This window comes from Eublepharis macularius, chromosome 6 (assembly GCF_028583425.1).
Source record: "Eublepharis macularius isolate TG4126 chromosome 6, MPM_Emac_v1.0, whole genome shotgun sequence".
Taxonomy (NCBI): Eukaryota; Metazoa; Chordata; class Lepidosauria; order Squamata; family Eublepharidae; genus Eublepharis; species Eublepharis macularius.
Window position 1 is genome coordinate 11,776,951 of NC_072795.1, and position 70,808 is coordinate 11,847,758.

Genomic DNA, 70,808 nt, shown 5'->3' on the forward strand with positions numbered 1-70,808 from the left:
GTTATATATGCTATCGAGTGTCAGCAATGCCCTTCTACCCTTTACCTCAGACAGAGAGGTCAGTCCCTACGGAAAAGGATAAATGGATCAGGGGGCTGGAGACCAAGACCTGCGAGGAAAGACTGAGGGACTTGGGAATATTCAGTTTGGAGAAGAGGAGGTTGAGGGGAGACAGGATTGCTCTCTTTCAGTATTTGAAAGGCTGTCACTCCTTCTGGCAACAGAGGATAGGACTTGAAACTGTGGGTTTAAACTACAGGAGGGAAGTTATCAGCTGGACATTAGGAAACACGTCTTCTTGTTAAGAATAACTCAGCAATGGAATCGGCTGCTGAGGGACGTGGTGGGCTCCCCCTCATAGGCAGTCTTCAAGGAGCGGCTGGACAAATACTTGTCAGGGATGCTTCAGGCTCTTCCCGCATTGGGTAGGGGGTTGGACTAGATGGTCTGCAAGGGCCCTTCCAACTCTAGGATTCTATGATTCTAAGAAACCTCATTGGTCTGAGACCGAGCAGGTAAAGGCAGCTAACTGTGCAGAAACCCGGCATGAGAGCCTTCCCACCCTCCCCTGGGAGAAAGGGGGGCAGGAGAGAGGGGGAAAGAGGGGAGAGAGCATGTCCACCAGCAGTCCAAAAACTTGTAATAGGAAGGCATTAGAAAGAAATTAATAAGGAAGGCACTTTTCATTCTGAAGCACAAATGTTTTCAGCTGCAAAAAGTGAGAACTACTCATTTTATAGTGACTCCCCGATCTGGGGATGCCTCCTGGCACATCTAGAGGAACGATGTGCAAACTTATTACAGGAAACCTCTTTTGAAGGCTGGAAAATCTGCTGCATCTCTTTGTTGGTTGGGTTTGGGTCCCTTGACAATTCCCAATGCAAAAACACAGCAGAATTTCTCCTCCCCCCGACACCGAATGGCATCTGGCCAGCGCAGAGACTCGGACAGAATCATAACAGGACACCTCTGCAGGCTAGTCATTCTTTTGCATCTTTCATGGGTTGAGTTGAGTTCACTGGACAACTCCCAATGCAAAATTATCCCTGCTCCGACACCAATTGGAGAGAGTTGTCCAGAGCAGTAACTCACTCAGAGAGGCAACAGCAGCCTCCGCTTTCCTTGGGTTCTTTGGGATTCACTTGGACTTATAATTATCTTATTTCCCATGGCCTGCTGGCAAGTAGCTCTCTTTGGAGATGTTCTTGGGGTTCCGGTACACAGTTCAGGAAGAATGGAAATGCATGCACACTTACAATATTGCACCCATTTGTAAGTACCCTTTAGACTAGTGATCATGTCCTCCCAAAAAAGAGGTCCTGACAGGCTCCAGTCTGCCTGGGAAGCCACCCCTTCAGACTCAGAAGCCCAGTTCCCTCATCCCCTGTGGCTTGAGCTGGGATGTATTCCAAGTTCGTATTTCTTTAGAATTTACTGCCCTCTTCGTGTAGGACCAAGGCAGACATCAGTATAGAAATCACTCTAAACTTGGTGGCCCCTATGTGGACGACAAAAACCACACAATGGGACTATATACAGACAAGGCAGGGGCCTCTACTGTCTAAGGGTACTCCCTGGGTATGCAAACAAATATGAGTTTGTAGATTAACCAAAATAAAAAGCAACCCCTCCCCAGAAAACCCTGGACTTAAAAATGTTCCAGAAATGACGAAATGGCCATTTCCACACGTCCTTAAAGGGACAGGCCACTCACGAAACACTGCCAGCTTTTCCTCTTGACTTCAGAAGTCTCTGGTTTCAAAACAGTAGCAGGCTGTTTGGCTCCTGTTTTGTCAGTGCCTTTTTGGGGAAAGTGCGTTCTCAGAAAAGGTGCCGAAAAAATGGAAGCCAAACAGCCTGCTACTATTTTGAAACTGTAGATGTGTGGAGTGAAGGAGAAAAGCCGTCAGTGGGCCGTCCCTTTAAGGACATGTGAAAATGGCCAATGTTGAAAGCAGCTAGAAGTCAGTGAAAGTAAAAATGGAGGGAAGAAGGAGAAACCCATCCACTCACATTCCTGTGACCTTAGAGAATCTAGAGAGAGGAAATGTTCCTCTAATCGTGGTTCCTTAAAGGTTGCAAGGAATATAGCTAGCAGGAAACATCTAAGAGAGAGGTCAATATCCCCACTTTGGGAATCAACGAGTAAGAAAGGCTTGAGGTCTTGGAATGTTTATCTCCAAGTGCAGCAAGGTTCCGCCTTCTTCTCCAACAGGCACCGCCCTTAAATTTGTAGGCTCCGCCCCTGAGCTTCAGGGTCTGAGATTCCAAGCATCTGGCAACCCTAGGCCAGACCTGATCGATAAAGGCGGCCAGGCAATCATCGAATTGTACTTCCATCACTCACAGACATTTTGCTGCGTCATATGGACTGAGCTTTCAAAAGACAAAATGAATGTATAACAGCAACGCACAGGAGACGACACTTAGATGATCCATTTGCCGCTCCTTCCCCTCCCGGAGATTAGTACGAATGCCAAGCTTGGCTGGGAACCCTGCGCTACGGACAGCATCGCATTCCAGACTCCTGGGAGTTCATCAGGGGCTCCTCAAGGATCAGTTGCGGCAAACCAGAGATCTTTTATGGGTGTGGGTGTGTGTAAAGTGCCGTCAAGTCGCAGCCAATTTATGGTGACCCCTGTAGGGTTTTCAAGGCAAGAGATGTTAAGAGGTGGGTTTGCCATTGCTTGCCTCCGCATAGCGACCCCACTTCATTGGAGGTCTCCCATCCAAGTACCACCCAATGCCGACCCTGCTTAGCTTCTAAGAAGTGACAAGATCAGGCTAGCCTGGGCAATCCAGATCAGGTCTTGAGTGTAAGGGTGGGCAAATTTTCTGGCCTGAGGGCCACCTGTGGATCTTCCCCTGCTTTTGAGAGCTTTGTGGTGGGAGGCTGGCTCTTCCTGTTTCCAGTACCAGCGACCCACACAGACCCCTTAAAAAGATCAGAGATCTAGATGCGGTTCCCTCTCCCCCGGGCTGCTCCCCGTAACTCTTAATAGGCCTCAGCCCCAAGCTGTTCCAGGAACAATGGCCCCCAAGTAGGGTTGACGACAGGCCTGGAGAAAAACATCTTGTCCTTTTAATAGACGCTTCACGTGTTGAAATCAGAAGCAGAAACTTTTTATGGCATGGAAGGAAATAACTGCACCTGGTAAACAGATCAAGATGGGTAGCCGTGTTTGTCTGTAGCAGCAGAAAAGAGCAAGGGTCCAGTAGCATCTGTAAGACTGACAAAATGTGTGGTAGGGTACAGGCTTTTGTGAGTCACAGCTCACTTCTTCAGGTATTGAAGAAATGAGCTGTGACTCATGAATACACTACCACAAATTTTGTTAGTCTTATAGATGCTATAGGAGCCTCGTGGCGCAGAGTGGTAAGCTGCAGTACTGCAGCCCAAGCTCTGCTCACGACCTGAGTTCGATCCTGGCGGAAGCCGGATTCAAGTAGCCGGCTCAAGGTCGACTCAGCCTTCCATCCTTCCGAGGTCAGTAAAATGAGTACCCAGTTTCCTGGGGGTAAAGTGTAGATGAGTGGGGAAGGCAATGGCAAACCACCCTGTAACAAACGTCGGGATGCGACGTCCCCCCATGGGTCAGTAATGACTCGGTGCTTGCACAGGGGACTACCTTTACCTTTTTATAGACTGTGCTGGACTCTTGCTCTTTTCACCTGATAAATGACATCCCCATAAGCCTCTATTAGAGGTACAGGACAATTTTTTTCCAGGCAGTGGGTAACCCTACCTGCCAGCTAATACTGTAGCCTAATAGGCTGATGCTCTCAAGTAGCTTGAAGATCGGATGCAGTACCCAGACCATAATTTACCAGTCTCTGCTATTGCAGCTGAAATGCCGCTTCGGGAGTGTTTTAGGGCAAGGGTCCCAAGGGTCTCACTGATTTGGAATTCATGTGCCGATTTGATACCACCAGACTAGGACTCAGTAGGGACGTGGGGTGGTTCTCTCACACAAAAAAAACTCATTGTTCCACCTTACAGAGAGTTTCAGGTGAGTAGCCATGCCGGTCAGCAGTAGAACAGCAAGATTCGAGTCCAGAGGCATCTGATAATGATAATGATAATGATAATGATAATGATAATGATAATGATAATGATAATGATAATGATAATGATAACAGCAACAACAACATTCGATTTATATGCCGCCCTTCAGGATGACTTAACACCCACTCAGAGCAGTTTACAAAGTATGTCATTATTATCCCCATAATAAAACACCCTGTGAGGTGGGTGGGGCTGAGAGAGCTCTGAGAGAGCTGTGACTGATCCACAGTCACCCAGCTGGCTTCAAGTGGAGGAATGGGGAATCAAACCTGGCTCTCTAATCTGGAGAGTCCTGCTGCTCTTAATTACTACATCAAACTGACCAACACAATTTTCAGGGCGTAAGTTTTTGAGAGTCAAGCTCCCTTCATCAGGTGTCTTGGGTCTGACCGAGAGAGCTTGACTCTTGAAAACTCATACCTTGGAAATCTTGTTGACCTTTAAGGGGCTACTGGACGTGAATGTTGCTGTACCTCTTTGCAGGTTTATGTACACTATTCCCAGGGCTTTTTGGTGGGGGGGAAAGAGGTGGTGGAATTCAAGACTGCACAATGACGTCACTTTGGGTCAGCTGGAACAAGAGGAGGGGGGTTAAAAGTTTAAATTGCCCTTGGCGAAAATGGCCACTTGGCACGGAGGGCAATCTCAACTCCCCTCTGTCTGGAGATCAGGGGGCGGGGCCACTGGCCATGTGACCATTTTTAAGAGGTGTTGGAACTCCGTTCCACCACCTTCCAGCTGAAAAAAAGCCCTGACTATTCCGATTCCTCTTACTTGGTTAATTCATCAGTATTTCGGAGAGATCCACTCCTGCTACGAGTGGATCTTTTACTCTTTCGTCAGGATCTTGCTTAGCTACAGTGACCTGTCACATACCTTATTTTGGGAAAGGGGGCCTCCCGGGCTCTCTTTGCAATAATTCCCCCACCCCCGCTGCTGCCTGTGACTTTGGCCTAACCCTTTCTGCCAACTGAATAGAACTGCTTCCTGCTTTTGAAGAAAGCTCCTGTTTGTCTTTAAACAAACCACAAAAATGTTTTGTTATTTTGGCCCTAGCAAACAAGAATAGCTGCTCCTCCCAGAAATAGGGTTTCAGTATTTGGATAGCCCAGGCAAGCTTGATCTCATCAGATCTCAGAAGCTAAGCAGGGTTGGCCTCGGGTTGGTCATTGGATGCGAGAGCGCTAACAAAGGGCAGGCAATGGCAAACCACCTCTGTTAGTCTTTTGCCATGAAAACCCCACCGGGGGTTGCCATAAGTCAGCTATGACTTGATGGCAGTCTCTACCACCATTTGTTTTTATTTAAGGCCTCCGCTTTGCATGCAAAAGGCTTCCGGTCCAATCTCCAGCATCTCCAATTAAAAGGATTAAGGAACAGGTGATGTGAAAAGTCTTTGCTTGACACCCGGGAGAGCCATTGCCAGTCAGAGTAGACAAGATCAAACTTGTTTAAGTGGGTAGCCATGTTGGTCTGTAGTAGCACAGTGGGATTTGAGTCCAATGGCACCTTCGAGACCCCCCACAAGGATTTCAGGGCGTAAGCTTTCGAGACTCAGAGCTCCAGACATGAGTAGGAATGGCGATTCAGAGGAGATTTCTACAAGTGTCTGAAAAAGGGAGCTGTGAGTCTCGAAAGCTTATACTTGTGGGTCTCAAAGGTGCCACTGGACTCAAATTCTGCTAGATGAAACGGACTGGGGCTGTGTCAACGTCTTGTGTTCATGCTGGAATGAGAACATCAGTTGTTGCACTCGGTGGTTATGCAAAGCTGAACTGAATGTAGTCAGTGTCAGCAGGCCTTGAATTCAAATTCAAGGTCAGAATTTAGAAAAACAGTTCACCCTCTTGCTTTAAAAATTGGTCTCGTGTGAGTCACCTTCATTAGTGGAAGATGAGCCAAAGGAAGGCTGCTGGGCTGAGTGCTCTCTGTGCAGCTGTGGGGAGAGAGAGAGATGAAGCCAGTTTCCGAAGTCTGCTTGCACGAATTTTGAAAAGGCAGAAGGGAGCCCCATATGCACTTGCTCACGCTCACTCGCTCGTTTCTTGTCCTCCGAGTTTGATGTCGCTCTCTGCCTTCCCCCCCACAGTGGCTGTGGACACTACTTTGCACGTGGAGTGGAACGAGGTGAAGCCCCTGCCAGCCCTCTCCCCCCTGGGCCACACCCGGACCTCCGTGGTGCGCAGGCTGGTTCGCCAAAGCTCTGTGGACAGCCAGGACTCTCTCGAGGTGCCTGTTTTACTCACTCTGCTTCGGGGCCTGCGGGCGCTTGTGTGGCAAACGCCGCTGCACTTTTCGGTGCATGGTGGGATTGGAAACTGTGTGGCGCAGGGGGCTGGGTAGGGTTGCCAACCTCTAAGTGAGGCCTGGAGATCTCCCAGGATTACAGCCCATCTATAGACTACAGAAATCAGTTCCCCTGGAGAAAATGGCTGCTTTGGAGGGTGGGATCGATGGCATAAACCCCACTGAGCCCCTCCTCCCCCAAACCCCACCCTCCCCAGGCGGCACCCCCAAATTTTCAGTAATTTCCCAACCTAGAGTTGGCAACCCTGGGGATGGGAGGCCACCTGCCAAGGGGATGCTCAGACGGATTCCTGCTGAGTTTGAACCCAAACCTCGTTGGGCAAGAGGGTCGGATTGACTTTGCCCTCTGAAGTGAGCGCAATTAATGTGGAGAGCTGCTTTTTTAAAAAGCGGGATTTCTTTCACGGTCAGGGTACAGTTGGAGCCTTTAATGCAGGGTTTCCTTTGGGGGCCCCGAAGTTTAGGAAACTACAGCTGTGCTTTGAATTCCAGACAGGAAAAGGAAGCCCTTGAGCATTGGCCGAGCGCATTTCCGTGCCTGCTACTTCTCGGTGGCCCTGTCTCCCTCCCCAGTTTGGGATTAAAGGCCAGGGGTTCAGACAGACAGGGCAGCACTGGGCGATCTTGAGTTTAAATGCGTCTCTGGTTAGAAATGCATGGCTGTTTCTATGCTGCAGATCTGGGTGGGAGATGCAAATGATCTAACTAAGTCTTGTCTATACATTTTTATTCTGTCTGTCTTCCAAGGGGGCGTAGGGCGTGGTTCTGCCCCTCTTTTATCCTCACAGCAACCAGGGTCGGCCCTGGCCAGTACTTGGATGGGAGACCACCACGGAAGTCTGGGGTCGCTGTGCAGAGGCAGGCGATGGCAAACCACCTCTGAACATCTCTCGCCTTGGCAACCCTATGGGGCTGACTTGAGGGCACTTTTTGCCACCAAATAAAACTGAAATAATCACATTCGATGTATATACTACTCTTCAGGACATCTTAATGTCCACTCAGAGCAGATTACAAAGTGTGTTATTATTATCCTCACGACGATCACCCTGTGAGGTGGCTGGGGCTGAGAGAGCTCTGAGAGAGCTGTGACTGACCCAAGGTCACCCTGCTGGTTTCAAGCAGAGGAGTGAGCTATCAAACCTGGCTCTCCAGATTAGAGTCCTGCTGCTCTTAACCACTACACCACCCTGCCCTCAAGTCATAACTGACTTATGGCAACCCCTGGTGGGTTTCTTGTGACAAGAGACTAACAGAGGTGGTTTGCCATTGCCTGCCTCTTCGCTGCAGGTCTCCCGTCCAAGTTCTAACCAAGGTCGACCCTGCTTAGCTTCCGAGATCTAACGAGGGACGGGCCATTTTTTGCTCCAGGCCTGTTGGCACCCCAGACAGTGAGATCAGCTAGCAGGCAGGCATGATCCCGGGAGGGGAGAGGCAGCCGAGGGGGAGCCTCCCACTTGGTTGCCAAAAGCGCCGCTTTTGCACAAGATCCTGTTGCCACGGCAACCGCCCGGGGATGGACGCGCCGACAGACCCAGGGCTGGGCTGGGGCTGCTGACGTCGGAACCGCGGCCGTGTTGGCGAAGCGCACGAGTCCCTGCCCGGAGCGCAGCGCGGGCGCAATTCCGCCTTTCGCCTGCCCTTAAAGTAGACGTTGGAAGGGGGAGGCGGCGATGCTGCTCAGCCTCAGTCCCCTCCCGGGACTCTCTTGCTCCCGCCCTCCGTCCCTCCCTCCCTGCAGCTCCCGGGAGCCCTCCTTGCAGACGCGGGATGAAGTCCACTCCCGAGCCCCGGGTGGTCGCTCGCTGCGCCTGGCACGCTTGGTGGCGAAGGAGATCGACGCGGGAGGTGGCCTGGCGCCGCCGGACTCTCTCCGCAAGGGGGCCGGGAAGCCGAGTTGAAAGGCTTGCCAACCTCCCGGGGGAGGCTGGAGATCCCCCGCAATTAGAACTCATCTCCGGGCCCTGGGGGAAATGGCAGCTCTGGACGGCGGCCTGTATGGCGGTGATAATCCTGTGACTCGGTATGAATGTATGCAGGTGGGGAGAGGGTGGGCAGGAAGGGATGAGCCTGCGGGAGGCTCTCCTGGCCCCTTCTTACATGCCCAGGATAATGCCAATCGCCGCTTTGGGGTCAGGAAGGAATTTGCCTCCAGGCTGGAGTGGCCAGAGGTGCTGGAGGGGGTTTGGCTTCCTCTGGGCATTGAGCAGGCGCCACTGGGGAAGGCGAGGGGGGATAGCTGTGAATTTTCTGCATTGTGCAGGGGGTCAGACCACATGATCCTTGGAGGATCCCTTTCCAGCTCTATAGATCCAGAGGAGTTAGCCGTGTTATTCTGTAGTTGCAAGATGGTAGAGCCCAGTAGCACCTTTAAGACTAACCAACTTTATTGTAGCATAATCTTTTGAGAACCACAGCCCTCTTCGTCAGATGCATCTTGCATCTGATGAAGAGAGCTGTGCTTCTCGAAAGCTTATGCTACAATAAAGTTCATCTGACGAAGAGAGCTGTGGTTCTCGAAAGCTTATGCTACAATACAGTTGGTTAGTCTCAAAGGTGCTCCTGGACTCTTTACTGTCTTCCAGCTCTATGTTTCTTTGCATTATACCCCACTGAGGTCCCTCCCCTCCCCAGACATAAATAACAAATAATAAATAAACCTTCCCCTCTCCAGTCTCCATCCCCCAAATCTCCAGGAATTTCCCAACCTGGAGCTGGCAACCCTACTGAGTCTGGCCTATTCCTGTGCCTTGAGCAGCTGTGTGTGTGTGTGTTATCACTTGCTAATGTTTGCAGAGCTAGCTGCTGTTAAAGATGCAGGAGCAGGGACAGGTTGGAAAGGTGGCAACCATATAATGGAGGACAGGTTAGCAGGTTTGGAAGAAGGCACCCTGGAGCCCCTAGTAGAGCCCTGGGGAATTAGTCCAAAGGCCCCTGTTTCCAAAGACTTCCAGAAAGTCCACCCACACAGTGCGAAGGGATTATTTGCTCCCCAGGAATTTATATTCTCAGGTACACTGCTTCTGGACGTGGAGGTTCCATGTAGCTAGGAGTAATTGATAAATCTTGTTTCTGTGAATGCATCCAAACCTTTAAAAAGCTATCTAAGATAGCCATGGCCACCTCATCTTGAGTCAGTGAGTTCCATAGGTCACTCAGATCGCTGGGGATCTGGACACCACCTTGGAAGCAACAGTTGAGGTCAATGGGCGTGCGCAGGGCATTTGTGAAGGTCAAGTCTGTCTTTCTGCTGCTTCAAAGGACAGGTCTAAATCAAATGGGTTTAAATTACTGGCAAGGTGTTTGTCGCTAAATATGAGAATAAGGGTGGAACAGTTCAACAATGAACCAAAGTGTGTGTTTGTGAGGGGTGGGGAGGCAGAGTGTTCTCCCTTCAGGCAGAGGCTGGCCCGCCAAGCCATCAGCCAGGAAGACTCTAGTTTAGAATATCCTGCATTGGACAGGGGGTTCGGCTAGATGATCTCTGAAGTGCCTTCTGTGAGAAGTACTTTGTTTCGCCAGACTTTACTCTGCTGCCAAAGCAAATTCAGTGGATGACATTGAGCTCTAGTAATGAGAGAAAGGGAGAAAATGTTTCTCTGTATCCATTTTCTTCACGCCGTTCATTATTTTCTAAACCTCGACCATGCCTCCCCAAAGTTGTCTTAATTCAAATGAGACTCCTCTCGGGCAAGTTCTTGTTGCAGATACTGTGGTGCCTTCTGAGTGGAATAGATGGCAGAATTTTCCTAGATGCAGCTTTTCTAGCTATGAGAGAAATGGTGGCTGGTTCATTTCTCATTTTCCCTGCCACTTTTAATGGCTTGGGAGTTCTCTCCAAGAGCAAGAAATCTTAAGATGAACTGCCAGCAGGGGCGAATTCCAGACTGGTTTGCATGTGATTGGAACCTGGCAGGATTGCTAAGCGCCAGGGCTTAGGTGGTTATGTGTTTAATTCTGGGCTCCATTCAAAATGTTGCTTCTTACCCTTCAAGGCCTCAATGGATTCTCTGCTTGAAGTCCATTGGTTTCAGAGGGTTTACACTAGAGCAATGCTGCACTGAAATTATACTGTGGATAGGTGTCAAGAACGCCCTGATCTCACCTGGATAATCCAGGTGAGCCTGATCTCATCAGATCTTAGAAGCTAAGCAGGACCAGCCTTGGTTAGTAATTGGACGGGAGACCTCCAACAAAGACAGGAGTTGCAAAGGCAGGCAATGTCAAACCACCTCTGTTAATCTCTTGCCATGAAAATCCCACCAGGGGTCGCCCTCAATCAGCTATGACTTGAGGGCACTCACCACCACAGATGTCCAGAATAACATGCTTCCATATGGCTATGAAGCAAAACCACCATCTTGACTCCTAATCTGTGTGCCCGTGCCTTTGGAAGTGAGGTTAATCCAAAGGACGGGGCCTTTTCTACCGTGGCACCTTCTCATGGGAATGCCTTCTTCTACCTTCCCGCCTGGCCAGAACTGTTTGGGCATTTCTAAATTGTTGACGAGAGGTTTTTGCATCACTGAGTTGTATTTCTGTGCTCTGCTTTATTCTGTTGTTTGGTGCATACTTCTGTTGTTTCTTTTTATTGTGGCTGATCATTGTTTCGGAACTATTTTCATGGCGGCTGTTTTTAGACTGATTTGAATGCTGCCTTTGGCTGGATTGGTCTTTTCGCTGTAGTCTGTTGATTGAATTTATTTTGTCGCTTGGAAACCACCTGGAGAACTCTGTTGGGAGTGTGGTATAGAAATATATTAATCAATGGCTTAATTAACTGCTGCCTGAGCTGGCCAGCGCTCAGTCCCTGCCATCCTTTATGGTATCAATGCTTGACCTTGATACGAAGCATAAGCAGAGTGTGTTTTTCTTTCATTGCTGATTTCCTACAGTCAGACACCATGCAGCTGAGATTAAAAGGGACATTTGCCAAGAGAAGGGTGTGGTTTATTTTAGGAAATAAAAGGGTGTGGTTTATTTTAGGAAATTCAGCTGGTTGGAAAGAAGAAAATGCAGAGTGAGAGATTGCCCAGTTCCGGCCAACAGAAGTATTAGAATATTCCTCAGTCTTTAGGATTTTGGAGTAACGGTTTAGGTATCGTGCCTGGCAGATTAAGGTCAGAAGATAGGGTTGCCAGCTCCAGGTTGGGAAATTCCTGGAGATTTGGGGTGTAGTTTGGGGAGGGGGCTCAGTAGGGCATTGTGCAATAGAGTCCACCCTCCAACACTGCCGTTTTCTCCAGAGGAACTGATCTCTCATAGCCTGGAGAGCAGTTGTAATTCTGGGAGATCTCCACCCACAGCCTGGAGGTTGGTAACCCTACCAGAGGATCATAGGGTGCCTTGTGGGTCAGGGGAAAGACCTTAGCCAGAGTCTGATTTGGGAAGGGGGGCAAAGCAAGAAGTAGAATCTCTCAAGACAAGTAGAACAGATAATAAGGCTGCGCTGTATGGAAATGGCTCAGACAGATGCTTTGACAAAGGGATAGAACCTGTAGACTGTACTACTGCGTACTGTCTGTTGCTGTAAGTATGTTTCTACTAGATAGTTTCCACAATATCTAATGTCAAATTTCTATGTTTCGTTTCAGCATTCTCTCAACTCTGATTTTCTGTAATCTATACCCTATTTCCTATTATATACTCCGTTTGAATGTCCCAGCCATTGATCATGTTGATTTACACTGTGTAATCCGAAACAACAACAGCAATTAATAACATAACTAGCCCTCTTTCTTGCGATTAAGTTTCTTCCCCTGGAGATCTTGAGAAGAAGGCAGAAGTCTCCAACTTCGATATTCTCAAGCTTGGATTGGGAACATGGGGAAGGGGGTGAGGTAAATACCTGGGAGCATTGCAATTGCTGGATCTCTACGCAAGATCCATTTCTGTTGGGAGTCTATCCAGGGCTGAAAGAGAGCGCTGTCCACCCACCCAAGATCTGGATAAGGATTCTGTCAGCAAGGCCCTGGCTGGTGGATGGAGCATCTCTCCTGATGTCCTTTCTTTCAGGGCACCCAGTAAGGTTGCCAGCCTCCAGGTGGTGGCTGGAGATCTCCTGGAATTACAACTGATCTCCAGGCTTTAGAGAGCAGTTCCCCTGGAGAACTGTATGGAATTATACCATGCTGAAGTCTCTCCCATGCCCAAACCCCACCCTTTCCAGGGTCTACCCCCCCAAATCTCCAAGAATTTCCCAACCCGAAGCTGGCACCCCTTGCACCTAGACAGCAAAAAAGGAAGATAGGTAGGAGAGGGGGTGTGGGCAACTGAACAGCAGGTGGTGGCATTTCTATGGCATCCATGTATTCTGCTGTTTGGATCAGTAAGCAATTTTGAGGGGCTATGTGTGAGATTTTGAAAAAGAGAATTTGAGAAACTTGGGCACCACAGAGGGCTCATGGATGGCTTTGCCAGAGAGCTCAGGAGGAGCACTGAGGAGCAACAAGCCCCCCGTCCACCCACAATGATCTGAAATTGGCTGCCAGTGGTATCTTTTAGCCTAGGATGAGTCACTCGTGAATCCTGCTAGAGCAGCGCAGCAAGTGGAAGAGAGAGCCAATTTTAAAAGGAAGATATGTTTTAGCTGGCGTTAAGAGGCTTAAGATGGCTTATGAGGATGGCCGCAGTGTTGGGGCTTGGCGCAGGTGAAGTCTGCTCAACTTGTCTGAAAAAGGAAAAATTGGATATTGCAGCAGGGCTGCTGTTCAGCTGCAGGGCAGGCTGGGCCTTGAACTTAACCAGGAAAGTGCCTGATGGTAGGCCGCTGCTTTGGAGGGCTACTGGCATCCAGGAGCGAGATGAGATGAGCGGTCCCCCGGTACTGGCTGCCCCACTAGGCAGGGCTGCCAACCTCCAGTTGGGGCCTGGAGATCTCCAAGAATTAGGTATTCTCCAAATTAACAGAGATCAAGTGGATATGGCTGTATTGGAGGATGGACTCTATGGCATCATATCCTGCTGAAGTCCCTCCCCTTTCCAAACCCACCCCATCCCAGGATCTCTAAACATCCAGGAATTTCCCAACCTGGAGTTGGCGAGCCTACTGTGAGGCCACCAGCTGAGTGGAAGCCAATGCTCGTGTTGGAGTCCTGCGGCTCCGGCAGAGCTGCCAGGCCATTGGGCCACTTTGCTCAGCTTGTTCCTGAGGACCTTTAATTTCCCAGGCTGTCCTTGTTTTGCTGTTACGTAGTTCCATCGCTTTGCTATTCTTCTTTTTGGTTCTCTCCATCCTACCGTCCTTCGCAGTCCTATCCCTTCATCATGATTACAGAGAGGTGGCTGCATCCGGCTGTAGCAGCAAAAAGAAACAGGAGCCAAGCGTCTCCCCCTTGCAAAATGCACCAGGTTTTCTTTCACGGGCAAGAAAAAAACCCACTTCATCCAATGCATGAAGTGGGCTCTCGGTAGACAGACATTTATAGAAGAGATGGTGGAGAAAAGTGATTATCAAGAGCCCCGAATTGCAGGATGGACGGGGAAGAGAGGCAGTTTTGTGAAATTCATAGATAAATTTGAATGGCCCCCCACCCTTTTCTCTCCATTCCTCAGAAACCTCAGCTGTGGTATCTTTGACAGTCCCCCTGAGCAACAAAGGATCCAAAGGTGGTTTTGGCTTTTTCACTGCTCCAAGCAAACGAAACATCTGCCACCACCCTGAGCCCCTCACCTTGTTTTTCACAATCCTTTTGAATTAGTTCTTGCCATTTCTTGGCTCTTCTGTCTTTGTGGATTCAAGATGTATACTATAAAGCTGCTGAGATTTCCTCCAGGTTTGGCCCAATTTCCCTCTACCCCTGGAAAGCAAAAAGCCTGCAGCCCCTATTGGGCCTTTTTATGTAAATCAGTTAGGAATAGGGTTGTCTGAAAAACGACTGAACTGTAGTTTTGCACGCAGCAGGAACCAGGTTCAATCCCGGCATCTCCAATTAAAAGGATCAGGTCGTAGGGGAGGTGAAAGACCTCTGCCGGAGATCCTGGACAGCCATTGCCAAGCAAAGAGCCAAGCTACAAGTGATGAATTACACTTGCCAGGCAAGTGTAATTTGTCACTTGTAGCTTGGTACTGTTCCTGACAGGCCAAGGGTCTGACTCAGTAGAAGGAAACTTTCTGAGTTAACATTGGATATTCCCCTTTTCCCCCCCATTTCCACCACTTCTCAGTTTCTTCTTGCATCCCCTTTACACCTACACCCCAGGCCGCAAATGAAGAACAGACAGCTTCCCCAAAAATCTCCTAGACTGTAGGGACATCACCCAGCCAATGTGATGCTCGGCTGCTCCCAAAGTGCAAGAAGTGCCGAGCTCAGGCAAGCGCCCCAACGCAGTTGCTTACTTTACCTGCCTGGCCGGGTTGGCACTGCCATTTAGGTAGCAGCAACATATCCAGAGACCCCTGGATAGGAAGGGACGGTTCCCTCTCTGCCAGGTATATTTGAGGGCCCTCGTCTGTGATTGGTTACCCCGGGCGCTAATGGCAACAGAAGCAAACAGCTCAACAGATGCTGCGTGCCTGAAAAGGGGAGGTTGAACCAATCTTGTGTGCCGTTATCATTTTCCTGGCAACGGACAAGGCTTTGGCGGGCAAGCGGGGGTGTGATTTCCAGAAGGCCCCGAAGTATAATTGTGCGAATCGCAGCCTTATGTACATAATACCCCACCGCATTCAGTTGGATTGGTTATAAGGCTTAAATGACTTATGTGGCCTGCAAGTGGCCAGATGTTTGCAAGAGAGCTATCTAGGTGGAAGGTTCCTGCATTACCGGGCTACTTCCCTCTTTCCCTCCAGCCCGTAAAGGACACCTGTTCTACAGAGCAGCTTTCCAGCAAGCGGCCCAACACTGTCATGAAATCAGGGCTCTGCCTTCTGTCCAGCCTTGGTTTCGAATGGCTGCAAACTGTCTGCAGTCAGCTGGAAGTTTGTGAAATGATTTTAATTCTTCTTAAACTCCCATGAACTGCCAAACCAAGTGTCCAGTTGGGGTTTAGGAGACCTGGTAAAGGGCTGTTTTGTTTTGCTGCTTACAGCGGGTGATAAAGGCTGATCTAGAGAAAGGACCTCTTTGGGCTCCGGAGGGGTTGGAGTAACAGCTTCCCGTCAGAAGGTTTTGCATGGATTCGGAGCACCCAGCAACGGCACGCCACGGGGAAGTGTTAATCTTGACATAATCCAAATGGCTGTGAGGCTTTTTAACCAGCTGTCTCATCCCAGGCACTTTATTCGGCAGCAATGAGCAAGTAGCTCCATGCCAGGAAAAATTTCACCTGCGGACTCCTTCCTAGCAAACCTTTATTAATGGCACAGGAACAAGCCAGGTTTGTTATTTTTTTAGCCAGCTGGCATCCCTAACAGGGCAGCAGGAAGAGCTGCCCAGAAAAAAACCCTAAAACTCAGTCTGTATCTCCCTTTATTTCGTGCCAATTACTTGGAAAGGTTTGAGTAAATTTGGGATTTATTTTTTTTTAGTGGAAATCAGCTTCATGCCTTCCACTGAACGCTTATACATAAACTGTGCAGCCTACACATGTATGCTGAGGCCGTTGTGCTCCGTTCTAGTGCGCTGTTTCTCTCATCTGTTCATCCCAGAGAGAGAGAAGTGGGGCAGGGTGGCAGAGCAATGTGTCACTCACCAGCAGGTGTGGGAATGGCTCTCATTTACCTGTGCATTTCCTTCCCCCTCCACTGGAAGCCCAGCAAAGCTACAGCAGATCGCTTCTCACATAAAAACATAGAGCTGGAAGGGACCACCAAGGGTCATCTAGCTCAACCCCGCAGTGACCTCAGCTTTATGCCCAGCAGAAGGCAAAAAAACCTCCAGAAATCCTGGGCCAATCTGGCCTGGAGGAAAATTCCTTCCTGACCCTAAAGTGGCATATAAGAAAGGGCCACAAAAGCTCTTCAGAGGTCTTTCATATCACCTATTGCCGGATCCTTTTTAACTGGATTTGCCGGGGATTGAACCAGAAACCTTTGGCATGCCAAGCAAAGGCTCTTCCACTGAGCCACAGTCCCTCCCACCATCCCATACAACAAGCTTTCGGTCTTAGCTCTGAAGCGAGAGGCTCTGCCTTCTGACCTTGCCCAGCAGCCCAGCCTCCATTGCTTGGTACCAGCATTTTTGAAATAGAAAGCTGATGCCCCCATCAGCATTGGACTTCCAGGGGCCAAATGAAAGTCCTCTTTCATGCAAGTAGGAAAGGATCCAGAGGAGTTAGCCGTGTTTAGTGTGTAGTAGCAAAATAGAAAAAAGTCCAGTAGCACCTTTAAGACTAACCAACTTTACTGTAGCGTAAGCTTTCGAGAGCCACAGCTCTCTTTGTTGCATCTGACGAAGAGAGCTGTGATTCTCGAAAGCTTATTCTACAGTAAAGTTGGTTCGTCTTAAAGGTGCTACTGGACTCTTTTCTATTATGCAAGTAGGAAAGGCCTTTTAACCCTCGGAAGCAAGTTCTATATTATTGGCCATCCTCCTTAGTGGTCTTACGCATGCTCCCCTGAAAATAAATCCCATGGAACTCGCTGTCTTGGGTCCTATGAATGAATTCCATGTGCCCTAAGGAGTCTCTGGGGCAGTGCCTGCTGCCGCTTCTTCCAGCACTTCCATTTGCAGAAGACCCACTGAAACCATTGATCCCGTTCAAACAGAAATGATATTTATTTATTTTATTTATATCCAATTTGTTTTCCTCAGTGGGGACCCAAAGTGGCTCACGTTGTTCTCCTCTCTTCCACTGGATCCTTACAACAACCCTGCAAGGTAGGCGAGGCTGAGGTGGTGCTACTGGCCCAGGGTCACCCAGCCAGCTTCCATGGCAGAGAGGGGATTCAGACCTGGGCCTCCCAGATCCTAGTCCGGCACTTGGGCCACTACACTAGTGGAAGGGGAAGCGTGCTTTGCAGCAGAGATTATCTGGCATGCACAGAACTCGTTCACAGGATCTCACTGATGAGTCTTGCTTCTGAGTAAACGTGCAGGAAGACTTGCAATATATGGACTCAGCAGCAAGTGCTATTTAAGTCCAATAGGACTTATACCCTGGTAAGGCTGTGCTGTAGCACAGTGGTTAAGTGGTTTGGCTGTGAATCAGCACTCTGCTGGTTCGAATCCCACTACTGCCATGAGCTCAGGCTTTGGGTCAGCCACTCCTCTCAGCCCCAGCTCCCCAGCTGTATTGGGATAATCATAAGACTAACTTGTTCACCGCTCTGGGTGGGGCACTAATAAGTGCAGTTATAATAACAATAACAACAACAACAGCAAGAACAAGTTGTTCAGTGCTCTGGGTGGGGCACTAATCTGTCTAGAAGAATAGTATATAAGCGCAGTTATTATATTTCATTACATTATTAAGGAGCCCCGTGGTGCAGAGTGGGAAGCTGCAGTACTGCGGTCCAAGCTCTGCTCTCCTCACGACCTGAGCTTGATCCCGGCGGAAGCTGGGTTCAGGTAGCCGGCTCAAGGCTGACTCAGCCTTCCATCCTTCTGAGGTCAGTAAAATGAGTACCCAGTTTCCTGGGGGTAAAGTGTAGATGACTGTGGAAGGCAATGGCAAACCACCCCATAAAAAGTCTGCCAAGAAAACGTTGTGATGTACCCTGAGAAGCCCTTTGTAGCGGAAGCAAAGTAGCAACAAAGCTATGCGCAGAGCCGCTCATCTTTTTAATCAGCCGCTCTCTGTCTCTTTAGCAGCCGTTTGATCCACTGTAATGAGCAGGAGAGAAGGAAGATCAGGCGGGCCTGTTGCTTTAGTCAAGCCTTGAGATAAAGGCATCGGATTTTGGTGAAGGAAAGTTGCTTTTTGCATGCCAAGCCTCTGCCAAAACTATGGGTGCAAGGCAGCCTGCTTTTCTTCCGTGGATAATCCTCAACCTTGCACCAGTGGAGATACAGATTACATTGGAAGGATGTGGAGTGGGGGCAGAGTTGCCCACTGGCCTGCAGAAAAAAAACTCATGTCCCTTTAATAGACGCTTGTTGGGATGTTATTTACCTTGGTGTCTTGGAAGGCCAGCTGCCCATTTGTACACATCAAGTCTCCACTAAAGGGACAGGACACTTTTCTCCAGGTCACTTGGCAACCCGAGGTTGGGAATCGCACCCTTCATCTCTGATGTTACTTTTTACCTGCTCAGCCTTCCCTCGGCCCACAGCACCAGCCCCCAAACTGGAGTGAGGCTTGGTTCTTGCTAAAATGGGGAACTTGCAACTTTCAGAATGCATGTCGGGCATGCAGGGCTGAATGCTACTCCATGCCCCTCAAACCCCCTGCCCATAGAAAAGTAGCATCTCAGGGAGGCAGAAGTCTAGACTAGCCTTGTCCCTGGGAAGCTAGATTTCTGCATGCAGGGACATGTTTGTATTTTGTGGGGGGACACCCCCCCCTCACTGTCTGAAACGGTAAGGCCTAGAAGCGAGTTTAACCACCTGTGCAAGATCCGAGCTTCTCCTGGGTCCCTTGCCATTGCCCTCCCTCCCCCCTTCTTCCATGGCCTCCCTGGTTCCCTAGTTATAGTGCCTCCTGTGTTGCTCTGACGTCAGTCTAAAACCAGGCCTGTATCCTGGGAGAAATCATACCATGGTGACTGGTTGCCATGGTAATACACCTTGTTGCAAGCTACAAGTCCAGAACCACTTCGGAAGAAGCCCCTGGCTGCCAGCTTCTGGGGCTGCTGTGCCGGGCAGGGAGAGGCAAGCTAGTAGGCCAGGTAGGAAGGGGCCGGGGGTCATATTCACCTTTGCCACTTGCTGGAGCCTGTCTCCGAAAGAAGGCCTCTGCAGCACAAAGACTGGGAAGGGCTGGGAGATCTCTGGGCCGCCAAATCGATACACAGCGTGTGCAGCCATGTGAGCGGCCTCTAAGTCCCGCTGTTCCAAGCCTGCCACCCCCTCCCTCTCCTTTCTGCTTGCTTGCTGGGGGCGTTAGTGGAAGATCCTTTGCTGCCTGCGATTTCCATGCATGCACCCCTATGGACTCTTTAAAGTTTCCTGGTGGAACTGCATATCTGAAATGGCTTTGCCCTGGGTGCAAATGATTCCTCATCTTTGCCCTGTGATATGGAAGTATTGGTCCTGTGAAAGGCCTGGGTTCCAGTCCTCGCTCGCGCGCGATGAAGTTTGCCAGAGAAGTTGCTGGCAGCTTCGATGTCGTGAGGTCTGAATATTAATTTTTGGGACGGGAGCCAGTTTGGTGTAGTGGTTAAGAACAGCAGGACTGTAATCTGGACAACCGGGTTTGATTCCTCATTCCTCCCCTTTAAGCAAGCTGGGTGACCTTGGGTCAGTCACAGCTCTCTCAGAGCTCTCTCAGCCCCACCCACCTCGCAGCATGATTGTCATGAGGATAAAAATAACATACTTTATAAACCACTCTGAGTGGGCGTTGAGTTGTCCTGAAGGGCGGTATATAAATCGGATGTTGTTGTTGCTGTTATTCAAGCGCTGGAGGCACTATGCAGAAACACTATGGAAGCGATACACAAAATAGCAGGCGGTGTGGGGAGGGGCAGAGGGTGCGTCTATATGTGCTACACAAAGCTTTGATATTAGTACCTGGAGTGGGATCAGATCCCCCCTCAAATGCGTCCCACAATTTTGCCTGTTTATAGAGCCCCTCCCTGCCTTGATAGACCTGTCCAGGCTTCTGTCTGTTGGATACACTAGAGGGTGACAGAGGGATGGAACTCGGGACCGGGGTTCTGGGTAATGATTCCCCTTGTTTCCTCCATGTGGTCCCCACCCCCGCTGCTCATTCTGGACTCGAACAGCAGCTTGCACAGAGGTTCGCCTCCCCAGCATTTCTCTTTAGCTGCTTCAGGCCTAAGGAGGGTTTATGGGGGGGCGGGGAAGCTATGTCATGTTCCACCCCCAGGGCTGTTTGCCTTCCTCCTGGTTTCTGTATGGCAAGCAGAGCTGGACGCCACGCCATGTGGAAAATTGCCGGGTGGCTGTTACTGTGTGTTACGAACAGGGCTTTTTTTCTGGGAAAAGAGGTGGTGGGTTGCCCTCGGAGAAAATGGTCACATGGCTGGTGGCCCCGCCCCCTGATCTCCAGACAGAGGGGAGTTGAGATTGCCCTCCGCGCCGCTCAACTCCCCTCTGTCTGGAGATCAGGGGGCGGGGCCACCAGCCATGTGACCATTTTCAAGAGGTTCCGGAACTCCGTTCCACCACGTTCCCGCTGAAAAAAAGCCCTGGTTATGATACTTTAATGACTAAAGCGTTTATCCATTATGGCGCTGTCTGTCTCCCGCCGGTCCCTTGATCGTTCTGCCACATGCAGCAGAGCAGATTTACTTGTTTCATTTGTGGGCCCTGATAAAATTATGACAGCATCTTGCACCTGGTACTCAGATGCCTCCCCGTCCTAATGACCAGCAGCTCCACTGGTACAAGCTCCAGGTACCTGGCCCCGATCCCTGCGTGCCAGGTGGAACAAGCCTCCTTCCTGGACCGGCAGATTGTTTGGGAAGGCAAATCCATTTCCAGTCCAGACCTTACAGGGCACGTTCGGTTCCATCTCTTTCTTCCCACCTTTAATTCTCTCAGCTATCCCCTTCCTCTCTTTGCCTTCATCTCCGTCCAAATTTAGATTGTCTTCCTCCTGGAGGGTGAAGGATGCTTTGCTTTTGCTCATGCATCTCCAACAAGGATGCTGATATGATAAAGAATCATTGTCCTGAAAATGCAGGTCAAACCACCCGCTGGTTGGGGTGGCATAAAGGAAATGGAGCTGATGCGCCAGGGAGACTCCAGCCTTTGGTGTGCAGGGTTGCCAGCTCCAGGTTGGGAAATTCCTGGAGATTTGGGGGGGGGAGCCTGGAGAGGGCAGGTTTGGGCAGGGTGGGACCTCAGCAGAGTATAATGCCATAGAGTCCAACCTCCAATGCCACCATTTTCTCCAGGAGAACTGACTTCTGTGGCGAATGGCACCAGTTCCCAGGTCTAAGCTGAGCCTCTGCGGCAACCAGGTGGCCAGCTGGTGGTGGTGAAGCCCAGGAGGGAATGGGTCTACCTTGCTTGGGGTGACAAGTACCTCGAAGCAGCCCTGTGTGTATGGGAACCTATGCATGCATGAGATGCTCTAGTGTCTTGAACTCGTTGAACTCTCAAGGGTATGCAATTGTGTGTGTTCACATACAGTCACTTGCATGTAACCTATTTTTAACGCTGCGGGAAGAACGCGGATTGGTACACATGCATAGCGAAACCGGCCAGTCCTATATCTCACGTTCTTTGAATTATTCTGGCACATGCCTTCCCGTGGGTTGTCATGTAGCTTTGATGTGAAATCATGTGTTTCCCCTGCAGTCTAATGGTGAGAAGGGGAAAACTGTCAGCAGCCGGGCATAACCTTTTTGAGGCACGGCAGGGCTGAAGGAGAAAAACTCATTGCCTTTGAGGCATATACAAAATAAAACAGAGAAGGAATAGGAGGAAAGGCATTAAATCCTCAGGCATGGAATGATAGGAAGGAGTTTTGGACACAACGGCACAGTCTTCGTTTGGGTGAACTGATAAGTGTGTGTTTCGTAGGCCTAGCGTGGACTAGGGTGAAAAACAGATCTTAAGGTTCATGTAATATTATTTTCTGTTACTGATGTAATGTTAAGTCTTGCTGCATTTTTCAAAATAATAAGTTTTTTTCCATGATGGTAGATAAAACCCAGCTATTGTGGAGGCTTAGTGAGGGCAGCAGGTCAGGTGTAATAATATCCCTGCTCTCGCCAGCCCGGATCCTACCTTAGCTACTGAATAGGCTAGCAGGGGAGGAGAAGGAGGGGGTGAGCTCGATGCTCAGCATGCGGGATGGCCCCGTTTCAATCTCTGGATTTTCCACTCACATGGACCTCAGCAGGGCAGAGACAGGCCCCCTGCCCAAGAAGCTTCCAGGAGCGCTTTTGCCAGTCCCGGCAGACAGCTGAAGGCTGAAAGGATCTGACTTGGCCTAAGCCAACTGCATCTGTTCCTTTTTATGACTCTGGCAAGCCACAGCTGGCTAGAGAGCAGGAACTTGCAGGTCTTTGGCATCACAATCGCTGGTGAGCTGCAAGCACCTCGAAAGCTCTTGACTCCGTTTTACCAATTGCTCCCCACTGGAGACATCTAGGGATGCTAATAATCACACACGGTTGCAGGCTGGGCAGTGGAAGCCCTGAAACGGGCAGTAGGAAGACTCTGGATGGGCCTGTTTATCGATCTGGGGCTCTCACAGGTCAATCCTAAGAAGAGTTACTCCAGTCTAAGCTCATTGATTTCAATGGGCTTAGACTGGAGTACCTCTTCTAAGGATTGCACTGTCAATCCGTGGGGAATTTTTGCAGGGAGCTGTTTTCTCAAGCACCTTGTAAATCTTGCAGACGGCGTTGGCATAAATTAACTTGTGGAACTCTCTGCTACAAGATTATTGGGGCTCAGATAGTTTTACAAATCAATGGATGGATCACTGGAGGATGCGTCCTTCTAAAGCTTGCATCTCAGTTGACTCTCCATGTGCAGGGGCAGTGTACCTTTGAACAGTATCTGCAGTGGCAAAAAGCTGAGGCAGGCCTTCAGGCCCTGCTGGTGGGCCTCCCAGGGGCATGTGGCTGGAATCGAGATGCCCCGCTTGATGGTCCTTTGGACTGATCCTGCAGGGCTCCTTTTCCTAAGCTTATTCTCAGCCCAGCTGCCTTTTTCTTCCTCTCCGCACCTTCTCGTGGCCGTGCGTGACTTCTCAGCCGTGCGGCTTTTGCAACACCTCCCATGCGAGTGTCATTTACAGCCGGCTGCAATCCATGTGTTGTTTACCCTTCCTTGCAAATCATTCATGGAAATGGAATCTCTTTGATGCATAGAAGATAAGAAGGCAAAAGGGAACTCAGGGGCCATATAGTCCACCCCTCTCTATTTCCAGACTTCTCTGATTGGGTTGCCAGATTATTTTTTTCTGGCCTTGCTCTCATACTTTTCAACAAGGGATGCTTGATCTACCATGCATGGAATAGCTTTAGCTGCTAAATTTCTGCATGCCAGGCAGCTATGAAAAGCCCAGGAAGTAGGACATGGGAAAACATGGAGGTTCTATTCATGAGCTCCTAAATTCAACCTGATATTTACGCTTCTAGTCCTCAGTTGTTTTATGTCACCTGGCAAGCAGGGATTTGAACCCAGATCTCTCCAGTCCAGACTTAGTCCAACACTCTTAATTAGCTGAGCTTTTGTGCCTTAGCTGCTGTGTTGTTTGTGCGTTGCTGTGATTTTGTGTGCAATTATTTATTTATATTTATAACCCGCACTCCCTGCAAGTGGGCTCAGAGCAGGTAACATCAATCCACAAAATCACAGCAAAATACATTAATACATAAGCACATTGAAATACGTTAAAACATGAAAAATCGGTGCATAAAAATCAGTGCAAGCGGCAGCATTTCTTCACAACGGCCCATAAGCCAAACCCAACCTAGTACATCCCATGGGATGGGTGATGGCATACATAATACGTGGGTCGGCAGACAATCGAGAGAGCTACATTCCCCACTCGGCTGCTAAAAGGAGCTCACCCAACCATTGTCCTCGTGCAACATTCTGCTTTCATGTATATATGTAGCAACCAATTATTATTTTATAAATTTTTATAACCTCTGGTGTTCTGCCCATCCTTTTCTCTTCTAATAAAAAGTATTACATGTTACAGTAATCTAATCTGGGCATCAAAGGACAAAGATCTGTCTAGGAAAGAACGTGAGCGGAATGCCAGCTGAAGCTGGTGGAGAAAGCCCAGGAGAAGGCCCTTGATGCCCACCAAGTGCACTCTCCAGCTGTGAAAATGGCTAAGTCCTAAGGGAAGGAGTGCAATCTCCCCCTTACGGGCAATGACAATTGATGCAGTGACCTCCTTGTCTGGATTGAGCTTCAGTTTGTTGGCCCTGTGCGGTCCACCAGTGATATCAGACTCTGACTCGGGACTTCTATTGCCTTCCGGGGATTTGAGGAAAAAGCGAGACAGAACACTAGATGCTGGGCTTCAGTGGCAATGAGGCTCGACCCCGGTGCGCTGTGCACATCCCCTGCAGGAGGCATGGAGGACAAGCACCAATCGACAGGGTCACAGAGGGATTTTGCGCATTGCCCAATCAATGTGGAAAATTGCCATTGGATGCCAGCAGCTGTGGACTCGTCAGAGACGTTTTGCTTGTTTCTGACAAAAGTACACATCGCCTCCATGTAAATTTCATCTATTGTCTAGGCAGCGCGTGCCATCCCCGAGCAGAGAATACAGGCGCCAATCTGCACATTGCATGATTGCCTTTGTCCCCTTGTGTGGGTCAGTGTCCAACGTCACCTGGAGAGCATGCATGCTGACTGCAACGGCTGCAAAATTGTCCGGTCGTGCCATCGGTGTGTGCACCTTTTCCATGCTTTCATGCGAACGGAATATGTAGAATTGCTGGAGTTTATGGACATTCTCTTACTATACTCACTTTACATACAATACAACACATTCACAACCAGTCCAGAAAGGGCTGCAGATTCTTCAGACTTCTTGTTCTATAGATAAATTCCCAAAGTATAGAAAATAACTGGCAATTCTCCCTTTGTGAATAGGAAAGGCAATAGTACGTATTTACAAAGATGTCTCTCTGGGAACCAAGATCAAGATAATCCAAACTATGGTATTCCCCATTGCCGTGTATGGATGTGAAAGTTGGACAGTGAAGGAAGCTGACAGAAAGAAAATTGTTTATTTTGAAATGTGGTGCTGGAGGAGAGTTTTGCGGATACTATGGACGGCCAAAAAGACAAATAAGTGGGTACTAGATCCAATCAAGCCTGAATTCTCCCTAGAGGCTAAAATGACAAGACTAAGGCTATTGTACTTTGGTCACATCATGAGAAGACAAGCTTCTCTGGAAAAGTCAGTCATGCTAGGAAAAGTGGAAGACCTAAAACGAGGTGGCTGGACTCAATCAAAGAAGCCACGCTCCCCAGTTTGCAGGATCTGAGCAAGTCTGTTAATGATAGGATGTTTTGAAGGTCTTTCATTCATAGGGTCGCCATAGGTCAGAGGTGACTTGATGGCATGTTTTCAAGGCAACTGAAGATCAGAGGTGGTTTGCCATTGCCTGCCTTTGCAAACCGTGTCCTGGTTGTTCCCCATCCAATAACCGAACCAACTTAGCTTTTGAGATCTGATGAAATCAGGCTTTACCATGCCATTCCACCACCAGGAGAAGTTAGTAGAAGCAGGGCTTTTTTCCAGCAGGAACGCGGTGGAATGGAGTTCCGGAACCTCTTGAAAATGGTCACATGGCCGGTGGCCCCGCCCTCTGCTCTCCAGACAGAGGGGAGTTTAGATTGCCCTCCGCACCGCTGGAGTGGCACGAAGGGCAATCTCAACTCCCCTCTGTCTGGAGATCAGGGGGCGGGGCCACCGGCCATGTGACCATTTTCTCCTAGGGCAACCCACTGATTTCCGCCACCTCTTTTCCCAGAAAAAAACCCTGAGTAGAAGTAATCATTATATGCCCCCTTTCCTTGTCCCAGCCGCTCAGTGCCGCTGGAAAAACTCTCGCATCCTGTGCCTTCGATTTAGACTGCAGCACAACTTTAGGCTTGGCTGCTGTGCCACGAAGCAACTTTCATTTCCCTTCCTTCCACCCCCCCTGTCTTTTGGTGTCCATACTCAGGAACCAAACTGATGAAGAAGTCTTGAGATCTTGAAAGCTTGCACACTCTTTTGTAAGGCTGATAATTTGGGGGTGTTTGAGTTGCTTTTAAAAAAAATAATTTTATTAACATTAACAGCTATCATCAAACAAAACAACAATATACTCAAATGAAAACCAAAGATTGATACGAATTTCTCAGTATCTGTACAATAAACCAGTAACACTTATTTTAAATATATAACAAACGGACCAATCTTAACAGTAGAGATATTAATAATAATATAACAATCTGCACAAAAGGTCGCCACAAACCCCACATTTCCATATCAATAACATCTTGATAAGGTAGCTTTGTCAAAAGTAGATCATTTTTAGAAAGAAATTCGAGGAAAGGCTCCCACTTAACACAAAAATTCGAAGTACCAGTGGGGTTTTTCTGTCGGTATAGCTTTTCTGTTATTTTTTCCATAATTAGAAAATCCCATATCTTGTTGAACCAGGTATTAATTGTAGGAACTGATTGCGACTTCCAAAATGAAGCAAGTGAGGATTTAGCTGCATGAAATAATATAGTTATTAAATCGTTTGAGTTGCTTTTAATAAAAGGCGCGGTGTAGACTTGTGCTTGTGGAGCATCTGTGTTGGTGATGCGTCTGACTGCCCTTTGTTAAACTAATTGTTTGCTAATGGTCTGCCCTGATCAACTGATCTGTGGGTAGTCTAGTTCTGAACAAAAGAACCCCCAGAGGTTTTTAATCAGCTGGGAGTGTTTCTGCCTGAGACACAACCTCCAAACTAGTGGGAGAGCAACAGAGGAAGGGGCAGTGAGAGGGCAGCGAGAGGTACATTTTACATTGTGTGGGAAATTTTGATGCAAATATCATCTGGGGAGGAGATCTGAATAGTGAAAATGGCAGGGGGATAATCGCCTGTCCCGTCTGTAGTCCACATGCAAAAGCTGCTGGGATTCTTACATCATGCATTCGCAGTGCAATCCTAAACAGAGTTACTCCAGTCTAAGCCCACTGCAATCAATGGGCTTAGGATTTCCCTGATAGTATACTCCTGAGACTTTTCAGAAGAAATTGACTCCTGGGTGGGGGCTACACAAGTTGCTTTCTGGGGATCTACATTGTACAGCTGACCTGTGGAACTCACTGCTACAGGATGTGATGGTGGCCGCTGGCTTAGATGTTTATAAAAGTTGACAGAACAGATTTCTGGAGGATTGGTCTCTCGTGGCTATTAGCCAGGAGAGCCAAATGGAGCCTCTGGATTCAGAGGCAGAACGATTGTCGGATGTTGGGAAGCAGCCAGCAGGTGGGGGCTGTTTTCTGTGGTCCCAGTTTACTAGTTTCCCCAGTGGCACCTGATGGGCCAATGGCAGCTGGACTAGATGGACCATTGGCCTGATCCAACAGAGGTGACTCTTTTTGCTTCTTATGCTCCAGTTTGGTGTAGTGGTTACGAGCACGGGACTCTAATCTGGAGAACCGGGTTTGATTCCCGCCTCCTCCGCTTGAAGCCAGCTGGGCGACCTTGGGCTAGTCACAGCTCTCTGGAGCTCTCTCAGCCCCACCCACCTCACAGGGTGTTTTGTTGCGGGGATAATAATAACATACTTTGTAAACTACTCTGAGTGGTTTACAAAGTATGTCATTATTATCCCGAGTTTTAGCCTGCACTCTAACCACTACACACCACAATCACAGTTCTGATTGGTTTATTCATTTCCAAATCAAGTCTTGGTATCAGATAAGCGGCGGGAGATAGTTGGGAAGATGGGCTGGGAAGGAGCCTTGGCTGTTGTTTTGGGAAAGCTTAGAAATAAATAACAGATATTCGTGTCAATGATTTATTTTGTGACCAAATTCCTCACTGCTGTTCGTTAGTAAAGGAACAGCAAGGGACACCCCAGCCATGATTTCCGAAGATTACCGAATTGAACTGAATTAATTCGGAAAACTTGAATTCAGTAATACCGAATCTGATTTGGTATTCCCTTTTAAGTTCTGTAATACCGAATTTTACTGAATCAGGTAAAATTCGGTATTTTTACCCAAATACCAAATCCGAATTGCACATGTCTACATACCTCTATAATTCTTACTGTAAGCCAAGATGAAGTGTTTGCTTCAATGCTTTTGTGGCAACTTCTGACACTACTTTTTCTCCCTCTTGCAGGTAAATGTTGAGGACACTGTCGAAATGTTACCCAAGTCCCGGCGAGCGCTCACCATCCAAGAAATTGCAGCTCTCGCACGGTCTTCTTTGCATGGTAAGTAACGGGGCCTCTAATCGCCTTCATCCCTTTGTATAGGGAAACTGAGTTTCAGCAAAGAGCTTTGAAAAGAGCCTTGGAACCCCTCTGGGCTATCTTAAGAGGTGCTGGAATTTCAGGGCTCCACAGATGGCCCGATGAGACGCCCCTCCATTCTATTGTGGATATTTGTTAGTTAATGTAACAAAGCTGCACAGTCAGGAAAATGAGGAATCATGTGTGGTGGAACACTCTTCGGGTCTGTATATTGCAACAGATAAAACTTAGTTTTAATGAAGCTGATTCACAAAATCCCTTGAGTTTTTGTAGAAGTGGAAGAAAAATAGAAACCTAATCTCAGTAACGCTATTCCCGGTTGCAAGCAGACAGCTAATCTGGTTGCACATGAGCAGGAGTATGAGAGCACGGGTATGCCTCTGGCATTCTTGTACAGTAGAGAACTGCAGAAGTGCATTGCTTCTTTGCAAGACCACGAGGAGAGAGAGAAAAAGGGCACAGAATGAGGTGTCAGAGAGAAGCTTCTAGCTCAGCCAAAAGAGGCACCACGCGTATACAAACTCTGAATCTAATGCAAAGGGGGAAATAGTGCACCCCAGTGCCCAGACATACGAGTCACTTCTATTCCAACACATTGTTCTTAATTCCCAGCTGCAGTACCTCTTCTGGCCATCTCCAGTGATGGCACTACAGAGCTGCAGAGATCAAACAAGCAGTTCTTTTGCTTGTAAAGTGTCACTGTGGTGCAGGGAAGAGCTCTGCAGAATCCATATAAGCTTTCAGGCATCTCCCATTGGTTTACCGAGACTTGCGTAGGAGAACTTCCCAGCAGATTGTGCCCTTAAGTCACTGAACCGTGAAATTGATCAAAGAATAATTTTCAGAAGGGTGGGGAGCTGCAGGGATCATTTTAAAAGATGCAGTAAGGGGGGGGGGAAGCAACTGACAAGCAGGTGTTTAGGCACTGTCGTCCTCGATGACTGGGACAGGAAAAAATAGAGTAAATGAAAGCAGTCGATACCATCGATCCCTCTGTCTGTGTGCTCAACTCTGTCTGTGTGCTCAACTCTGCTTGTATGATTAGGAGATTGCTGTAGCCCTTCCCTCCTTGAGGGCTGGTGCTCAGCAGGTGCGCTACTGCTGTGGAGGCTGCACTGCAGTGCTCCCAGCCATGGCTGATAAAGCGCACGACTTGTGGAAGAGCCCCAAATGAAGGGAGCAACCCGTTCTCCGGGGTGTGGAATGGAGAGGTCTGTTGCATAATTTGTGCAAAGCACAAAGGGGCCCCTGGCCATTGCCTGTGGCTGGGCACATGGCCATGCTAGGTAGTCTATGAGCAGTGCAGGCTAGACTCAGGAGTAGACATGGGCATGAACCAAAAAAAAATTACAGAACCAGAGGATCGTGGTTCAGTGCAGACCACGATCCCGAATTCCCGAACAGCAACGAACATGTCCCGTTCCCGAACCCGGAGTGTAGATCGTGAAACCCAGCCTGGGAGCCCATGGCTATTTATAAGCATGGGTCCCATTCAGCAACACAGGAGGTCTGTGTTTGGCCGTCAGAGCTGCCTATCAGGGTTTGCAGGGATGAGATAGTAGTGCCCATGGCTACAGAACACCCCCTTCCCCCTCCCTCCCCTGGGTGTCTTCTCCCAACTTGTGACTGCTTTGCTGCTCCGTGGTTGGAAGGAAGCCCTGCTGATCAAGGAAAGCTGGGCTTCCGTTCGGGTTTCCAGGGCGACAGAAGGAGGGCAAACAGAGCTCAGGCATTCCCCTGGCTCTGTTGCCAGGGGAATAGATTGCTGGCGCCTGAGTGTCTGGATCCCCGAACGCCACGATCCAGGCCTTTCCCGACCGCTGGATCGTTGGCCGTGGACGATCATGATCCGCCGGGTCACGATCGCACGATCGCCATTTTCGTGGTTTTTTTACATCCGTAATGCGGATCGTGCCCATCTCTACTCAGGAGTTAGAGAAGCCCAGACAGGATCCTATTTGGCTCCTGATCCCCGCTAGGCTGAAAGTGGCAGTGCCCCAGCTGCAGTGCCACAGAGATCAGGAGAGGTACTCACAGTGCTTGTTAAGTGCATTTCATTTCATTTCATTCCATTCCATTTATTTATTTATATTTCAATTTATAAACCCCCCATCCTCAGGGGCTCTGGGCGGTGAACAAGTTAAAATCAATAAAAACAAGAAAAGCAGGCTCAGGGCGGGTCACAACAATAAAAAACCACACAAGGTTAAAATACACATCAAACAAGACTAAACCACATGAAATCAGTAAGTAAAAAGACATCTACATCGGATCCAAAAAGCTGTAACAAGCCGTAAAGTGCAGGCAGTAAGATAGATCTACCAGTCGCTGCCAGGCAGGCATAACATGGCGGAGCATGGGTAGAACATGGGTAGAACATGGCAGTCAGGAGGGACAGATTGCAGACACGCCAGCCATAGGCCCAGCGGAACACCTATGCCTTACAGGCCCTGCGGAACTGTAACAACTCCCGCAGAGCCCGGATTTCCACTGGGAGAGCATTCCATCAGGCTGGTGCAGCGGGGAGTAAAGTGCCTGAATCTCATTTGCTTTGTTCACTGCTCTGAGAGGGGCACTAATCTGCCTAGAAGAGTGATTTCAGAATCACAGCATCATAGGGGTGGAAGGGACCTCTAGGGTCATCTAGTCCAACCCCCTGCACAATGCAGGAAATTCACAACTACCTCCCCCCACCCCCTGACTGCCCCAGCGACCCCTGCTCCGTGCCCAGAAGATGGTAAAACACCTCCAGGATAACTTTGCTGGTACTTAGGATCCATGGCGCACTTGATATGCAGCTCACCCAACAAAGGAATGCGGACAGAGGAATCAGGGATCTCTGTGGAATGGCTGTCAGGCTCTCTTCTGAATGTGAAAAAAGGCATGCATGGAAATCTCTGCACCAGGGGCTGGACTGTGCCCTTCCCCCCCCCCACACACACACTCAGTGTATACCTTGCTTTTATTTTCCAAAGACACCAAAAGATGCACACCGTCACAGTAAAAAAAAAAAGCCATTGGATCTTGCCAGATTGGCTCTCTTGCCTTGCAGTAACCATCACCAATACTGCCTAAGTGGGGGAAAAGCTACTCCTTGCTCCATGAGTCTCAGAGCCAAACTACAAGTGACGCCTGACACTAGTTGGACACTTGTCAGCCTCCCTCAAGTTTTGATGGGAAATGTAGGCGTCCCGGTCTTGCAGCTTGGCTCTCCGACTGCTGTCCAGTGGACTTTTCAACTGTCACTTGTCCAACATTCTGCCAAGCTGCCTACATTTCCCACCAAAACTTGAGGGAAGCTGACAAGTGTCCAACTAGTGTTAGGCATCACTTGTAGTTTGGCTCTCAGTAGCCAGGATAGCCTGTTAACTGAGAAAAGTGCCTTGCTCAATCTGGGCTTCTTTCTCCCAGCAGCTCCAGCTTGGATGAGATTTTCATGAATTGGGGGTGGCGGGGGTGGGGCCCTGGCTGGATTCCCATCCATCAGTCTTCGGTGGCTATTTCAGAAGTAAACGTGGGTAGAAATCTTCCAAAAGATGAACAGCTTTGTTCCCTCAAAATAGCACGAAGTCAACTAGATACAAAATTAAATCTGAACCCGAAGGCATGCAAACCCACACAGCTGGCAACATCTGTGGAGAAACGCAAATGGGAGCAGGCCGGCGAGGGGAGAGGCGGGCTCTTGCTTCATTTCCCTCCCCCCCACCTGTACTTGCAAATTCAGTGACGAATGTCAGTCAATCAGGTATTTGACAAAGTGGACTCTAGCCGATGATGTGCGCTGATGCCGCAACATGTTGGTTAGATTTTTTTTTTAATAAAATTTTTAATTTTTTTTAGATAGAAAATAGGGAATAAGAAGTAGGGGTGGGTAGAAGGAAAAGAGAGAACAAAAAAAAACGTATCTATTACATTGCACCATTCACTCTAATACATGTCTTAGTATTCTGCTAATCAGCTATTTGCAGATTTTTCCATTTGTCTTCTATAAACATGTTGGTTAGATTTTAAGGAGCCTGGGGAATGTTTGGTTTTGGGGCAGCAATCCAGTTGATGAGTAGCTGCCATTCTCAAACTCATCAGCTGCAGTCAACTGACAGCCCTTGACTTACGGTGCCTGATTTCCCTGGTTGCCAACTGATTTCTTTTGGCTTCTTAACAGCTTGGCGACACTTATTGGAGAACAAATTGGGGGCCAGTTGGCATGGCTGTTTGATGCTCTTAAAAAAAAAATTATTATTAATTTTGAATTAGTTTACAACATATAACTCACAAAACAACATTAACAAACTTCGACAGATGTTTAAAACAGTTCGTTGTAACCATATTATGAGTTATTAACTTACATTAAATTAACAAGTAAAATGTTATTATAGCAAAAGCAGTATTAAATAGAACTTTATCTGGGTAAGACTACCACAAACTCCACATTTCCATATCTAGGATATCTTGATAGGGCAATTTCGTTAACAAAAGCTCATTTTTAGAAAGGAATTCTAAAAAAGTTTCCCATTTAGTATAGAAGTCTGAGATACCCGTGGGGTTAATTTGGAGATACAATTTTTCTGTGATTTTTTCCATTAAAAGTAGATCCCAAATTTTGTTAAACCAGGTGTTGATCGTAGGGATTTCTTTTGATTTCCAGTATAGGGCTAATGAGGTTTTTGCTGCTTGGCTTGATGCTCTTTAAGATCCGTCTTCCTACCCTCCGGGGACCCTTTGGATGGCATCGATTTGCCTGCCAAAGAGCTCTGCGTGTTGTCTGTGGAATTCTGGTGCATTACAGAACATTTGGAGACATTTTCTCGATTGGGCTCTCAGTTCAGTGTTGTGTACTGGTTAGAAGGTTGGACCCACGTTCAAATCCTCGCTGTGCCATGAAGTTCACGAGGTGATCTTGTGTCTGTCACTTTTTCTCAGCCCAACTTACCGTGGTGTGATAAAACGGGGAGGCGGAGAACCACATATGCCACTTTGAGCTCCTTGGAGGAAGGACATGAATGGGAGAGTGTGGCAGAGGCTCCTGTGATATCAGGAATCTCTGGGGTGATCTCCCATTCCTGTTGGAAGCAGGTATGCCAAGCATCAGCTTGCTGGGCCTTCTGCCAGCCTTTTGGCCTCAGTAGGTGCCCACCATACCAACCCTTGATGTCAGCCCTGCCTACTCATCTTCACAGCTCCTTATAAACTCCCAAAGAGCCCCAGGATTCCATGGAACGTTAAAGAATGGAATGAAATAACTTCAAACATATTAGACAATTGCATTTCAAGATTCTGCTTGTTCACATTGACTTATATGAGTTTGCTCCTGGGCTTCGTAAAGCATGCCCCACGCCTCCGGCTTAGCTTTGCTAACGTTCTGCTTTTCTGCTTCGGCAGCACATATACTAAAATTGGAACGATACAGAGAAGATTAGCATGGCCCCTGGGCTAAAAGATACTTGAGTGCGTCCCATCCTTGGATTTTAAAACACAGATCTGTTCCAATTGTCGAGAAAGAAGTGTCTGTGTTTGTGTCTCATTTATTTGTTATTTTATTTTGGTTTTAACTGGAATTTTTTTAAAATTTTTTTTATTGTAAATGACTTTGAAACATGTGGAAAGGAAGCATATAAATGTTTTAATAAATAAATGCATACAATTTGCACAACCAGAGGAGCAAAGTTACCTCCTCCCGTGCTTGGGGCTGAACTGTCCCGTGTTTGTCTCAATGGGGTGCTTTTCTGTTCAGCTAAACTCCATGTTCATGTACCCTTTTAGCTGTCAAATCAGCAGGGCTAATTTCAAAGGGGAACGCGCAGGAACGCAGTTCCAGCAGTTCCCCAAAGAGGTCACATGTCAGGTGGCCCCGCCCACCTGACTCTCGGCCATTTTGGGCCTGTTTCAGCCAGGATTGGGGCCAAAATGGCCCGGATCAGGCCTCTGATGGGTGGTGGATCAATCTCCCACTCAGCAGTGGCCCGATCCTGACCATTTTGGGCCCCTTTTCGGCCATTCTCAGCCCCTTTTTGCCATTTTGGGCCCAATTTCAGCCCTGAATGGCCAGGACTGGGTCCAAAACAGCCAGGATAGGTGATGTCAGGGGGTGTGGCATATGCAAATCAGTCACACCGACAACACACTTCCGGTGATGGCAAGGGGCGTGGCATATGCTAATAGTAATGAGTTATGCTAATGAGTTCCTCCAGCTCTTTTTCTTCGAAATGACCCCTGCAAATCCAATTCCACCCAACCACACACGACAATTTCTTCCCTGTTTATTTTAAAAGATTTTTTTCTTTTGCAAATTTACCTGCCATGGTTGCTTAATCAAGGAGAAAGATTGTGTGGGGAAGAGAATGTGTGGGAGGGACCTTAATTCCTTCCATCCCTTGCTACTTTCTTACCAGGAAAATCCACCCTTGGGCTGTCAGTCAGTCAGATTTATTTACAGTTAAAAACCAGTACAAACTTGTAAAAAATGTAAGTGAGTATCATACACAAAATACACCACTTTATAAACATAATTATATAAATATATAATTATATAAAAACTTGGCAATATACGTACAAAAGTGTGGGCTTTCAGGGTTAGAAATAAAAGCAGATCTTACTCCTTTGCACATTCCCTGCGGATTCTACAAGCCGCGGCTAAAAATCTGGCACTAGCCAACGTGATCTGGGGGTCGGCACCTAACAGGAGCTTATTCGATGTATTGTCGAAGGCTTTCACGGCCGGAGAACGATGGTTGTTGTGGGTTTTCCGGGCTGTATTGCCGTGGTCTTGGCATTGTAGTTCCTGACGTTTTGCCAGCAGCTGTGGCTGGCATCTTCAGAGGTGTAGCACCAAAAGACAGAGATCTCTCAGTGTCACAATGTGGAAAACTGTGCTTATCCGTTTGCTCAGTGTCAGGGAGGCTCGAAAGCTTCTTCAGTGCAAGTTGGATATGTTTTATACGTATGTCATGGTAGAACTTACAAGCAAGCATGATGTGCCCAATTGTTTCTACTTTCCCTGCCTTGCAGGGACAAACTCGCTCAGCCATCGGGACCTTCTTATAACGGCCTTCAAGTAATGCAGATGGGAATGTGTTACATCGGGCCAATGAGAAAGCCCTACGGTGGGACGGGATCTCCAGGCTTGATAGATAAGAGGCTGGAGAAACCACATATCTTGTTTGCGGGGGGGGGGGGGGGCTAGGAAATTGGAGACCCTCGCAAGATCCCTCTGTCTTTCGACATCCAGTATACGCTGTTTGACCACAGCCCTTGCCTGGTCCAGGGCCATCATCTGTAGGGATTCAGATGAGAAGCCCAGCATTTTTAATTTCTGATGGGTGGTCCGGAGCCAGGCAGAACAGTACCTATCTTTAAGGATTAGGGAAGTAATATCCGATGGACAACGGCTGAGCTTAAGCCAAATATTGATTGAAGCCAGAATTACCCTGGGCTGCATATATCCCCAATGGGAGAAAAAATACGAGTCCCTGCAAATTTTCTTCAACAGATGAAAATGCAGCTCCAGGATTTATTTTCTAGTGAGAAGGCAATAGGGGAGCAATGTGGTTTCTCCTCCTTGATAGAGCAATCTCGGTAGGCCGTAGCTATGATCCTAAACACAGTTACACCATCCTAAGTGCATCGGAGTGGATGAGCTTAGAAGTTGTAACTTTGCTAAGGATTGTCCTGTACATTTGCAAAAGAAAAAAAAACCTTCACAAATAAACACAGAAGGAATCGTAATGTACACGTTATGATTTCTCTTGTGTTTATTTATGAAGGTTTTTGAGTTGAGCCCTGTTCGTGTAATTGAGGCTGATCTTCATTGAAACACGGGGTTCTTACACTGTCCCTTCTTGAGTTTCTACACGAGATGCCTTAGCATATGTTCGTCAAATGTAGGGGGATAAAATGTTAGCTGGGAAGCATAGTTTTAAAAAACAGAGCCGGCAGAGATTGCCCCTCAGAGGGTTTGTTAATTTCATATTTGCCTCCCCAAAGGCTCTGTCAATTTTACCTCTCCAGTTTAAAACTGTGTGGGATCACGATCAGAGGGAAGCAAGAAATGGAAATGGGCTGGAGCTGCCTTCTAGAACTTGCTTTGGACCTGGAGAGGTTATAATGGGCTAAAGTTTCCCTTCTGGCATTTCACAGCCCCTTCACACAGCTCCAGTGTAGAGCAAAACCTTTGCCTGCCACTGGCTCTGTCTTTTTAAACTGCTTGGCTAACATTGCATCTCCCAACACGTAATAATAATATAATAATAATAACATTCGATGTATATACCGCCCTTCAGGACAACTTAATGCCCAATCAGAGTGGTTTACAAAGTATGTTATTATTATTCCCACAACAAACACCCTGTGAGGTGGGTGAGGCTGAGAGAGCTCCAGAGAGCTGTGACTAGCCCAAGGTCACCCAGCTGGCTTCAAGGGGAGGAGTGGGGAATCAAACCCGGACCTGGTTCTCCAGATTAGAGTCCCGCGCTCTTATCCACTACACCAAACATGTTCTTCACGTGTCAGATGTCTCGAGTAGAGAGACTTCTAGTTCATCCACTACGCTTGTGCTTTATGCAACTGAAAGGAGTCTGAAATTTAGTCCTCTAATATGGACACTGGAGTGATTAGTTTTGACTGTTTAGAGACCCATTGCAGCGAATCTGTATAACTGGACTCCCTGTTTTCTGGCAAGAGTGTCAGACAGCCCAAAACAAGGTGTTTAACAAACCCGCCTGTCAATGGGACAATTCTTGCATTATATGATTTCTGGCAATCATTAAATTTCTGACTTGGAAACCTTGATGTGGGAAGCTGCTATAATCGGTCACTGCCTCTCAGTACGCTCGATAATTATCCAACAATGGGAGATGTGCCAGGGAGGTGATAGGCCAACTGTGGCTCGTCTGTCACCTATTACATGATTGCCTGTCATTTGAACTGACTGTGACATCCCCAGGGGCAAAGGCTTTCTGGGGATACAAAGTCTGAAGTGTGGTGCAAAGCCAGATTTTCATGTTTGAAGATTTGTTAAATTAGAGTCAGGCTGATAGCTGTCAAGTGTCAGGCTAAGTTTTGCAATTTTATTATTTTTTAAAATTCTGATGTGACCTCTGGGGCAGAGTCCAAGAATCCTTTTTTTGGGTCCAGGACAAACTTGCAATAAGCACTCAACCCCAGACAAACACACAAATCCTGAAAGAAGGAAAAGATCGATTTTCTACATGAAATGACATTAAAAGACTATAGATTTCCACTCAGTCTTTAATCCTGGAATCAGGAAAGTTTTTTCATCCACGGCAAAGCTCTTTTTTTGAAAAAAAAATGGCTATTTATTTTACAGGTTTCTATCCTGATTTTTCCATAGGAAAGTTTAACAATTTCACGAAGCAATTGCACAGAATCAGTTCTTGCAGGTGCCAAAATGCGCGTGTGTGCGTGTGGAATTTCTGCTGATGGAAGAGAGGAGCAGTTTTTTCTGCTTCCCCTTCCCACTACAGATCCCCAATTCTTCCCTGCTGCTATTTCTGGGAGTCCCCTGTGCCATTTCCCAAACCATTTGGGGCTGAAGCAGGGAGACCCCGAAATCCAATTCTGCTGATGCAAATGTCTTCCATCAGTGGAGATTCTTTATGGGATCCAAGCCATGGTACAGTTTCTGGTACGTAGCTGTGTTGGTCGGCAGCAGAAGAGCGAGTCCGGCAGCACCTTAAAAACCGACGAGATTTCCAGGGGATACGCTTTTGAAGTTCAAGCTTATCTGATGACGGGAGCTTGAATCTTGAAAGCTTATACCCTGGAAGTGAAGGTATGGAAATGGTTCTTGGTGGAGACCAACCTGGAGTCGACCCTCCTTCTGCTGCTGGCACTTGATGTCCACTTCATTTTCTTGTGCTGACCAAGAGGGAGAATTTGACCCTGCCCAAGACTCTGTGCCTCCCTGCCTGTCTGTGTAGTAGGATATCCCAATCCCCCCTAGCCCAAATGGATATCCTGCCTTTCTCCTCAGTAAGGACCCAAGGAGGCTTTCATTGTTCTCTTCACCATTTTATCCTCGCAACAACCCTGTGAGGTAGGTTAGGCTCAGTGTGTGCAACTGGCCCAACATCACCCAGCAATTTTCTATGGCAGAGTCAGGATTTGAACCCGGGTCTCTCAGATCCTACTGCAACACTTTAACCACTACGCCATACTGGTTCCCAGGTTCAGTCTCTGGCATCTCCAGTTGAAAGAATCAGGAAATTGGTGCTGTAAAAGACGCCTGCCTTGAGATCTTGGAGAGCTGCTGCCAGTCTGAGTAGACCATGTTTACTTTGATAGACCAGTTCAATATAAGGAAACTTCATGTGATCTTGGTTATTCTCTTGATGGGGTGGAGATGCTCCCTGCAAATGGATGGTGGAGGTGAGTGACGGACTGCACTAAATAGCAGGTTTCTGAAGTGCAGCAAAATAAGAGAGCTGGGAGGGGAAGGGTTAACTGTTCCTTAGAATGGAGAGCTTGAGTGACAGGCTGCTTGCGCTTTTCTGATTGGTCAGTTAGAACCAGTCTGAAGACTTGGTTTCTGGCAGGTTTTGGAATCAATGAATCTGACAGGAAAAGTCAGACAGGTTCACCTTTGGAGTGAGGAGAGAAGTCTCCTTTGCCTTAACTGTGGTATTACTGTTCTGAGGAAGAATTCTATCTCAGAATTAAAAGTCTTAAGTGTCAACATAAGCTGAAGTACACTTTACACAGACACCAGAGAACTGGGAGAGTGTTTTGGGTGAGACTGATTGGGTAGCCAAAAGAAGAAGGTTATATCTTCTGAGGAGAAGAAGATTAATTCCTGCTCAGTTTTAAAGGGGGGTTGGATCTGAGGAGGACCCCGGGTCTGTTGTGAAGGGAAAACAGTATTAGCTTATTCAGGAGATAGAAATACTCACTAGTTTCAAGAAAAGAGTGAGTTAGGTGCACAAAGAAAGTGGCTAACTCCAAAAAACCTGAACTATCGTAGGAAACTTCTTGAAGAAACATTGCTGCTGTACCTAAATACTAAGTAAATCACTTTTCACTGTTAAGAACCAAGAATATATGAAAATAAGCTTCAAATATATTATTTTGCCTGTTACATGACAAGTATTCACCTCTGCATTTCCATCCATTGATTACACTTCCTCAATCCATGCCTGTTAAATAAAGTTGTTATTTCCTTTGGAATGTTATACAGTCTCCCAGTGCCATTTCCAACAAAAAGGAAGAGGGTTCCTGCTTTTCCCCATCAAGTTTCTGGTCTGGGCTAAAAAGCCAAAATTGTATCTGCATGTCAGAGTGGAACAAGCAGACCACAAATATTAACACTCTACTTGAGGCTGCTCCGTCAAAGCAGGGAAACTGAATTTGGGTGGGAAAATCTGCCGCACAGAGTGAAGGAGGGGTCCATCATAAGGTGCCTCATCCATGGGAGATGTCTCCTCGATGCCTAACTCTGCCCTGTTCTCTTCAGGTATCTCACAAGTGGTGAAAGACCATGTCACCAAACCCACCGCGATGGCCCAGGGCAGAGTGGCCCACCTCATTGAGTGGAAGGGATGGTGCAAGCCGATGGATTCACCGGTGGCTCTGGAAAGCACTTTCAACTCCTATTCAGACCTCACCGAAGGGGAGCAGGAGGCCAGGTTTGCTGCAGGTAGGAACCTGTGTGGGCGGGGAAAGTGGGGAGGGAGGAACCTGTGTGGGCGGGGAAAGTGGAGAAGGAGGGACCTGTCTGGGCGGGGAAAGTGGGGAAGGAGGAACCTGTGTGGGCGGGAAAAGTGGAGAAGGAGGAACCTGTGTGGGTGGGGAAAGGGAGGGACGTGTGTGGGTGGGGAAAGGGAGGGACCTGTGTGGGCGGGGAAAGTGGAGAAGGAAGGACCTGTGTGGGCGGGGAAAGGGAGGGACCTGTGTGGGCGGGGAAAGTGGGGAAGGAGGGACCGGTGTGGGCGGGGAAAATGGAGTAGGAGGGACCTGTGTGGGCAGGGAAAGGGAGGGACCTGTGTGGGCGGGGAAAGTGGAGAAGGAGGGACCTGTGTGGGCAGGGAAAGGGAGGGACTTGTGTGGGCGGGGAAAGTGGGGAAGGAGGAACCTGTGTGGGCGGGGAAAGTGGGGAAGGAGGGACCGGTGTGGGCAGGGAAACCTTAACAGAACCTTAACAGTGACCTGATTTGCTTCCAAAAGTTGGCATGAGGCAAAGCTGCTGCCCTGGCACCAGAACTGTGCCCTGGTTTGCTGCTTTCACTTTTAGAAACACAGAATCGTAGGGTTGGAAGGGACTTCCAGGGTCATCTAGTCCACCCCCTGCACAGTGCAGGAAATTTACCACTATCTCCCGCCATACCCCCAGTGGCCGCTGCTCCATGCCCAGAAGATGGATCAGGAGTCACTGGGTGTGTGTGTGTGGGCCGGGGGGAGGTAGTTGTGAATTTCCTGCACTGTGCAGGGAGCATTTGAGTTGCCCAGAGCTTTGGCATTTCTCGGTGCCGATAGGAAATTTTTTCTCTTCCCTTGTATGGTCCACTGAGTTTTTCAAAAAAAGAGGCAAGCGACCCGCTGGGTTGGTGTGTAGGGTTGCCTGCCGTAGGATGAGATGTTCCTGGAGATATGGGGGCTGGAGCCTGGAAAGGATGGGGTTCGGAGGGGGGAGGGTTCTCAGCAGGGTATAATGCCAATAGAGTCCACTCCCCAAAGCAGCCATTTTCTCCAGGGGAACTGATCTCTGTGGCCTGGAGATCTGTTGAAATTCCGGGAGATCTCCAGCTGCCCCCTGGCTGACAACCCCGGCCCAACTTGGAGGGCTTCAGGCTTCCATCCTGCCCCCCCCTTGCTGCCAGCTGGCAGTCTCTGCTAGTGGGAGTGGCTGGCCTTGGCCCTGTAGGAGCACACAAGGCCAGCCGCTGAGTCACCAAATGACCTGGCAACCAGGGAAACAGAACCCAAGAAGGGCTTGTTAACTGCCTCCTTCACGGCCCCTTTCTGCCAATGGCAGCGTCCGTTGCCTCTCCAACCAGCCACTGTGCAATGCTGGCACCACTCGGCAAGGCCTTCCTGCCCACAAAGTTCCAACCTGTGGGCTGTCTCCCGACACAGCTGTCACCTGAGCACCCGGCTGGCCTTTCGGACTGCGTTGTTCACTGCCTGACAGCTTGGGAGGGACGGGCACAGCACAGGGTGAACCGAGCTCTTCGCTCCACTCTCCTGTCTTTAAGAGCTAATGGGTTCAGAGGAGGATGGAGGCAAACTGACCGCAGAGCGTCCCTAGAGATCAGGGCCAGGCTGCCGTGTTACTTTCTGGGGAAGTTCCTATGGGCAGGGCTGGCCCAACCACTGGTCAAACCTAAGTTATCACCTGGAGATGCCAAAGAGGCAAAAGGAACCTCCTCTCTTGACTCGAAGCTCGGCACGGACGGGCTTCTGAGAACGCCGCATCTCTCAACTCTCGTCTTCTGTAGCTGCCACAAAGGAAAACGGAGGGCTTTGGAAGGGCTTATCTATTTTTAATTTTTACATTGTTCGTTTTGAATGCCCAGTGCGTAAAAATGTTTCTCTAGGCTTCTCACTTTTCTCTGTATGGAAGGAGGGTGCTAAAGTCATACGCTGCCTCAGGTATCAAAAAATCTTGGGCCAGCCCTGCTGTGGTCACCCAGGAGCCGGCTGAGCTCAGCGGTATGGCAGGGGCACTCGGCTCGGGCAGCCAGCAGGGCCATGGCGCCATTGGCTGGATCACAGCTGAGCGGCCCCGGCTACGCTGGCAGTGTTGAGAGGCCACCTGGCCCTGCTTGTCCCTGGGCCACTTCAATGTCCCACCCTTGTTCGAGATATAGTCCCCTGCCTTGCCTTCTTCCTTCCTTCCTTCCTTCCTTCCTTCCTTCCTTCCTTCCTTCCTTCCTTCCTTCCTTCCTTCTATTTTGGAGATTCCATGGCCAGGTCACCATTCCCTTAAACTACTGTTCTTTCTTGGCCGTTAAAGGAATGCACATCATTGAACTTCAGAAATATTCAGTGAATTTTGCTGAACTTTGAAGCCAGGGAAAGACAAGACAAATTTGTTGACTACAGCACAGGAGGAAGTGTAGAATTAAGAGCCAGTGAGTCTCTCTACATGAGACATCTCACATGAGAATGCTCAAGTGCAGGGAGACACAATGTTAGCCGGGAAGCGTAGTTTAAAAGACAGAGCTGAAGGCTCTGTCAATTTCACCTCCCTACAAAAAGCCTGGAGAGATCCCTCCTCAGAGGGTTTGTTAATTTCCTCTTTGCCTCCTGGAAGGCTCTGTCAATTTCACCTCCCCTTTGGGGAGGCAAAGATGAAATTAACAAACCCTCTGAGGAGGGATCTCTTCAGGCTTTTTGTAGGAAGGTGAAATTGACAGCGCCTTTGGCTCTGTCTTTTAAAACTATGCTTCCCGGCTAACATTGCGTCTCCCTACACTTGTGTGTTCTCTTGTAAGCTGTCTTGTGTAGAGAGAGTCTCTGTGGCATAGTGGTTTGAGAGTCAGACTGGGGTCTGGGAAACACCTTGGTTCGAATCTCTGTTCTGCCATGGAAGCTTGCTGGGGTGACCTTGAGCCAGTCACATACTCTCAGCCTCATCTACCTCGCAGGGGTGTTGTGTGGATAAAATGGAGGAGAGGAGAACAATGTAAGCCACTTGGGGTCCCCAATGGGGGGAAAAGGTCAGGCATAAATGAAGGAAGTAGATATTGTTGCTAAGGAGTCAAGGAGCGATGGAAGCAAAGGATACTATGCCAGAACTGATCTTGTGAAACATTTCCAGCAGTTTGTGTCTTGCCAAGCCAAGGTCACATGTGCTGGGCCCAGGTCACCATGGCCTGGGGCAAACCGTGCCCACTCTGGACAATATACCGTCAGGTTGTTATGAATGGGCTGCCGGAGGCAGGCGAAAGCAACCCGGTACGCTCGAGGCTTGTCCGACTCCAGGCCTGCTGCGATTCATTCTTTGAAAGGAGCCCTGCCTGAGCTTCCGCTGTGTTTTTGATGTGCCTTCACCACCTGTTAGCTTGCAAATGAAGGGCACTGGGGTGATTCATAGATTTCCCTCTTAATAATGGAAAACAGGGACTTGAAGTTTTCTCTTTTGCAGCCAGAATCCCAGGGAAGGCTGCGGGGGAGAATGGTGCGAGCTACTCTGGGGGGGGGAAGTGGGGCATAAATGAAGTGAATGTGAATAAAATTAATTTTTAGCATGTCCAATACAGGCAGAGAGGACTGCAGATGCTTACACAGGAAGTCTTTTGAATACTCATTTGGCCCCCTTGGGGAGAAGATGGTAGTGCTGTGTAGTGGTTAGAGTGTCAGGCTAGGATCTGGGAGCCACCAATCCAAATCCCCTCTCTGCCATGGAAGCTTGCAGAATATCCTCGGGCCAGTCGTACACTCTCAGCCTCACCTACCTTACAGGAGTGTTGGGAGGATAAAACGACAGCGAGAAGAATGACATAAGCCGCTTTAGTTCCCCTTTGGGAAGAAAAGCGAAGTGAATAAATAACCCCTACACCACACTGCTTCTCCAGGCCGCCAGATTCAGCCTTGCCCGCTCGGGATAAGGCTGCTCTCCCAGTTTAAGCGCAACACAGTTACATTGAAAAAATTTGGTGCTGTGGGTGCCCCTTACCCAGCCTACTTTACCTCCCTGGCAGCAGGAGGCAGAGCAAGTCGGAAGGCAAGCCTGATGAACCTCTTCGGGTTGCCTGCCTCCAGGTGGTGGCTGGAGATCACCTAGAATTACAACTGATCTCTAACCAACAGAGATCAAAAAGAGTCCAGTAGCACCTTTAAGACTAACCAATTTTATTGTAGCATAAGCTTTCGAGAATCAAGTTCTCTTCGTCAGATGCCTGACGAAGAGAACTGTGCTTCTCGAAAGCTTATGCTACAATAAAATTGGTTAGTCTTAAAGGTGCTACTGGACTCTTTTTGATTTTGCTACCCCAGACTAACACAGCTAACTCCTCTGCAACAGAGATCAGTTCCCCTGGAGAAACTGTCTGCTTTGGAGGGTGAACTCTAAGGTATTATACCCCACCAAGGCTCCATCCTCTCCCCAAACCCCACCCTCTCCAAGCTCCACCCCAAAAATCTCCAGGAATTTCCCAACCTGGAGCTGGCGAACAGACCAATCTCTCCAGCATCCTAGGCTGCCCCTACCTCTGTGTTTTTGGTGGGGAATTGCTGGCTGGGCCTCTAGGCTGCTCTGCCACATCTTTGGCTGGGCTTCAACCAGCAGGCAACTGTGGGCTAATTGCAATGGCTGGATCCTGAAGCTGGGAATGACCAATTCCCCCCCCCACACACATGGGAGGTGACGCACGCAGGCAGCTGCAGCCCCAAATTAGCCGCACGCGGCTCCGGTTTAACAGCAGGCTTGGCTGTTTTGCTGACAAGTGAAATGCACGAATACGGGGCTCGGCCTGGCACCGTGTGCTCTGGACACCTGGCTCTGGCAATCGGCGAGGGGTTTAAAAAGAAAGATACCAGCGCCTCAACACTGGGGATTTAGGAATTGTTTGTGCCTGGAGCTTTGCGTGTGCTCAGAGGCACTCTGCTTTCCAGCGACTGGAAGGCAAAACCAAGTCTGAAATGGGCATGTCAGGTTCCACAGACCTGAAAGCGACTTTCCAGTTTAAATTAAGGTTGCCACTTTTCATGGCTGGCCCTGTTCCTTTACCTTTTATAAGCATCCAAATAAAGAAAAACTAATCTTTTTTATTCTTTAAATGCCTTACCTCTATGCTAGGAAAAGATGCAGCTAACTTACGAAGGGCAGAAATTATCCTGCACTTCCTGATTTTCAGAATAGGAGAGGTATCATTCAAATGAATGAGGGGCTGCCTGGCCAAAGGAAGACATGACAGATTTTTTTCTCTCTTTCTCTTTTAATACTTAAATTTGGGGAGAGGTCACCCTGTAAAACAGACCAACAGTAAGTCCAGGGCACATGGTTAGGCAAGTTAATGGAGGACAGGACTGTCAAAGTGTTCACCAGGATTTCTAAATGGAACCTCCATGTTCAGAGGCAGTATACATGTAAATTCTAAATACTGAGAACTGCAGCTTTCATCCCAGGCTTGTAGGCTTCCTTTGAGCTGGCTGCTGGGCTTTTTAGTTGCTTAGAGAATTTATAAGCTGTTTCTCCAGAGGCCCATTCAAGGCGGCTTACAACTAAAGCAATGAAACAAAACCCATCAAATGCAACCGTTAAAAAACCAAAGCCGTTTTACAAAACCACCAGATACAAGCCAGTGTCATTTAAAAGAGTCTCTAAAAAACAAGCCAGCTCCATTAAATATGCCGGGACATAACAGCATGCAATATGCATTACCTTCCTCGAGTGAGAAGCACACCACAAAATGTTTAAGAGATGAAACTCATTTGTTAAAAGCTTGGCTCCTAAAAGAAAGGTAGGCTGCCGCCAGGTGAGCCACAAGGTTGAGAAGCAGCAGGTATTCCAAAGGCAATGCACCACTACAGGAAAAAAGAAAACCGTCTCTGATCTCCGCCCACCTCACTTCTGCAGGCAGGGGCAGAGAGAGCAGATATTGGGACGCTGACCTTAGCTGGTGGGATGGAAAGTAGGGGAAGAGATGGTCCTTCAGGTGCTCCGCCCCCACCTGTTCAGGGTGGACCGTGCCGAGACACAGGTGGGCAGCCCAAACCCATAGAGTTTTGGTCTAATCCAGCAAATAATTTCTTACTTTCCCCTATGCTCAGGCTTTGGCATGCGGTGGGGGAATAGGAAACTCTGCTTGAAGTGGTGCTTCACTCCCGCTTGAAGCCTGACAAGTCACGCGCCTGCTGCATCTTTGCTCCCCTCTCTCTGCATCTACAATTTCTCTTACCAGGAGGACCAGAAGGTCTTCCTTTCTCTAAGCCTGCGATGCTTTCCGGGAAAAGCGAAGAAATATTTGTTTTCCAATAATATATGCAAATGAGGCGGCGTCATGCTAATTTTCTTAATTTGCACTTTTTTTATCTTGCAAGTAGAATTTAGGTGATTGGACTTTTTTAGTTGCTTCGCTGTTGTTATATTTCAACTCGGCCTGAGGCAGGGAGCAATTTTAAATTTGCATATATTTCGTATCAGTGAGTACATGTAGGCTAACAATGGGGTTTGCACGGGTCCGTGGGAGGGGGAGGGAAGTTTCTCAGGGGAAATCGGAAGGCTGCCTAGTTGACTAAACCAGCCTAACAATTTGTTTTCTTGGGGGAAGGATTGCCGGATTGCAACCCGGGACTCCCGCTGATCACTTTAAAGGTTATGCATGATAACATTTAAGGAGCCAGCAAGAGAATATATAGCCATTGCTCCTTCTTTCCGTAGCAGCTTTGGGAAATTGTTTGGCCAAGAAGATAACATGGTGGCTGTAACCTTTTCAGCTGCGGGAAAATGTTGAAAGGGAGGTGTAGATTCTCGAGGCGATAAGCTACCAACCAGAGCACCTGTAGATTCTTTTACATTTCCAAATGCATGAGCGAACAGCTCATTCTTTATTTTGAGTTACTTAATTCATAGCCTGCCTTTCTTGCTGTGGCTCAAGGCATATCCCGCGGTAGAAAACAATCAGGCAGCGTTAAGATGCCCAACGACCGATGCAGCAGGACTCGGATTACAAAAGTTAGAAAAACAATGCAAAAAGAAAAGGTCTCCGATAAGATATATCAAACATCATGGAATTTCAGAAGACCGTGCAGTAAGAGCAGGATGAAACATACAATAAACCTGTTCTGTTTATGAAAAAGCATCCTGCTGGACCAATCCATTACGCTACAGCCGTTCCTTTTATAAAAATGCCCTCTTGAATAATTCTGTTCGACGTGGTTTGTGGAATGGCAGGAGCGTGGCAGCCTTCTTGGCTGCCTCAGGCGGGCCTTTGCACAAGGGGGGAGCCACGACAGAGAATGCACCTGCATGGGCCGTGGTCCATCTTACCCATTTGCAAGGAGGCACCTTCAGAGGTTTTGCTCAGATGAGTGGAGCTGCTGCAGCAGAGCGTAGCAGGAGAGGCAGTCCTGCAGATATGTGGGACCAGATCCATGAAAGGCTTTGTAGATTATTGTTCCTCACTCAGTCCTGTGCGATGGCACATCTTCAGAAAAGGAGTTGGGTGATGTGACCGGGAAATGCAAGAAAGGTGGGCAATGAATGAATGAATGAATGAATGAATGAATGAATGAATGAATGAATGGGGGAGAACTTGCGGCCGGCTCATTTAGCATCACACTGAGAAATGTGTGTGTATGTTCTCTATCTGGCAACTCTAATTGGGGAGGTGAGGGGATGAGTACAAGTCATTGAGTTTCCATTGCCATCTTAGAGACTAGAAACTTGCTTTGCTCCGTAATGGGAGTCATGTGTCGATAAGATATCGTGAAAATAGAGTCTTGTGTCATCTTAAAGGCAAACGATATGTACAATAGAAAAGTGCAAGAGTCCAGTAGCACCTATAAGACTTACAAAATTTGTGGTAGGGTATGAGCTGTTGTGAGTCACAGCTCACTTCTTCAGATACTGTATCTGTTCAGCTGTACAGACAGCTGTATCTGAAGAAGTGAGCTGTGAGTCACGAAAGCTCCTACCCCACCACAAATTTTGTTAGTCTTATAGGTGCTACTGGACTGTTGCTCTTTTCTACTGCTCTAGACAGACTAGCACAGCTACCCATCTATAAATGTAAAGCGTCCAGTAGGACTTTTAAGACTAACTGACTTTATTGTAGCATAAGCTTTCAAGAGCCATAGCTCTCTTCGTCAGATGCATCTGATGAAGAGAGCTGTGGCTCTCGAAAGCTTGTGCTAATAAAGTTGGTCAGTCTTAACGGTGCTACTGGAATCTTTACTATTTTGCTACTACAGACTAACACGGCTATCTCCTCTGGATCTATGACCATCTATAAATGGATTGTACAGTACCTTGAAGCTCACGAGAGTGAATGTGTTCCTCTTTAAGATGCCGCAGGACTCTTTTGGTGCGAGAGGCCAGCATGGCTACCTCACTGTGAGGGTACTCCATATTCTCTTTGACAGAATGGCAACTGGGCAGGAGAGGGTGGCTGGTTAAATGGAGCCCTCTGGCTTGACCCATTCTCCCTGTGACCCACCAAAGTGGAATTCCCTTATCAAGGCTTGAAAGGGCTTGAAAATACTCTGGCAGGCCGCAGGGGGTCATCGTAAAGAGTTCCTTTGGAGGCTGGTGGGCTTCCTGGTCCAAGCAGGGGAACTTGGGACGAGGTGGTCAGCCAGGCCTTTAATGTGATGGTCACATATCCGTTTGTCCCGTATTTGCGCTTCTGCTGTTCAAGGCCCAGGAGAATCTGTCAGGAATGGCGTTGAAAACTGCCAGTGAAATATCTGCCCTGACCTGGATGGCCAGGGCTAACCCTAACACCTCAGATCTCGGAAGCTAGGCAGGGTTGTCCCTGGTTAGTAGTTGGATGGGAGATCACTGAAGAAGTTCGCCTCTCTTAGCTTCTTGCCTTGAAAACCCCAGCAGGGTTACCATAAGTCCACTGTGACTTGATAGCACTTTATTCACACAGTGGAAAATCCTGGCTTTTACTTATTTATTTATTTATTTATTTTTGATTTGTATTCCACCCTCCCCGCATTTTCAGCAGGCTCAGGGCAGATGGAAGTTTTTCCTGGAGGGAGAGAAAGCAGCAGCCGAGCCCCTCCCTCAAATTTAGATCCCGCCCAGTCCCTCGCTTCCATCCTTTTATGATCATCTGTCGTTTTTTTGTCTCTGTGAGCCAATTGAAGCGTCAATGTTGGCTCTAAATGAACAAACGAGCATACGCTTGTTTGGGATGCCGTCATGTGAACCCCTTCTTCCCATTGGGCCCCGCATCTCTGCCCCTGATTGACAGCTGTCCTTCCTCCCTAGGGGTAGCTGAACAGTTTGCCATCGCCGAAGCCAAACTGAGGGCCTGGTCCTCTGTAGATGGGGACGATTCAAACGATGAATCCTACGACGAGGACTTCGCCACCCCCTCTGAGACCACCCAGCCAGCTGGTAAGTGAGCAGACGGTGTCCCTTGTTGCGTCCAGCAGGGAGCATCCCAGGAGATCTTTCCCTTTCCCACAGCAGGGTTCCTTATTGCCTATTCAATGGACGATCCAAGTTTCTCCCTATGTTTGTGGGGGGGGGGGGAAGGAGCATCTCCGTGCAAAGAAGCTTCCCCTTGAGTACTGAGCCAAACATCCCAGGATGCTCACAGGCGGCACCGCCTAAAAGATTAACAAGTTAAGAAGCTCCTCCCTCACCCGTGCCCCCACCTGACGGCCTGCCATCCTGCCAGCTCCCCAGGTAGACGTCCTCCGGCCTCCGATGGGCAGGGAAGGGGGTTGCACCACCTTGCTCCTCCTCCTGCCCTGGGAGCCACAGCACACTCCACCTGCCTCTCCCCTCGCTTCCTCCCCAGGCGTCACGGGAACCTGACTTTAAAGGCCTCCCCTTGCCCTACCCCCCTGGCTCTTCGTCCAGTCTCCACCCAGCCTCCCTGACTGGCCCTCCTCCCAACCTATCTGATGGGAGGGCTGGGTAGACTCGGCAGTCTTCTGGCCCCAACCTAGGGCGGGGCATTTGGTCTGCTCTCTGCCTGGCTCTCCCCTGCTGCTTCTGGATCGTCTCCGGTGGCTCCCTTGGTAGCTTGGGCTTGCCTGGCTCGAGCTGCTGGCAATCCCCTGTGAACCTGGCTGAGGTAGAGCTGCCTGGGCAGCTGCAGGACAAGGGTGAGTCAGCTGGGTGGCTGCAGGCTGGTCCTTGGGGCTGTGCCTGGGTGTCGCTGCTGCTGGCTTAATGCTGGAGAAGGCCTGGGGCCCTGTATTGCCAGAGGGGGCGTTGCAGGGCCTGAAGAATGGGTCTGCTGCTGCAGGGGGAGTGGACAGGAGGACAACATTGCCAGACACGAGTGCGTATTCCAGCCCAAACATTTGTGGACGAGACCCCCCCTTTGGCAGAAGTTCTCCTGAGCACGCACAGAGTATTTCCTCCTCGTCAGTGAATCACAGCCACCGTATTTTGAATTATGAAGCAAGATCTCCTCCCATAATAGACAGCAGCATCCCAATGCAAGCCCGGGTTCTGGCACAGGCTGTTCTCAAAATTAAAGCGCTTCTCCACCCTCTTTTAGTGGTTTTCTAAGCTCGTGGTTCAAAACTAGTTCGGAAATGTTTAAAAGTTCAAAGGTTAGCATGCCCCTGTTCTACCCGCTATTGCTCCTGTGTGTAATAGATCTTGCCTGCTTGCTTCCATCCCTGGATCTGCCCTGCAGATTCTGTATACGTAGCACAGAATTATTAGTATTAGTATTATTTCTAATCCTCTTTCCCCATAAACAAGCTCAGAGCAAAATACAACATATATAAAATACATAAACATGTTAATTTAAAACCAGGGCCGTTTCCACACAGCTTACCTTGTTCCAGAAAACAGCGAAATCTCCCACGAAATTGCGCGAGAAGACGCAGTTATCGCACGAGAAGACGCGATAACGGCGTCTTCTCGCGCGATTTCTCTGTTTTCCGGAACAAGGTAAGACATGTGGAAATGGCCCAGATAAAAACTTCAATAATACAACAATAAAATTTCTAAAAGACAGCTGCACACATATTGCGCGATCCAAACAACAATCCGTGGGACCGGGTGGCCAACTACTCGATGTTAACAGAACTGAGGGTAGCCCTCCCCGCTGGCAGGAGGCCGGCTTCACGGGCCACCCACCTCAACCACCATATGCCTAGTGAAACATCTCTGTCTTACAGGCTCGGCAGAAAGAGAACAATTCCTGCTGGGAACTGATCCCCAAATGTGTGTGTTCCGGGGACTGAGCCTACAAATTCTAGTTTGAGCCTTGGCTTTAGCAGACGGTACTTTTCCAGAAAGAACCCACTGCGTCCCGCCAAACACTGCTGATTTCAGACGCAGGCTGTGTCTACTCATTCTCCCCCCGTGGCGTCTCCTTGCCCTTGGTTTGCCATAGGTCATTGCGGGGCCTTCAAAAGCCGTTGCCCAGAATGAGCCGAACAGCTGGCGAACAAGGGCTGGTGAAGCGTGTAATCTTCATCCTTCTGTGCGAATGAAAGCTCCCCCCCCTACAATTAACTGCCGATGAATCTGGGCCCATTTGCATATCAAAGAAAGTCAGCGGTAATCTGCCGGTGCAGCGTGGAAGGAAAGTTCTAATTATTCTTCTGTATAATTAGAACGAGTGGGCAATAGAGAAGAGGAGGCACGGATGGGAACGCTGCCTCTCTGTGGTCATGGGGAGCCTACGTCACAGGGCCCACAGCTATGGCAGAAAGCCACATGCCCACCACTGGGAGGATTACAGGATGCGGCGCTGACTTATTATTATTATTATTTTGAATATAATGAAATTGAAAGACGTCACAGGCAGGAACAGAGAACCCCAAATTTTCTGTACTGGCTTAAGTACAAAACTTAAAGGAACATTTGGCAAGCCAAGCAGTATATGCAACAGCTGAGAGTTAAAACCGCAAGCGACTAAGTCCAAATATATCCAGTTCGGGTGTAACAATGAGCCATGATTTGTGCTATCAATGTGTGTGTTATGTGCCATCAAGTCGCCTCCGACTTATGGCAACCCTATGAATGAAAGACTTCCAGAACTTCCTATCATTAACAGACTTACTCAGATTCTGCAAACTGGAGGACGTGGCTTCTTTTATTGAGTCAAGCCATCTCTTTTTAGGTCTTCCTCTTTTCCTACTGCCTTCTACTTTTCCTGGCATTATTGACTTTTCCAGACAGTCTTGTCTTCTCATGATAGGACCAAAGTATGATAGCCTTAGTTTTGTCATTTTAGCTTACCACCACATTTCAAATGAATCAATTTTCTTCCTGTCAGCTTTCTTCACTGTCCAACCTTCACATCTATACATAGTAATGGGGAATTCCATCGTTAAGATTATCTTGATCTCATTCCCCAGAGAAATCTCTTCCAAACCATGGTTTGTGTTCCAGACAAACCATGGTTTGTGTAGAAAATGATGGGGCATGCTCCTTGCCTGCCAGAAATCCCAGATGTGATCCCCCCAAAAGGTGGAAGACCTCCTCAAACTATAGCTTGATAATTTGGATGGAATGACCAACCACAACTTGGCTGCACCGGGATTTGCAAACAATGGTTACATTTGAACCATGGTGTAGTGGCTGGAGTTTCAGACTAGGACTGGGGAGACCAAGGTTCAAATCCCAAAGGAGTGGGTGACCTGGGCCGGTCACACACTCTCAGCCTAACCTACCTCACAGGGTTGTTGTGTGGAGAAAAATTGTGAAGGAGAGATTATTATGTCACTTTGGAGCGCCTATTGGGGAGAAAAGTAGGATATGTTGCATTGTCTGTTGACCTCTAGCCCTGCTCCCTGCCCCTGAACAAACATTGTCATAGATCCCAGGAGGTCCAGAATACCTTTTTGAAAGTTGCCACTTACCCATTTGATAGCAAATACAAGACTAGCAGCCCTTCATTCTGCATCACACAGGAATCAGGGGGCCTCTTTATCTAGGACTTTTTTTATCCCGTCTTTTCTCCAAGGATCTTGGAGTATTTTACCAAGGTTCACCCTTTCTCTTCTGACAAAGGGAACTCTGACTCTCAAAAGCTCATACACTGTAAATCTAGTTGGTCTTTAAGAGGCTACTGCACCCGAATCTTACCCTTTCCGGTTGTATTTTTACGACAACCCTGTGAGGTAGGTTAGACTGAGAGAACGTGAGTAGCCCGAGCTTCGTAGCAATGAGAGGTCTCCTATCCTCTCCAGCATTTTCACAGCTGAAAACCGGAAGATAAGTCCTTCGTTCTCACAAGCGAGGATCACTTCCTCAACCGCCACCCCCTTTCTCCATTTTGTGCTGTGAAAATTCTGTTTTGCCTTTTGAACATTGTGTCTCTTTACTTTGCTGTATCCTGTTTTGTACAAAAGGGTCTTTGTTGTTTTGGCTGCAGCTATATTAGTAGCCTGAATAGCCCAGCTTGGCTGGTTCTCATCGGAACTTGGAAGCTAAGTAAGGTTGGCCCTGGTTAGTACTTGGGTGGGGGGAGACCACTGAGAATCATAGAATTAGAAGGTACCCCTGGGGTCATCTAGTCCAACCCCCTGCACAATGCAGGAATTGAGGAACTTCAGGGTCATTTGACAGAGGCAGGCAATTGACAAGCCGCTACTGTTGCTTTCTTGCCTTGAAAACTTTATGGGGTCACTATAAGCCAGTTGCAACTTGATAGCACCTTACACACACATGTTAGCAAAACACAACTGCCCCCCAATATGCTATCAAGAGATTGTTTTGACAAGGGGCAAATGGTTCTTTTGGATTTGAAGACAATAAACGCACAAGTGTGGAAGAAAAGCAGGTTTATTAAATCCCTCCAGTAAGACGCAGGAAAGAAAGAAATGCAAAAGCAACAGAGAAGAGGTAAAGGACACAACTGATGCTGTTGGGAACCCCTGGAGATGACAGTGGGTGGACCCCTGGTGCTGGCGGGTTGTACAGTGCTGCCCCTCAGTTCAGCTTGAGCTGAGATACAACAGGGGAGGGGATTTCTCAGAGTCGCTCGGTGACATCTGAGGTGTGAAGAACACATGTCGAAGATGCAATGTTAGCTGGTTTAAAGAGTAGTTTAAAAAACCAGGGCAAAGGTCTCCCTCTCAGGAAGCATCAAGAGGCTTGGGTAACTCAAGGGAGTCGTTATTTATTTAAGGAAACTGTGCGTTCAAAGTCAGACCCAGCTTCTGAACGTAAAGGCAGTTGTTGCTGTTCGCCTTCGACCAAGGTTGCACCATTCGTACAGTTACAAGGGCCAGATTGGAACCACTCGGGCTATACAGTGGAAGCATGACCTCATCAGGCCCTGCACCATGACTGGAGTTGGCAGTTCCCTATACCCTCCCGGTGGGAGCATGGGAGGGGGCTGGCACTTACCTCGCGTCTGTTGCGTGCCCCATGTTTGTGCTTGCATGATGACATTACTTCTGGACAGGGGTCATTTCGTAGAAAAAGAGCTTGAGGAACTCATTAGCACAACGCATTAGCACAACTCATTAGCATCTGCCATGCCTCTTGCCATCACCGGAAGTGTGTCATTAGTAGGGATGTGCGTTTCGGCATTCAGAATGCCGAAAGAATGCCGAAACAAAAGTGTTTCGGCTTCTTTCGGGGAATGCCAAAACGTTTCGGGGAATGCCGAAACGTTTCGGGTAGCCGAAAGAAAAAAGCCAAAACGTTTCGGGATTCTTTCGGCTTTCTTTCGGCTTTTCAATGGGAAAATGCCTCCGTCTTCCCGGACGTCTGGGGGAGGCATTTTCCCACCGAATAAGCCCAAAAGTGGTGGGGACCTTCCTCTAACCCTTCTCTAACAACCACCCAAGTTTCAGACAGATTGGACTTTGGGGGGCCATGTTATGGCCCCCCAAAGCAGGTCCCCCCATCCTCCCATAAGAAAGCGAAGGAGCAGCATATTGTTAGCATGCTGCTACTCATCTTCTTCATTATTTCCTATGGGGAAAAAATGAAGAAGCAGGCTTCCTTTGCCAGGGGTGGCATTTTGCATGCAAAATGCCCCCTCACCCTCAGGGGCCCTTCTCCCACCCCTCCTCCCACCCCCCACCAAGGCTCAGCCTGCTCCCACTTGGGGGGGCCATTTCATGGCCTCCCCAAGTAGGTGCTCTAATCTCTACCACTGACAGCTGGGGGAGGCTTGTGTTGCCAGGGGTGGCATTTTGCATGCAAAATGCCCCCAAGCCCTCAGGGGCCCTTCTCCCACCCTTCCCCCCACCCCCCACCCAGGCTCAGACTGCTCCCACTTGGGGGGGGGGCATTTCATGGCCTCCCCAAGTAGGTGCTCTTTTCTCTACCACTGACAGCTGGGGAAGGCTTGTCTTGCCAGGGGTGGCATTTTGCATGCAAAATGCCCCCCAGCCCTCTGGGGCCCTTCTCCCACCCTTCCTCCCACCCCCCACCAAGGCTCAGACTGCTCCCACTTGGGGGGGGGCATTTCATGGCCTCCCCAAGTAGGACCTCTCAGCCCCTAAAGTCCACCCCTTACAGCCCCACACAAACCCAATTCCCCCCCAGCTGCCACACACAGACCCAAATCCCCACATTAGCCCCTCACAGACCCAAATCCACCCCCACCTGCCCCACACCCATAACCCCAGGAACAGGCTGGCAAAGGCCAGCCCTCTCCCTTTGTTCCCTATGCTGGGAACTTCTAAACTCTCTTTCCCTGGGCAATTCTGCACAGCCCAGGGGTGCCACAATGGTGGGCACACTTCTGAGTGCCAGCTGGTCCCTGTGAAAGAGCACCTGAACCATAGACACCCTCCCTCAAATTCCCCCACCACCTACAGAGATGGCTGGCCAGCCAGCCCCATTGTTCCCTATGATGGGAACCAACTGCACAACAAAGAATAAAACAAGAACAACACAAAATAAAGTTTTAAATTTTTTTTCTCCCTTCCAAAGTACAAGTAGGCAAAGCATTATGACACATTACACCAGCAGTCCCCCACACAGAAAAATAACACAACTCACTTAACATCAGAGAATCACAAAGCATGATTCCTGTCAAAAACACTTTATTTCTTGAACAGCTTTAGGTTACACAGCAGGGGGGAACACCAAAGGGCATGGCAGCACTATCTTACACAAAAATAACACAACTCACTTAACATCAGAGAATCACAAAGCACAATTCCTGTCAAAAACACTTTATTTCTTGAACAGCTTTAGGTTACACAGCAGGGGGGAACACCAAAGGGCATGGCAGCACTATCTTACACAAAAATAACACAACTCACTTAACATCAGAGAATCACAAAAACACAATTCCTGGCAAAAACACTTTATTTCTTGAACAGCTTTAGGTTACACAGTAGGAGGGCACAACAGGGCATGATAGCAATGTACTACAAAAAATAATACAACCCACTTCACCGTTTTTGACAGCAATTGTGTTTGTGTGATTCTCTGATGTGAAGTGAGTTGTGTTATTTTTGTGTAGTACACTGCTTTCCTGCTCTGTGGTGCCTTCCTACTGTGTAACCTAAAGCAGTTACAGAAATAAAGTGCTTTTGACAGCAATTTTTTGGGGTGATTCTTTAATGTGAAGTGAGTTGTGTTATTTTTGTGTAAGATACTGCTTCCATGCCCTTTGGTGTCCCCCCCTGCTGTGTAGCCTAAAGCTGTTCAAGAAATAAAGTGTTTTTGACAGGAATTGTGCTTTGTGATTCTCTGATGTTAAGTGAGTTGTGTTATTTTTGTGTAAGATAGTGCTGCCATGCCCTTTGGTGTTCCCCCCTGCTGTGTAACCTAAAGCTGTTCAAGAAATAAAGTGTTTTTGAGAGGAATCGTGTTTTGTGATTCTCTGATGTTAAGTGAGTTTTGTTTTAATTTTTCTGTGTGGGGGACTGCTGGTGTAATGTGTCATAATGCTTTGCCTACTTGTACTTTGGAAGGGAGAAAATAATTTTTTAAAAACTTTATTTTGTGTTGTTCTTGTTTTATTCTTTGTTGTGCAGTTGGTTCCCATCATAGGGAACAATGGGGCTGGCTGGCCAGCCATCTCTGTAGGTGGTGGGGGAATTTGAGGGAGGGTGTCTGTGGTTCAGGTGCTCTTTCACAGGGACCAGCTGGCACTCAGAAGTGTGCCCACCATTGTGGCACCCCTGGGCTGTGCAGAATTGCCCAGGGAAAGAGAGTTTAGAAGTTCCCAGCATAGGGAACAAAGGGAGAGGGCTGGCCTTTGCCAGCCTGTTCCTGGGGTTATGGGTGTGGGGCAGGTGGGGGTGGATTTGGGTCTGTGAGGGGCTAATGTGGGGATTTGGGTCTGTGTGTGGCAGCTGGGGGGGAATTGGGTTTGTGTGGGGCTGTAAGGGGTGGACTTTAGGGGCTGAGAGGACCTACTTGGGAGGCCATGAAATGCCCCCCCCCCAAGTGGGAGCAGTCTGAGCCTTGGTGGGGGGTGGGAGGAGGGGTGGGAGAAGGGCCCCTGAGGGTTGGGGGGCATTTTGCATGCAAAATGCCACCCCTGGCAACACAAGCCTCCCCCAGCTGTCAGTGGTAGAGATTAGAGCACCTACTTGGGGAGGCCATGAAATGGCCCCCCCCAAGTGGGAGCAGTCTGAGCCTGGGTGGGGGGTGGGAGGAGGGGTGGGAGAAGGGCCCCTGAGGGCTGGGGGGCATTTTGCATGCAAAATGCCACCCCTGGCAACACAAGCCTCCCCCAGCTGTCAGTGGTAGAGATTAGAGCACCTACTTGGGGAGGCCATGAAATGGCCCCCCCAAGTGGGAGCAGGCTGAGCCTTGGTGGGGGGTGGGAGGAGGGGTGGGAGAAGGGCCCCTGAGGGTGAGGGGGCATTTTGCATGCAAAATGCCACCCCTGGCAAAGGAAGCCTGCCTCTTCATTTTTTCCCCATAGGAAATAATGAAGAAAGATGAGCAGCAGCATGCTAACAATATGCTGCTCCTTCGCTTTCTTATGGGAGGATGGGGGGACCTGCTTTGGGGGGCCATAACATGGCCCCCCAAAGTTCAATCTGTCTGAAACTTGGATGGTTGTTAGAGAAGGGTTAGAGGAAGGTCCCCACCAATTTTGCGCTTATTCGGTGGGAAAATGCCTCCTCCAGGCGTCCTGGAAGACGGAGGCATTTTCCCATAGAAAAAAGCCGAAAGAATGCCGAAATAATGCCGAAAGAATCCCGAAAGCCGAAAGCCGAAAGAGATTCTTGTTTCGGCTTTCGGCTTTAACGATAGAGAATCTTCTTTCGGCTTTCTACTTTCGGCTATAGCTGAAAATATTTGGCTTGCACACCCCTAGTCATTAGTATAACTGATTTGCATATGCCACACCCCCTGACATCACCTATTCTAGAGGTTTTGGACCCAATCCTGGCCATTCAGGGCCAAAATTGGTCCCAAAATTGCAAATAGGGGCTGGAAATGGCTGAATAGGGGCCCAAAATGGTCAGGATTGGGCCTCTGATGAGCGGGAGAGTGATCCACCACCCGTCAGAGGCCCGATCCGGGCCGTTTCAGCCCCAATCCAGGCTGAAACAGGCCCGAAATGGCCAAGAGTCAGGTGGGCGGGGCCACCTGACATGTGACCTCTTTGGGGAACTGCTGGAACTGTGTTCCTGCGTGTTCCCCCTCGAAATGAGCCCTGCTTCTGGGCAGGGCTTTTTTTCTGGGAAAAGTGGTGCAACTCAGTGGGTTGCCCACGGTGAAAATGGTCACGTGGCTGGTGGCCCCGCCCCCCTGATCTCCAGACAGAGGGGAGTTTAGATTGCCCTCTGCAATCTGGCCTGCAGCTGCGTGGAGGGTAATCTCAACTCCCCGCTGTCTGGAGATCAGGGGCGGGGCCACCAGCCATGTGACCATTTTTAAGAGGTTCCGGAACTCTGTTCCACTGCGTTCCAGTTGAAAAAAAGCCCTGCTTCTGGAAGTGATGTCGTCACGCTGGCAGCAGGAGTGCTCTGCATGGGGCTGATTCGGCCTGTTTGGGACCAAATTGGAAGTGACTTCCAGAAGTGATGTTGCCACCCCCGTCCCCCTCAGGAGCCCGTGTACCTTGCATGTTCCTGGAGTGCCTGCTGGTCACAGGTGACCTCTGGGGGGGCTGGCCACCTTTCACCAATTGCGGGCAGATCAGCAGGCAATGGGGTAAACCCCTACAAGTTTGCCCACCACTGGCAGGCCCTTAGGAACTCTACACATGACCTCACCAGGCCTTGCACATGAGTTTCAGATTCTGGGATGCTAAGGATTTGGCAACACTCGGGCCTCAAAAAGACGAGACGAAGATCTCTTGCTCTGCCCATAGATAAATTGCAAGCTGCAGGCACTCGCGGCCTCGGTTTGCCTTGGGGTACTGCAATCCTTGTAGTCCTGTGCGGCTAACGGTCCTCTCCTTTGTTGCCTTGCAGATGCAGTGAACCAGCTCCCCCCAGGCACTCTGCTGAGGGGCTTCCTGCACAGCCGCTTGTGTCAGCTGAACGCCCGGCAAGGCTCCTGCGACCCGGAGAGCGACTCCTCCCAGACCACCATCTCCCCGGAGACTTTGTGTTCCAGTCTCTGCAGCCTGGAGGACAGCCTCCTTCTCAAGGAGTTGGGCTCGCCGTCCGAACTGGCTGCCAAGCTGCTGGGCTCCATGTCCGGCGGGGAGGAGCTGCTCCTCTCCAAGTTGCCCACACAGACAGCTGGGGAATGTGCCTTCCGGAGCCTGGCGCAGCTCGAGTGCCAGGACTCTATGTACTCCATGTCCTTCACCGAGTCCTGCCTCTCGCCCACAGAGGATGAGGGCATCCCTTGCAAGGACTGCCACGGGGGCTGCAAAATCCACGGGGACAGCTGCCAGGTCCGGAGGAAGGTGTCCGACGTGGCCTCCTCCGGCGTGGTCTCGCTTGATGACAACGAGGAGGAGGAGGTGGAGAAAGAGCAAGAGGAGGACACTGGCGAACAGTGAACCCCGCTCCGTCTGTGGCATGCTGCACCTGCCATCTTGTCCCACTCTGTGGCACCCATCCTCGACCCTGCTCCGTGGCCCATCTGTTCTCTTGAAGGGAAGGTTCTCGTCCACCCCCTAGGAGGTGTCGTGGACCTGTGTCGGGCAAGGGAAAGCCGGTTCAAACGAAACCAGTATCTTGCTTGCCTGACCCCCGTCCTGCACCCTCTTCACCTCCACCGTGCCATCTGATTCCAACCATTTAATCCCGAGGGGCCTTTCACGTGGCTTCGTGGATTTTGCCTGCTGCATTCTCTCTCTCTCTCTCTCTCTTTCTCTTGTGGCCTGTTTTGTTTTCTTGCATGAGAATGTCTTGGGGGAGGGGAAAGAACCCCCACCCCCAAGTGATATACCGAACCTGGGGCAGCGCTGACTGGACTTGCCGCTATCTGGGCTGGTTCGGAGCATGCCGCGCGCCCCGGTGTCTGTGCCCCAGGGAGGAGAGGGCACCTTGAGGCTGTCCAGGTGGCATGGCTAATGCTTGTGAAGCGGAACTGTAATATTTCTGAAGACAATTGAAAAAATTATCTATATCCCTGTATCACCCCTTTCCCCTTCCAAACTCGTCCGGCTCAAGGCCAAGGGCTGAAGCGGAATGTGGAATGCAATGGATGCTTAACATGTTTATGCCTTTTTTAAAACAAACAAACAAACAAACTCACTGTTGTCCGGCCCGTACTGGCCTCTTCTTGGCTTTTACTGTAATGAATTTTATACTGTGGCTCCACTGGAAGAAATGGGCGTGGCAGGGATAGGGGTTGTGTGCTTTGACTTAGAAGCACAGATGGCTGCTGGGGGGGGGGGTCCCCTCCTCCAGCCCCAGTTTCTCCTTTGGGAGGAGGCCGGGAGCACGATAGGGGCCGGCGGGGGGAGGGCCAGCCCTTCTGCCCCGCCCCAGATATTTTCTATATTTTTGTATGTGCGTCTCCGTGTTGCTGTCGTCAGGGGCCTTGGTGCCCGTGCTGTGGATGGGTTTTGTGAGGGGCTCTTCCCTTGCTGCTCCTTTGCACCCACCCTGGCCAAACAGGGTGGGCCATACTGTGATCCTCACCCAAGCCCGTTCCCAATCAGCAGCTCCGAGCCAGGGGGATACTTGTGCGCCAGGAGGGTGCTTGGCTGGGCCCAGGGAAATCAGAGCAATGCGCTGGTAGCGAGGGCGTGGTGCACTCGGCCTGGGCGTACGCGCATCACATGTGTCTAGGAGTTTTGAACCAGCTTAATTGTCAAGATGGCTCTTAAAGAATCCTGGGAATTTTAGGGGCTTCTGGGTTAGAGGTCCTTAGCTTGTCTTTCCCCACACCTCTAGCAACAGGTAAGTTTCCTGGAGAGAGGGAATGCCTATCAAAGCAGCTTAAGTCTGCAGATACGGAAAGAGAAAGGGACACACAGATGCCTGCCTGCACATCCCTTTTGCTTGCATTCCTGCACAAGCACACATTTACCTGAACATGTCCATGCACGCACACAGCAACCTCCGGGGGGAGCCCTGGAGAATTACCTCCCAGAATTACAGCTGGTCTCCAGACTACAGAGATCAGTCCCCTGGATAAAACAGCTTCAGAGGGCAGACTCTATGGTATACCATAGAGTCCATGAAAAGAGAAGTCCCTTCCCAGGCATTGCCCCCCTAACCTCCAGGAATTTCACAAGCAATCCTAGCGCATGGATGTGCCCAGGTCTGATCTGTCTCCAATACATCCATGGGCTCTGCGCACATACCCACAGTGGTTTTGAGAGATTTACCCATCATTCCTGCCTTCTTTCCACCTCTTTTATGTGGCATTGAAGCCACGAGTTGCCATCTTTTATTCCCAGACCTGCTCCTCTTACTGCAGATACAAGAACTGAGCCAAGAAAGATGGTGGGTTTTTTTCTTTTGATTTGGAGATAAAATTGGGGCAGGGGAAGCTCTGCCTGTTCCATTTCTATGGCTCAGGCCCATGATAAAAGGAGCAACCCAAGTTTGGAGAGGGAGGCACTTGGGGGGGGGAAGACCCCCCCCCGCCACCCATTTTTCTCAAAGGGGTTCATGGTGGTGTACACTTGTCTTTTGCTTTATCCTCACAACAACCCTGTGAGGTAGATCGGGCTATGAAAGAATTACTGCCACCGAGTGGGTTGCATAGATGAGTGGAGAACTGAACCCAGATCTTTCTTTCCTTGGCCTAACACATCCAAAGATGGTTTCAAATTCTCAGGAAAAAAACAACAGCCCTTTACGGAAGGAAGAGAAACCACGACTAATGCTATTGCTTTGCATGCGGGAGCTGGAATTTTTTCCTCCCCTTTCTTATTTTTCACGGCAGATGATCAGTTGCAAAAGCTCAGGGCTCCTCCTTGCTGTGACTTTCACTTCCAGATGGAATGGAGCCTCCATTTTTAGAGGCAGTACACCTCGCAGCACCAGTTTGGAGGTGAGGACAATCAATCTGTTGCTTTTGTGTCCTGCCTGTGGGCTTCTGGGAGTTTCTTTTCTGGTCTCTGCTGGAAACAGACGGTGGGCCCAGATGGACCCCAAACCGATTTTCCTGCCCTGCAGTTCCATGAGGCGACATTGTTTTCTTTTTGGCACAACGGTTTAAGGCACACACACACACACACCACCCTCTGTTGCAGCCTGCCACCTTGTTGCCGTCAGATAAAAGAGACCTGACACACAGCCCCAAAATGCACACCAAGAGAAACACACCCTGGGCAAAAGGTAGACACATGCGCATCGCATGTTTGCATGTAAGCTACAAACACGTAACCCATGCATGCATATAGACGCAGGCTCATGCGCATGTGTGCAGGCCTACACTTCAGTTGGGTACATTCCTTTGAGCTTTGCAGGATACGGCCAAGAATGTGGAATTTGGCAGCTGCCGCAGAATCCTGAAATTCTTAACCTACTTTGCTGGGTGTCGGTATTGGAGAGGGGTGAGGAGTAAAGTTTGAACTGGATAAGAACAGTCTTTTAACAGCAAAGGTGCTGGCGGAAACCATCTCAGGAGCTGTACGGAGAAGGGGAATTTGGAATCCTTCTGCCCTGCCTGGTTTGTTTCGCTTATCAAAACCACCTTCTCCAACCACAGCACTATTCTTAGCCCTTGAAAGGAGAAAGAAAGATGGTGGCAGCTTGGCATTCCAAGTTTCTAGCTCTCATGGGTTCTGGAAAAAACGAATCTGGTCACCATGGTTACGTCTGTGGAAACATGGGGGCTTTCAGTAGCCAAAGTTGGACCTTTGTCACTAAGTGCTCTTCTTGTGTCCCAAGCCCGCTCTTTCTGCTCGATGGGTGGCCCTTTATCAAAAAGACCGTGCAAATAGCTATGTGGGGTAGGATTTATTCAAGAAGGTTGGGGGAGCTTTGGAAGAGCAGGCTGTTCAGAGGAATGAAAAATGTTTGGGAACGGATAGAAGTACTTGGCCCTGTCCTCTGGAACAGATAGGGTGCACCATCACACACTCTTTGCGGGACCAGAGGCACTCGCAGGGGTGGGCTGGTGCTTCTGGAGGCATTGGAGGCAGTGTAAAAAGAAGCTGGCAAACGGTGCATGAGGGAGACTGCTGTGGGCCAGAGGGCTATAGAAGACCAGGGTGGGAAAACCACAACCCAGCTCAATTCCAGACTGTCCCTCGCTTACAGGGGCACTCGAGAGATCGGTCCATCTCCTCTCCTGTGTCTCACAGTTTGGGGCGCATCCAGTTCTTTCTGTGGAACTGTAGCGCAATTCTGTCGCACACACCCCCTCCTTGCCACTCATCCCCGATGCCGGTGCGCAGCAGTGTCCCAAAGCCTATGCATTCCTCCCCCACTGCCCCACGCTCGCTAGCCTTTGCACTCCCTCCCCCATGCACAATATTGTACCTGTCTGTCCCTCTTTCTGCCCCCTCCCCTCCTGGTGTATGCCCCTGGCTGGTACGAGTGTCTATTTTGTTCTGTTTGTATCTGTAATTCATTAAAAGGGTGGTTTTGCCCAACTGGTCTTTCTGTCTCTGTCTCTGTGGAATGCTCCCTCCCTGCTTTGCCCCCTCCACTCATCTTCCCCCAGTAACAGTGAGTCATCCCCTACATTTAGGGTTGCCAACCTCCAGGTGGGGCCTGGAGATCTCCAGGAATTGCAACAGGCTACACAGGTCAGTCCCACTGGAGAAAACAGCCACTGCAGAGGGTGGGCTCTGGCATTGCACCCTGCTGAGGTCCCTGCCCTCTCCAAACCTCACCCTCCGCAGCCCCTATCTGCACATCTCTAGGACTTTCCCAGCCTGGAGTTGGCTACCCTACAGCATCGTAGGAATTAGTCCAGACATTCTTCCTTTCTGTGCTGACTTCTGAGGAGTGGCTGGTGTGTGTGTGTGTGTGATTCTGGGGAGGGGGGGTCATCTAACGTGGTGGGTGCCTCCTCTGAATGGGGCGCAAGCTGTCCAGATTCAGGAAAGCTTCCCTGTCTATTTGGGACCCCCTGCTCTGCTTCCAATGCTCCTGGAAAGAATGCCATTTGGAAAGTACTGGCCCTAGGTTTCGGATCAGAGAACGTGGGCAGGTTTGGATCCCCGTGCACCATCTTTAGAAACAGGGTGGTTTGTTGCTTGACAACCGCAACACCAAAAGTGGACTTGTGAGTGACTCTGGAAAGTGGCTTAGTGGGAATCACAGACTTTTGTAAGCAGAAGCTCCCCAGTTCGATCCTGGGCAGCTTGAGTTAAAAGATTTCTACTTGCCAGTCGTCTGTACTGGAGAACGCACATGAAGATGCCTCTGGCTCGTGCTGAATGAAGCCCAAGGTCAAGGTCAAGTCATGCATGCTTTGACCAGCCAGGGCCTCAGCTGGAGGTCTTTCACATCAAACTCCTACTTGATCCTTTTAAGTGGAGATTCTGGAGATTGAACCTGGTACCTTGTTCATGCCAAGCAGATGCTCTCCCACTGAGCCACAGCACCTCCCTGTGAGCTGAGGAAAGCAATAGGCTGGTATAAGGACATTTTCAGGGCTATCTTCTACCTTCTAAGTTCACTGGCATCAATGGTCTTAGAAGGCTGTCGCTGTGCTCATGCTGACGGAGATGGCGGAGAGTGCCCTCAAGTCATAGCTGACTTATGGCCACCCCTGGTGGGGGTTTTGTGGCAAGAGACTAACAGAGGTGGTTTGCCATTGCCTGCCTCTGCATCCTTGGTCTTCCTTGGAGGGCTCCCATCCAACTACTAACCAAGGCAGACCCTGCTTTATCATCTGGCAAAGCTTGTCCCTCAAATGAGTCCATGCATTCTGCGGTCTGTTACCAAGTGTACAGAAAAAAAATGTTTTGGATTGCAGCCTTAAGCACTAGTCGTATGCAGCACTGTTTGCATATATATACACGTGTACCTAGCATGAACGTATGCACCCCACTAGACACTTCTGTTGGTGCATGTAGCTGTATCAAAACCATAGGTAGGGACGAGTGAAGTGTACATTGCTTACCTGACTATCTGTGAAATCCTAAGCAGAGTTACTCCAGTCTAAGCCCATTGGGATTAGACTGGAGTAACTCTGCTTAAGATTTCACTGTATGTGTATTCCGACAGGTGCAAAGAAGCATTCATTTCACAGCAAGGGTCAGCTCAGCACATGCAAAAAAAATGCTCTTGTGGCTATGTCATAGCCATTGTTTAGAATGGAGAAGACTTGTGCATGCGGGAGTGTCATATGCTCATTGGTGGTGCACCAGGGCCTTTGGGGTGGGGGGGGGAGGCATGCTATAGTCATGGTTTATATCTGCTTACAGAGGAGGTGGAGTCAATAGTGAGGGGGAGAGAGACACATGGTTAAACTAATGGAGATCCGTAGTGGATGACAACAGACAGTGGTAGATTGCTAGTTAAAATGGACACCATGGCGCAGTGATGGAGCATTTGTTTGGCATGTGGAAGGGTCCCAGTTCCAGCCTTCCAGTTGGAAGGACCAGGGATTAGGTGATGTGAAAGACGCAAACTGAGGTGCTGGAAAGATGCTGCCCATCTGAGTACACAACACTGACCTTGATGGACCAAGGGTCTGAATTGGAATCAGGCAGTTTCACGTGTTTGGTGCAGTGGTTAAGAGCGGCAGGACTCTAATCTGGAGAGCCAGGTTTGATTCCCCTCTCCTCCACTTGAAGCCAGCTGGGTGACCTTGGGTCAGTCACAGCTCTTTCAGAGCTCTCTCAGCCCCACCCACCTCACAGGGCGTTTTGTTTTGTTGTGGGGATAATAATAACATACTTTGTAAACTGCTCTGAGTGGGTGTTAAGTCATCCTGAAGGGCGGTATATAAACCGAATGTTGTTATTATTATATTGTTATTAACTATGCCCTAATGTATTGTCGAAGGCTTTCACGGCCGGAGAACGATGGTTGTTGTGGGTTTTCCGGGCTGTATTGCCGTGGTCTTGGCATTGTAGTTCCTGACGTTTCGCCAGCAGCTGTGGCTGGCATCTTCAGAGGTGTAGCACCAAAAGACGGAGATCTCTCAGTGTCACAGTGTGGAAAAGATGTAGGTCATTTGTATCTACTCAGGAGGGGTGGGGTTGCCCTAATGCTTTGTGAGCCACATGCCACAATACTTCCTAGGTTGTGAGCCTGGTAGGAGAGAGTGTAGGCTCTGATAAGAACACGAGAAGACTCTTAGACTTGGGTTGCCAGCTCCAGCTTGGGAAATTCCTGGAGACTTTGGGGGATGGAGCCTATAGTGGGGGTTGGGGAGGGAGGGACCTCAGTGGAGTAGAATGCTGTAGAGTCCATCCTCCAAAGCCACCATTTTCTCCAGGGGAACTGATCTCTGTGGCCTGGAAATTGGTGGTAAGGCTGGCAACCTTTAAGAAAGTCAGGTCCTCTGAACCACTTTAAACCCCGAGGAGTTAGTTGTGTTAGTCTGGAGTTGCAAAATAGTAAAGAGTCCAGTAGCACCTTTAAGACTGACCAACTTTATTGTAGCATAAGCTTTTGAGAACCACAGCTCTTTTCGTCAGATGCATTGACAGCTTTCAAGAACCACAGCTTTCTTTGTCAGATGCATTGACAGCTTTTGAGAACCACAGCTCTTTTTGTCAGATGCATCGACAGCTTTTGAGAACCTCAGCTTTCTTTGTCAGATGCACTGACAGCTTTTGAGAACCCCAGCTCTCTTTGTCAGATGCGTCTTCATCTGATGATGCATCTGACTAAGAAAGCTGTGGTTCATGAAAGCTGACAATGCATCTGATGAAGAGAGCTGTGGTTCTTGAAAGTTTATGCCACAATAAAGTTGGTTAGTCTTAAAGGCGCTACTGGACTCTTTACTATTTTGCACCTTAAACCCAAGTGGTTGTGTTAACGCTTTCTGCTCTTGTTCGTGACCATTGCTAGAGAGGCGCGGAGGTCCCCCATTATTCTCCACAGTTCACTGCCCTTAGGAAAAAATCAATCAGACCTCAGACTTAAAATTAGCTCAGACTTTAAAACAGAAAAGGGAAAGACTCAAGGTATAATTTGCACTTTGCCAGATTGGCGAATAGGATAGAGTAATTTAACAACCCTAGCTAGGGAGAAGAACTCAGAAATATAAAATTAATGATAGAAAAATCCTTCATAAGGAATATCAGGAGCTAAAAAGAAAAATTAGAAGCTTCCACAAGACAGAGAAAGCACTTCTTGAATGAGTGTATCAAGGTGCAGTCCCAACAGGAAAAAGACAGAACTGAACATGCCAGCTTAAAAATACACCGGACTCAACATGTCACAGGACTCCAGAATCCCGTTTCACACAATAGCCATCCAGTTGCCCTGGAAGGAGGGTTGCCAGCCTCCAGGTGGTGGCTGGAGATCTCCCAGAATTGCAACTGCTCTCCAGGCCATAGAGATCAGTTCCCCTGGAGAAAGTGGCTGCTTTGGAGGGTGGACTCTATGGCATTATACCCCACTGAGGCCCCTCCCCTTCCCCAAACCCTGCTCGAACCAGGCTCCACTCCAAAAATCTCCAGGAATTTCTCAGTCTGGAGTTGGCAACCCTCCCTGGAAGGCCAATAAGCAGAGCACAGAGGCTAAGGCCTGAGCCCCAGGTCTGGTAGTTAAAGCTTGGCTGCCTTTGCGTAACCCACCAGAATCCCGGATACATAAATGCCTCTCCCAAATTATTTTTTCCCCATGTGAGAGTTGGGGGGGGGGGGAGGTGGAGTTCAAGTCAATAAACCACAGCACCCTTGTGGATTGGCAAGCAACTGTGAAATTGCTTCAAAAAAGAAAACACTCAAGGTATTTTCGTTTTCAAGGTAAGAAACACATATCATAAACCCAGCAACTTTACAACCACAGCATTGGCAGAGATGGGATCTTTAGTGCCCTTCAGAAAGGGAGAAAAATAGTAAAGAGTCCAGTAACACCTTTAAGACTAACCAACTTTATGTAACATAAGCTTTCGAGAACCACAGCTCTCTTTGTCAGATGCATGGTCCGTCGAAGAGAGCTGTTGTTCTCGAAAGCTTATGCTACAGTAAAGTTGGTTCGTCTTAAAGGTGCTACTGGACTCTTTTCTATTCTGCTACTATAGACTAACATGGCTAACTCCTCTCGATCTTCAGAAAGGGCTCTCTGAACAAAGGCAAGCCATAATGAATGGGGTCCAGGAGCACAAAGGGAACAGCAAGTCCAAAATATTCACTCCAAGGAAGAGTGAAGGGCTGCGCTCTCCACATGCTCTCCAGTGACAGCGGCTCTGGAGGCTTTACTTCTCTGGCTTGGACCTGCAATGCAGTTCCCTCAGGCAAGTTCTCGGCCTTCCCTCACCTGCTGCAGGTCAGACTGGCGTGGCTCTTGCATTTTGATAATATAGGAGCAACTTTATCAACTGCCCATGCTGTGGGGCCTTTTGCTCCCTAGACTCTAAACTGCAACTTCTTACTAGAAACGAAATGTTAAAACAGAAAATGGCCTGGGTTACCTTTGGATGTGGAAGTGAGTTTTCGTCATGGTGGACTAGTAGACATTAGCCAGGAAGAGCAGTTTGATGCCCGCAGCCTGGCGTGTGAGCGGTCAACCCGTGCTGTAAGTGGCATGGGCAGCAGAGGATGATGGGACTAGATATACTGCACTGTTGTCTAGCCTAGGCACCCAGAGGCTTGTTGAAGATGAAAAATCTTACCAGGCTGAGTAAATGGCCACAAGCAGGGCGCATGCAGGGGCACATACGACACACTGCCAGCCTCGCATCATTGAGAGCTGGTGTGGTGTAGCCAGAAACTCAGTGGTGGCTTTTAGCAGCCCACTCAATTTCATCCTCATCTGTTGTACAAAAAAAAAAAGCATGACTGGCCTACCTTACAGGATTGCTGTAAGCATTAATTGTGAAAATGCACGGAACCCGTGAATATTCCCACTGCTGAAGCACAGTTACCAGCCCCAGCTCCTTGATGTGGGGGTCCCAGATATCCTGCTTACTCTTGTGGGACCCCCTTCCAAGCCTCGGCTGATGTGGAGCTGCTTTGGCGAGCAGGGCACCCCAGCTTCCAGGTGCCTAAGAGGTGAGATTGAGAGCGTGGCCTGCCCCTTCTCATCTCCTCTCCTTCCCCGCCACTGCTATCGGAGAATGCCGCCCCTTATCTCGCATTCCAGAGCATGGGAAGCGGAGGGCACAGCGACTCGGCTAATTATGGGCATCTCTCGACTCCTTCCCTGACCCTTCCCCCTCGTCGCATCGCCGAGGCATCTGCACACACATACCCGACCGACCCGTCCCAGTACAAAGCTGCCACAGTTGCTGGGGCCATGTCTTCCGTCAGCTCCTCATCCACCTTTCGCTCCGAGCGCATCAGTAGCACCTATAGCCCGGCAGAAACCCATTTCGAACCGCTGTTGGACGCGCCCCATGGGATCTTCACCCCGGGGCGGGCACGAGAGTCATACGGATACTCAGGTGAGTGAGCTTTAGGTGGGCAGCTGTGTTCGTCTGTAGCAGAAGAACAAGATTTGAGTCCTGCAGCTCCTTAAAGACCGACAAGATTTCCAGGATATGAGCTTTGGAGAGTCACACGCCCTTTGTCAGAGATCCCTTTGTCTTGTATCTGAAAATGGGAGCTTTGACTCTCAAAAGCTTATACCCTGGAAATCTTGCTGGTCTTTAAGGAGCTGCAGGATTTGAATCTTGCTCTTCAGGTGAGTGAGACATGATCAGAGAGGCTGGCTCAGGGAAGCTGGCTCTTTCTGGCTTACAGATGGAAGTTCTAGGGTTACCAGCCTCCAGGTGATGGCTGGAGATCTCCTGGAATTACAACGCATCTCCAGGCCATAGAGATCAGTTCCCCTGGAGAAAATGGCTATTTGGGATGATGGACTCTATGGCATTATACCCCAAACCTCACCCTCTCCAGACTTCACCCCCAAAGTCTCCTGGAATTTCCCAGTCTGGAGCTGGCAACCAGGCCTGATCTGGTGCTGCCCAGGCAAATTCGCTGCTCCTCTAGGGTCTCTTTGTAGCTTATGGGACATCTCCAAAGCACATTAAGTGACCAAAAGCAGAACAGTGTGCTGCGGTCTGGTTGCCATTTTTCAGGGTAGCCATGGTTATTTCCTTCCTTTTACAACCGGGCCTCTGTGCCTTGGATGTGTGGAGGTGATAAGAGTCTCAATCCCGCCCAGAATGCTGAGGATATAATCCAGCTAAACTGCTTCTGCACGCCTCCTTCAAAAGTTCAAGCAGTAACTCTCCCCGCAAGACATTTACACAGCTGTGTATGGCCATGGCCCATGAGCACCCGGGACCCCTAGAGTAGTGCCTGCTTTCATAGGTGGGTGGGCTGGCCTTGCGGCCAAAGGACAATACACCACAGTAAAACCAAAGTATCAGAGGGGAGATTTCCAGAAGGCAAAAGGTTTTTGTTTTCTGCGAATGATCAACTGGCTGGTATAGGAAATGTACCTTCTCTGACCTTTCACCTCTGCTGCTTCCCACTTGCTTTCAA

General features: G+C 49.0%; 2 protein-coding genes and 1 non-coding gene across 3 annotated transcripts in view; all 3 read left to right on the forward strand.

Annotated features, from left to right (window-relative positions):
- The first annotated feature begins 28,214 nt into the window (after positions 1-28,214).
- FAM131A (family with sequence similarity 131 member A) lies at positions 28,215-59,837 on the forward strand. The gene is made up of 4 exons (XM_054982748.1): positions 28,215-28,302; positions 39,806-39,988; positions 49,235-49,363; positions 59,299-59,837. The coding sequence occupies exons 1-4, from the start codon at positions 28,233-28,235 to the stop codon at positions 59,835-59,837; spliced, it is 921 nt and encodes a 306-aa protein (XP_054838723.1). The 5' UTR covers positions 28,215-28,232.
- LOC129332964 (U6 spliceosomal RNA) lies at positions 33,707-33,808 on the forward strand. The gene has a single exon (XR_008597365.1). It is a non-coding gene; the product is annotated as a U6 spliceosomal RNA (small nuclear RNA).
- Positions 59,838-69,615: 9,778 nt separating the features above from the next.
- Positions 69,616-70,808, forward strand: part of LOC129331814 (heat shock protein beta-7-like) — a 3,239-nt gene continuing 2,046 nt past the window's right edge. The window contains exon 1 of the mRNA XM_054982369.1: positions 69,616-69,763. Coding sequence (XP_054838344.1) covers positions 69,616-69,763 — 148 coding nt within the window. The remainder of the gene's footprint in view (positions 69,764-70,808) is intronic.

Excerpts from the sequence above, each read along its gene's own strand:
- FAM131A (XM_054982748.1), top strand. The coding sequence starts at position 28,233 with ATGTTACCCAAGTCCCGGCGAGCGCTCACCATCCAAGAAATTGCAGCT. Across the intron at positions 39,989-49,234 it reads GGAGGCCAGGTTTGCTGCAG|GGGTAGCTGAACAGTTTGCC; the intron begins GTAGGAACCTGT and ends CTTCCTCCCTAG. Across the intron at positions 49,364-59,298 it reads TGAGACCACCCAGCCAGCTG|ATGCAGTGAACCAGCTCCCC; the intron begins GTAAGTGAGCAG and ends GTTGCCTTGCAG.